The sequence below is a fragment of the Nilaparvata lugens genome, chromosome X (assembly GCF_014356525.2).
Source record: "Nilaparvata lugens isolate BPH chromosome X, ASM1435652v1, whole genome shotgun sequence".
Lineage (NCBI taxonomy): Eukaryota > Metazoa > Arthropoda > Insecta > Hemiptera > Delphacidae > Nilaparvata > Nilaparvata lugens.
The window spans coordinates 65,999,289-66,071,377 of NC_052518.1; the positions used below are offsets into that span (position 1 = coordinate 65,999,289).

The window sequence follows — 72,089 nt, forward strand, 5'->3', positions numbered from 1 at the left end:
AACAGAGTCAGGGAAGTGTTAAAACGTTTTGAAAACAATGGACTTCGAGTACAAACCACAAAATGTAAATGGTTTGAGGAATCAGTAAACTATTTGGGACACAGAATAGATCAAACAGGTATACACCCCACAACTGAACACATCAAAGCCGTAGAAGATATGCCATCACCGAAAAATGTCAAAGAACTAAGATCCTTCTTGGGATCAATCAACTACTACAGTAAATTTGTTCCACATTTACAATCACTGTGCGTTCCGTTACACAAATTACTTCAAAAAGGAGCAAATTGGCACTGGGATAAAAAACATGAACAAATCGCTACAAAATTGAGACATTTATTAACAACATCAGATACTTTAGCTCATTATGATGAATCACTTCCTCTAATTCTTGCCACAGATGCAAGTGAAGTCGGATTAGGTGCAGCCCTTTTTCACAGATATACTGATGGTACTGAAAGGCCAATTTCGTTCGCATCAAGATGACTTGACAAAGCTGAAAAACGGTACAGTGTGATTGAAAAAGAAGCATTAGGTTTAATTTTCGGAGTAACACGTTTTGAACAGTTCCTCTATGGCAGACACTTTGAGATTCGTACTGATCATAAAGCTTTAGTGAAAGTTTTCGGTGAAAATGACTCTATTCCAAAAGTTGTTTCCAACCATATTGCTAGATGGGCTTTAATTTTGAGCTCATATGACTACTCAATAAATCATCACAGAGGTGCAGATAATGCAATGGCGGATATGCTATCAAGGATTCCTTTGGAAAATGTATTGAAGTCAAAAAACGAAAAGTTAGGGGAAAACAATAGAGCACATCTTTTCCACCTTCGATTTCAAGATATACCATTATCAACAAAGAGCTTACAAGAAACAACAAAACATGACACAACACTTGCAAAAGTTACAAACTATCTCCGAAGTGGTTGGACAACAGATACAAATGTAAACAAAGAACTACTACCATATTACAATAAACGAGAAGAACTATCATTTGAAAATGGCATACTCCTCTGGTCGGGTCGTTTAGTCATATCCACAAGATTAAGAACAAAAGTACTACAAATTCTTCATGAAGGTCATCCAGGAATTGTAGCAATGAAAGGAAAAACACGATTCCAAGTATGGTGGCCTGGACTGGACAAAGATTTAGAGGAACATGTAAAACACTGCACCGCATGTCAAGAAAACAGAAACAGAGATGTTGAGATGCCACTCTTCTCATGGACTTTCCCAACAGAAGTGTGGTCTAGAATCCACATAGATTTCGCAGGACCATTTTTAGGGAAAATGTGGTTAGTCGTTGTAGATGCTAGATCGAAATGGCTCGAAGTAATACCCATGTCAACAACCACAACAAAATCCACGATCAATATATTACAAGATCTATTTTCTAAATTTGGCTACCCAATAATAATTGTAAGTGACAATGGTCCTTAACTGACTTCGTATGAATTCCAAAATTTCTGCAAAGAACTGAACATAAAACATGCACATATCACCCCATATCACCCAAAAAGCAATGGATTGGTGGAGCGTTGTGTACGAACGTTCAAAGAACGTATGGGAATTTCAAAAGGAAGTGCTGGCACCTTACAAGAAAAACTAAATAAATTTTTATTTGCTCATAGAACATCCCCAAAGAGAGCAACGGGAAAAACACCTGCTTTTATGATGTTCGGTCGCGAGTTACGCTGCAAAATAGATCTATTACTACCAGATGTTAACGACAGAGTAGACGAAGAGTTAGTTAGACAAGGGAACAGCAAGCCGAGAGTCAACGCAAAGGTGTTCGGAGAGGGCGATGGCATATGGGTACTAGACAGATCAGGCAAAGGCTACAAAAAAGGAAAAATCGTTAAAGTAAATGGACCATACTCATACCTAGTGAATGTTAAGGAAACGATGAGAAGATTCCACGCAGATCAACTGCGATATGCAGATTGAACTTAAGAAGAAAGGGGGAAGATGTAGTATACCAGAAACCAGATATTATGCAAAACAGATGACATAAATCAGTTATAATATTTAATAGTTTGTTGATTTGAATTCACTCGATCCTACATGTTTTAATAGAGATTACACACGTTGAGTATTAATCTTTGAGTCTTATTTATTTCTAATATTCTACAATGTTTAAAACATCGTTTACAAACATCCTTGTTTACTGTTCAATGTTTTTCACTTATTGATGTTTAGGAGAAAAAACATTGATGTTCAAAACATCGATGTTTTGTCTTTCGATACCCATCCCTAATTAAAACATCGATATGATGGTTATATCCAAAAAATCCATCTGACTATGATAAAAGGCTGGTCTTGAGCAAAAATGGTAGATTTGGATATGGAGGGGGGGGATCGAACTGATGAAAATGGGTGGAGATAAAAGGTTGATGACTTCCCCACCCCTGGTGAGGGGGGGAATTTGGCCTTGGCGCTGGTCCCCAGGTCCTGGAGGCAAGGCCACGCCCCTGTTTGGATATGCTGTTCCTGTAACAATGCACTACTCTTGGGTATGAAAAGTTTGGATTAGAAAAAGCTTAAGTTAGGAGAAGCTTAGGTTAGGGGAAGCTGGGTCTAAGAAAAGCTTAGGTTGAGGAGAGCTTGGGTTAGGAAAAGCTCAGATTAGAAAAAGTTTAGGTTAGGAAAAGCTCAGGTTAGAGAAGGCTGGGTCTGGGATAAACTTAGGTTAGGAAAAGCTTAGGTTAGGTAAAGCTTAGATTAGTAAAAGCTTAGGTTAGGAAAAGTTTTGGTTCGGGGAAGCTGGGTCTGAGAAAAGCTTAGGTTAGGGGAAGCTTAGGTTAGGAAAAGCTTAGAGTAGGTAAAATCTAAGGTTAGGAAAAGCTCAGGTTAGGAAAAAAGGTAAGATTGGGAAAAGCTTGGGTTAGGAAAAGCTAACATTGGGAAAAAGCTTAGGTTAGGAAAAGCTTGATTTGATTCAATTATTTTCACAATCTTTTAAAGCTTCTGAATTGCATTAGAAGCTGAATAAAATGTGATCCTAAATATCGGTCTGCACTATGCCTATGCAAACATATTGAACTCTTCTAAAGCTAAAATACTACATTTTCTTGTATTTTTTCCAAATATCTTAATAATCTATAGAATTTTCTAACCTCAAATCTATTTTAATGAATACCCTGCAAAAATCCCAATGAGATTCAGCTAATTTAGTAGTCACTAAAAGTAGTAAAAAAAATTAAATATGAGAATTGAAGAGTATTGAGTGTGCAATTTTTCTTATTTTCCCAAATATCTTGAACAATTTTGAGTTTAGGCCATCAAGAGACTGAACATTTTTCCTTTAAAATTTATGATTCTACTAAATCCAATGGTTTAAGATACCTATTAATCATCATGAAAACAAGTTAACCTTTTTTAAAGCAAAAAATTTGCATTTTTCTGCACATTTTTTGCAATATCTCAAAAACTACTGAAGTTACGAACCTGAAATTAGTTCATTGGATTCCTCGTCAAATTTTACATAAGAATGCCCTAGCTTAAAACATATTGTAGCAATAAAAAATTATTAAAAATAAAAATTTTGATCTCTCCATGTTTTTTCCATGGGGTCCCATCTGACCGAATCCCAAAAGGTCGAAGAGTATACTTTCCCATATAGTCGAATCTCATCTAGCCGATGAGATTCGATCAATTGCGACAAACTACAACATTTTCCTATCAAATGGGATTCGACTGTTTGAGAATCGGTCAGATGGGAAAATCAAATTTTCGACCTTTTGCGACAGTTGATATTTTCAGCCAAATGAGATAACTATTAAAACTTTTCGATCATTTGGGATTCGACCATTTGGGAAAGTACAAGTTTCAATTCTACCATTTGGGATTCTCCAATTTTCGATCTTTTGCGACGAAAAATATGATTTTCCCAACTGACCGATTCCTAAATGGTCGATTCCTATTTGGTAGAAAGGTTTTATAGTTTGTCGCGAATGATAGGATCAAAATCGGGATCTACTGATTGCGCTCACAATGTGTTGAACTGCGCCCAACTGAATGTAGAAGCCCATAGCATAGACTAGGAAACTCTGACGGCTAGATTCTCGAGATTCTCGATAGAGCGCGCTTGTGTGCAGATTTTGATCGCATAATATTATTATACAGTGCAGACAGTTGACACACTCCCGCCACCTTAGCACTAACACATGCACAGGCACTTCAGTGCTCCTTCGCTTACAATCATCGCATAATACTTGGATGCTTGCCAAGTCACAAGATGAATGCTTTTATATTATAATATTTTCCAAGTCGATTCTGTCCACTGATGTTCAATGTTTGCGCTCATTCTATTCGTAGTTCAGCCGCAGCAGGCCTTTGCTTCCGGCATCCTTCAGTCTCCCTTCTCGGCTTTAGGGGTTGAATTTTCTGGCGCTCTCTAAAAGTTGTTGAGTAGTTATATTTGAATACTGAATAATTCATAAATAAATTTAATTTTAAATTCAATTGAAAGTTTTGAATTGAAAAATTAAGTTTATAGGTCCTTATCATTAATAAAAAAAATAAATTGAAATTCCTTTTAGTAGGAATGTGTCTGTTCTCCACTTGTGGGATGAAGTAATATATTTATTACTAGCTGGCCCGGCGAACTTTGTACCGCCAAATAGTTGATGCATCTCATGACAAACTTTAGCTGGATGCACACCTCAAAATCCATAACCCATACAAACAATCCCCAAATCCAGACCATCCTATTATTTTTATTGACCAAATAATCAGTTCAGCATACTCTTCCATGTGCGTGTACAATAAAATCATAACTGACAGATTAATTGATCACGCATATCATTAGCATATATAATCGACATTTCAATCACGCATATCACACATTCAATCATGCATTTAAACATTTGAACATGAAATCATTTGAATATTTAAACATTCAAACATTAAGAGAAATGCCAAACCGTCGACTTGAATCTTAGACCTCACTTCGCTCGGTTAATAAAATAATAATCCACTACTTCATGTAGGGAATTAGAACTGTGTGTTTGAACTCAATGATCTGTGCTACTATGAAACTCAAAACAGCTGTTATGTTTTCTCAATAAAGACATCTTTCAGCTTTTATTTTTAATCGCTAAATCAAAATTTAATCTATCTTCTTCTCTTCTTCTCCTTCTTCTTCTTCTTCTTCTTCTTCTTCTTCTTATTACTATTATTATTTCTCTTCATCTTCTTCTTCAGCTCCTCCTCCTCCTCCTCCTCCTCCTCCTCCTCCTCCTCCTCATCCTCTTCCTAAGTCCCAACATACTGAAATCACACCACAGCCCAAACTACCGAGCCTAAAAACTTTTATTTTTGCACAACTTGTTTATGGTAGCCTCAAGACATCCACTAAGAAAGGATTTTTTTTTAATTTTCCCCCCTGAGGAAGCTGGGGCCCCCCAAAAATGTTGCAATTTTTAACAGCTCATTGCACAGCAAAGTCATGAGAAATTTTTTTGTTCAGCTACGAAAATAACTTAGATCTATGTCACACACACACACACACCACACACACACACACACACACACACACACACAACACACACACACACACACACACACACACACACACACACACAAACGAACCACTTTTTTGGACTCAGGGGACCATGAAACGTATAGAAATTTAGAAATTGGGGTACCTTTATTTTTTCGGAAAGCAATACTTTCCTTAATATAATAGGGCAAGGAAAGTAAAAAATGAAGTAGTGCTAATTATCATATATAAACTTTCTGTATAATCTTAGGAGTTAGTTATTATAGCTTAGTCATTGAATTTCAAAGATTTTTTAACTTTAATTATGTAGGCTTCCCAGAATTTGAACACTCTTTGAAATAGATGCTCATTTAGATAATGTTCCAACAGTCGCGCAAAAGTAAAAGGATTGAAAATGTTCTCCTTTCCATGGGATACTGACACAGCAAAGATCTGGGTGATCAACTCAGGTGAGTTTCATTTTTATTGGGTATTTATTAATCAATTCAATGTAAAATATAGCCTATAGTCTATATTGAACAATATTCATGAATAGAGCTTCACTTTTGAAAGTTGAAAGAAAATTTTCAACTTTTGGATAAGGAGATAACATACATTTGACGAGTATCTAATTTTTTCATACATTTTCCTTATAGATTCTTTAAGAAATGAAGCATCGTTAGCACAAGCATGTTGAAATGCGGTATTGTACTTGAAAGGTCTACTTATACCTGTTTCATGAGATAAGATAAAATGACAGTTGAAGAATGCTATATACTGGAGCCATCTAGAGAAGCAGAAGACGTCATTAATCGGCACCTAATCACGGTCAAATTGCATAATATATGTTTGTGCAACCTGGCCCTAGAATAGTAATATTTTTTAAACATTGGAAAACTTAATTGATTGTTGAAACTTTATTGCAATAATTGATAAAACTTTCTATTCAGAAAATAAAATAGAGAAGTCGATCATGTGTTTAGATAAAAGTAATAGCATCATGTTGACATTGGTTTGAAGTAGCTAATCCAAGTTCTAAGTGATTTCTCATTGAATAAAATACAATCTTTATTCCAGAAATGTTTTAAATTTCTCAGGGAATCCAGAACTGATAGAATTATCTCCAAAATCACTTGGTAAAAAGGAGATATGCGAGCAGCATTTCCAACAGCAGGATATTTTACCCAGTGGACATCTCATGAGAGGTATGTAAAACAATAATACTCTAAGGGGCGATTGCTGAGATCGGGATTATCTCTTGCGCTCGGCTAAAAACCGGTTTTTGCGCCGCAGATCAAAAATCGGTTTGCTGAGTTCGGGATTAACCACGCTCGAGCGCAAAAGTTGGCCGACCGGCAATTATCGCAGGGAAAAACCTGCGGTCTAAAAATCGGTTTGCTGAGTTCCAGTCTAGGCTAAAAATTAATCTCGGTGGATTGCTGAGTTCAAGCGTAGATCAACTCGGGTTTAAAAGATAATCTCGGTGGATTGCTGAGATCGGGATCAGGCTAAAATGTGATAATCTCGGGAGCAAAAATGATGATTTTAGACTCCAACTTAGACCTGCTAGGAGGCAGGTTTAAGTTCGGGATTAAGCTTTTAACTTGCTATTGTTTCGATTTTATCAAAAACCAGTGTCAAATTGGGGTTCGTCTTTGAATTCTGAACAATTTCATTACCCATAAAGTCATATATTTGAAATGTTCTTCTACTGATTTTCAAAATATTATAACATAAGATAGTGAAAATGAAAATACCTTCAAACAACAAGAAAATTCTATACCTCTCACGAGAAGGAGGTCCGAGGGGCCTCCGCCGGAAAATTTTAGAAAAATACCCTCAATTTGGTGTGATTTCCAGCAATTTCTTCTAGAAAATCTACATCCTAATAATGAAGTTCCTTTATGTTCAGTGAGCTTATTATTATTATTCGATTTTTCATAGAAAATAATATATCATAGGCCTATGATATTTCAGTTCATATAACAAATAGAATGGGAATATAATTTTATTAGTCATTCAATTGTTTCATAAATAGTCTTCAAACCTATGATTTTCATGATTTTTACTCAAGTGCAAAAAAAATATACTGGTGGGAGGGATATATCCATGTTCCCAGATATTACTGGAGATTTTTATATCCTCCTGTCCCCGGAGTAAACTACTCTTTAATCATAGCATAACTGGGACATTCTGTGGGTACCATACTAAAATAAAGGTGCTGGAGCATTGGTTAAGGGAACTACGTTTCAATCACATGAACTGATTTACATACATGATCTATTCATATTCATGCATGAAACTGAATCAACAATTATCAATACATTTTATATTGAACTTTCAATTGTTAAAGATGGTAAAAACAAAACTGACTTCAAAAAGATCTTTCTGAAGTATTTGCTATACGCAGTTCCATAGAGTGAAGATACTGTTTGAAAGTTACCTATTTATTTGTCTCTGGCAGTACGCACTAGCCCATTCACTGTGTAGCCCATAATTCTATCATCGTTCTCTCAACACTTATATTAAATATTTTTTGGTTGAAACAATGTCTGAAAAAATATTAAATTGGAAGCCAATTCCTTTGACTCAATTTCTATCAGTGGTCGATTACCTTCTACAAATCTGGGCTACGATAGTATCAATTAATTAGTATTGATTAAATGGATATAATTGGTTTGAACATAATATGAAACTGCACCTACATCAGTAATGAAGGAGAACTGTATTAAATACGTTGTAATTGTAAGAGAGTGTGAGATGATGATATCTATGTGGGGTTGAGTGTTGCTAATTGGAGGCAGCTGCGTTTGCTTGCATCATCACGGGATGCAGAAATAGTCTGCATTGCATAATTGAACTATTAAGTTGAGTCCAGATGGTGATGAGTGACCCTTCGTTTGCGTGATCCTTGCTGTGGAAGTGATTTTGTGAGTGGATGTAGTGAATAATGGATTATCTTTAATATTTTGATTATTACTAACCAATACCTCAATTCGGCCAGTGCGGTGTCCGAATTTAAAATTAAAGAGAAGTGCTGATTGCTCTCAAATTTTTTGCTGATGCTAGTCCACAGAGAGACTGGCGATTTATGTGAGTACTTCAGCATCATGTCGCATTGTACATAGTGTTGCGGCGATAGTTATTATTTTTTAGCAATGAAAAAATATTACATTAAATTCCTAGCTGGACAATACGCTAGTAAAAAATAAATTTCTGAAATAAATGAAAATGAGTTCGAAATGAACACCAAAAAGGTGAGGAGTTGTTCATGTGTTCACTGTATAATGACATTTGAAATAGTTTAGAAGATTATCTAATCGCAGATGATCATTATGATGATGGTCAAGAAAGGATCGAGACTGAAAAAGAGAGAAAATGGGAGTAAGAGGGGGAAAGAGAGAGAGATTGATTGATTTTTTTCTTCTTCCAGAGAGAGAGAGAGAGAGAGAGAGAGATAGATAGATAGATTGATAGATATTATTTTTCAATTGTTACTAGGCTTGTCGCCTATGGTAACATGGTTACAATAATAATTACAGTTTTACAAATTATCTTAATGAGAGAGAGAGAGAGAGAGAGGGAACAAGAAGAAAAAACAAGAAAGGATGATGGGAGAGTGAGTGAGTGTGAGTGAGAGAGTGCAAAAGCAATACACAAAGACAGCGTGTGAGAGCCAAAGTAGCATTCGAGATGGCTGTTGCCAACATTGTGACAATAATTCCCCATGGATTCCTTCAGTTGCTCCTCGGTCTGGCTAAACTTGAGCGTCGGTCTGGCTAAACCCGCAGATCAAAGTTGCTCTCAGCCAAGAGATAACCGACAGCTAAACTCGATCTCAGCAAACCGATTTTTTAGCCGAGACCAAAGTTGCGCTAGACCAACGTTGCGCTTGCGCCGGGGTTAGCCAGACCCGATCTCAGCAATCGCCCCTAAGCAAAAATAATTAACTTTGTAGGAATCTAATCTAACATTCAGCTAAATATGGATGTTTCAAGGGAGTGCAGTAAAAAATGTAGCCTACTATAACAGGGAGTGTACTATAACGGTGAACGGGGTATATTATATTGCGGTTCCACTGTATATGTATTTTTCTTCTTCTTCTTCTTTTTATTTTTCTTCTTCTTCTTCTTCTTCTTCTTCTTCTTCTTCTAAGTTACCTTCTTTATCTAAGTCATTGAAGAACCAACATCCTAGCCTCATCATTACTCATTTTAAAATAACAAATAACACAGGATTTTCTCTGACTACTGTAAAGATGACAGTCTCATCAAAATGAAGCCACTGCTTGAATTGAGCGAAAAATAATAAATAATTTGCATTCTCTATTCCATTTTATGTGTTTCTGATTGTTTTTTCAAAAGTAGGTATTTATCACTATTCTCAGTATACTTATGTATTTTCTGTACAAATACTATTTCATACATTGAATAACTTCACTAACTAATGCCACGTAATACAGTATTCAGAATAATTTTACTGCAGTGAATATTGGTAACTAGATAAGTATTGTCAAGGAGGGAAATTCAATGAATGCTTCTCTATGAAAAAGTAAATTTCTTACATGAATTGTAGACTACATTTTTGTAGATCAGCATTTATTTAATCCCTCCTTCCATTATTTATTTAGTTGCCAAAATTCACTGCAGTTGAAGTCTTACATTATGTGGCGTTAATTAGTGAATTCGATCAATTAGTAATAATAATAAGAGTATAGTTCTTTAGAGAGCAACTTTATTTTATACAGTACCAACTGCCTTTTTCTGGGTACAAGAAATCCATTTATACCACTCACTCTCTCTCTCTCTCACTACTGTTACTGTCACTGTAACATACTTCACAATAATTATTCCCACATTTTGGCATGATTCTTGTCTTACAAAGTTTGATATTTTTCGAATTCCTGCAGCATACATTTGAATTGCCCGCGCTAACACCTCCCCTATAGGATCTCACTGTACTACACAAGTTCACCCATCGGATCTCAATGAGCGGTGAATTTGCAAATGGATCTCATATTACTGCCTTACATGAATAATACACAAGGTCATCTAACAGATCTCAGTGTGATAGTGGAATTCCAAGTTATGATTTGATGAGTTTTCAAACTTTTTAAATGACCAAACTTTTAAATAGCCCAGTAATAAAGGTTTTTTCGATCCGAAAATTAAATAAAAGCTGAATCTCTCACCATTGATAGGACCCTCCCAGAGGGTCATTCTCCCAAAAGTCCCAAGAAATCCCCCTGGAGCTTTCACCCCTAGCCACCCTCAAAGTTGAAAAATGCAGTAACCATTAATCGGGAAGAGTTTTATTATATGTCATTCGATTATTTACATTATGGACTACAATATCAGATCTCTTCATTTTTCCAATAAAACGAACAGTTTTCTTGATAAAATAATACAAATGTAAAAATTTAGGAGGATTTTATTTTTTTTTTTTTTGTTTTCTCTGATTAGCTTCGAAGCAAGTTATTTAAAAGAAAAATGAATCCTATAATTAATGTAGCCACTTCCATTGCGAATACACTGATGTATTTTGTTACGTATTTGCAATTTGATTTGATGCCGTGGAAGGGGAAACAGCCTACGCGGTACCACAGAATATACAGAATGGAAACTTGTAATCAATCGCCTATCTAACCAATGCTTTTTACATGACGCCAATACTAAACACGTCACGTGACCTTGGGAAGTTCCAATCCTGGTCTTCTGATTGGCTCATAGCAGTGAACCAGATCAATTGATCCGGATCATTAGAGTGATCCGAACCTACCATCAATACTATTACAATGCGGCGCTTCCTAACAAGATGGCGGATTTTAGCGTCAGGGTACTAGCCAAGTTTCCGTACTGTATGTATACTGTGGCGGTACAGCATGGCTCAGTATCTTCTCCACAGTAAACAGTACACAGGAAATTATCTCTTTAACCATTAATCGGGTTAAGATCTATCATATGTCATTCGATTTGTTACATTATCGACTACAATATTAGTCGTATTCATTATCTCAATAAAACAAACAGTTCCCTTGATAAAATAATATTTATGATAAGATTTAGGGGTTTTTCAATTTGATTTATCTGTTTTCTCTGATTTACTTTGAAGCAAATGATTTTGAAGAAAAATGAGCCAAATCATTAATGACATCAATTTCATTGCAAATCCATTGATGTGTATTGTTATGTATTTGCGATTCGATTTGATGCTGTGGAAGGGGAAGCAGCCGACGTGGCAGGGCATGGCTTACTCTCTTCATCATACCACAGAGGAAAGGAGCACTAAATTTTATCATAAAATGATCCTCTGGGAGGGGTCTATCGATTGTGAGGAATTGAGCTTTTATTTAATTTTCAGATCGAAATTGCTTTTTCGAACCTTCATTGACTGGGCTATTGATTAGATTCTATCAGCTACTTCATAGGCCTACTGTACATAAAAAATTTGCATTCATTAAATTCCAGCACCAACTATCAGAATCAAGATCACACTGGATACCAATAGACTGAGTTTGCACTTTGTTCTTACTCTCCAAAATATCAGAACACAAAGAATAGGACATTTTAGATGTTACCTGTTCAAAGGTGAAACTGATAATGAACCAAATTTGTCAGAGTGCACACCTTATATAATATTGCACGCAGTGCACTCTATCAATAAAATTACTGAACTTCTTTCACCATGCTCATCAGAGGTGTGTACTCCATCACACGATCGCTAATTAAAACACAATAGGCGGAAGTATTTGCAGGTACTGCACTATTAAATTCCATTTCAATACGAACATCTGTCAAAGATTTCAAATGACTTGATTGGTGTGAACAATCCACAACAACCAGCGGTGTTGAATCACAAAATGTCTTAAAGTCAATTTCTGTTCCGAGTTTGCTATTGATTGAATGATTATAATACGAGGGAGCGAAATCCAAAAACATCCGGTATAATAGTTCCTTTTTACCTAGCAGATTTTCATATGGATAATACTCGCTGTTCAAATATACTTTAACATTGTAAATACCACAGCTATCGAAATTAGATATTGATTTTTTAATTTTATTCTTATGATCGGTTTAAAATGCAATTATAACATATTTTGGACTATCAAAAATCGATGTGGTGTGAACTGCCCAAGAATGGTTAAGTAAATTTTGCAAATTTGGTAATTCACAAATTTCCCAATGCCGGAAACCTAATTTCAGTGGAGTGTCAGCATCGAGCAGTCTAAAAATTTTCAGTCTCAAGTGATCTTCTAAAGTTATGTAGGGCATTCTCCATTTCAGTTTTGTAATTTTCACACTAACGCTTGTTCCAGTTGCAGACTCAACACAATTTAGGTCTGTCAGTAACCTCAATAAGACGAGTTCCTGTTTCAAATTTAAAATTATTCTTTGAAAATCTTCATATAGGTAAGAAATCACCTTGCTATGCTTTCAATGAAGGCTCTTTCAATGACCCCCACTCCACCTCCCTATCACATGAGCACACACCAATCAAATAACTAACTAACCATTGATTTGCTGTGTCCTCCTTCCTCCTCCTTTGTCCTCCGTTCTTCTCCTCCTCCCCTCCGAGGACAAAAATCCTCCCCTCCGAGGATAAAAATTGTCCTCCGTTCTCCTCCTCCTCCTTTGTCCTCCTCCTCCTCCTCCACCTCTATCCTCCTCCTCCACTCGTTTAGCAGGAAAGAAAAAATGAGAGAGGAATGCGGAGAAGGGGGGAGAGGTCAGTGTCAACACTCAATGTCACAATAATTTTCTTTATTTTTAAATTATTATACATACATTAAAGCATATCTATGGCCAAATCAAATACAGAAAGTAACTCTTTCCTTATTCCTACTGGGTGTATATTTAAAAACATCTAGCTTGATTCTAATTTTATAATTCAAATCTATGTTTGGCTTTTCAAATTCTTTCTCTAACCAATAGTTTGACACATACAATGCTTCCAGATTTTCAAACTGTAGAATATACCGAGTATTGTTTCTATTGTACACTTCTTTTATTGCAATAATGACCAACTCTGTACCTTCTGGTAACTCTTCTAATCTTTTGCACTGTCCTACTTTTACTTTCCCTTTAATTTCCAGCATTGTGATGTTATTATACTGCTCCACTTCTTTTTGTGTGAATGGGGTGTCTTCCAAGTTTTTCCATACATCTGACAAAAATTTTAGATTTTGTATTTTTGGAAATGTATGACCATTATAGCTTGTCATACCATTGACTGTAATTACACAAATTTTCTCTTCCCTTGGTAGACAAATTATTTCTTTTTTGTCAGTGTAAGGGATTACAAAATAACCCTCTTTCTTGAGAGTTTCGATAGCTTTGTATGCATTAATAAAAACATTTTTATAGCACCCCTTTACAAAGTAAACATTTTTCAAATCATCTTTCTCCCCCAGTACACCTACATATGGGAATTTCCCAGTATTATTCACAGTAAATGCAGTCACATTGTACACTCCACTTAGATCAAAATTTTGCCAATGTGAATGGAAATATGGCTCAAGTTCCTCTCTCAGATTTTCTATTTCTTTCTCAAATTCTGCTAGCTGCTTATGCTGTTCCCTAAATGACTGTGTGGCTTCAAAAAACTCAATTTTCCTCCGTTTTAGATCAATTTCATCCAGTTCTAGCTTACGCTTCTTGGCTGATAGCACTGTGATAGGAGACAAGGGCTGTATCTCTTTAACAGGGTATGGGAGAAGCTTACAAGTTATGTTTGCTCATTTTCTTAAGACTTGTGGTATCAAGTTACCTGTTGCTACAAGGCCCAACTCATCTAGGTCAACAACTTTGGATATGGTAGAGAAAACTGTGGTTGACTTGGAGAAATATGTCTCACCACTCTTAATATAACACTTTTGTGAGAAACTGATATTATTTTTGTTTGATGGATCCTCAAAAATTTCTACATAATTTATAGGTAGTAAATTGAAACTGAATGCAGAAATAAGATAAGAAATTATTTTATTTCTATGTTGTGGGTCAGTGGGGAGCTTTACTCGTACTCCAGTCAATTTCTTGGTATTGCTATTACCCCAGTAAACATACTGTAGTAGATCATTATAGACCAAACAACAACTATTTTTTAAATTATCTATCAGTTTTCTCCACATTTCAGCCAAGGACACAGAATAAATTGGAGCATTTTGGAAATAATTTCTACTATCATTCAAGAGTGACAAGCTATCTTGAATAGGGTCAAAGATTTTGCTATTGTCTCTATTTGTCGAACTATAGTTATAGATTGTAGCTTCCAAACGTGTAATACCATGCATTTTAGCTGCATCAGAGGTAAAGGTTTCCCGTAATCTTGTATCTGGACAGGCAATAAAGTCTACAATATGGTTACCTAACTGCTTATTTACACCATGGCTTGTGATTTGACATACGAACTTATTATAAATTTCCACCCTCACATTACTATTAACCCAAGTCAAGCAATCAATCCCAACAGTTTTATTGTTATCTACTATCACATTATAGTCTTCTTTATATTCTCCTTGAAAGCAGAAACAATGATTTGTAGTTTGAAAGTCACACATTCCATTCTTGTTGAATATTCCAGCAAAGTCCTGTTCTATGTCCAAGTCTAGTAGATAGAAGTGCTCCTTCCTCAGCTGCTCCAATAATCTCGGTAGTTCTTCTATCAATGTAGCAATTGGGACATCTGCAAGCTCCACTTTGTAAGGTATCTCCACTGGTTCCTGGTATTTTTGTTTCGCTTCGTTGTAATTGTCATTGCCAAGCACTTGTAGAATCTTTTGAGACATACCACCTCCACTGTCCAATAGGTAAGGTAGCTTTGCTTTGACTCCATGTTTAGCTGACACCATATTAGAGAATTTGCCTGTCAAATATAAGTTGAATGCACCACATATATCCTTTTTTAGAACAAAACGTCTCTTATCCATTGCCTCACAATCATCCAAAGCACAGATTTCCACAAGCATTATATTGTCACAAAAAGGTTCTGTAATAGGCACAAGATTTGAGTCATCCTGCACAAACAGTTCTTCCCCAGCAGTGTAATCAATATTTCCAATGTCTGTCACAAGGTTGTCATTGCACAAGTTTTCTGATAGAAGCCACAAACCAAACCGCTCATTGGTAGGCTTGATTTTATTACCACAGAGCATAGGCACATTGAACACCTTAGAAGTATCCATGTTTACTTCACCGTTGACACTATCGAACTGAACGAATACAGATCAATGCAGTGGTATTTATAGTAAGATAGTTGAGAAATGAAGTCATACAGACTTATTGAAACAAGATTTGGATGCTGACAAAGACTGGTCATGTGATATGGTGTGTGATCATGTGACAGGGGTAGGATGAGTGTGGGTCGTTGAAACAGCCTTCGTTGAAAGCATAGCAAGGTGATTTCTTACCTATATGAGGATATGAAACATGAAATTCTGATGCAACATTTATCCGAAAGTCAAGAGCGTGAATTTCAAAATTTGGAAAACTGTGGGCTTTGTGCCGAACCGTTCTTAGACACCGATATTGAATGTCATCACCACACGCATGAAACCGGAAATTACCTATGTGCAGCCCACATTTCTTGTAATTTATCATATAGGTAAGAAATCACCTTGCTATGCTTTCAACGAAGGCTGTTTCAACGACCCCCACTCCACCTCCCTATCACATGAGCACACACCAATCAAATAACTAACTAACCTTTGATTTGCTGTGTCCTCCTTCCTCCTCCTTTGTCCTCCGTTCTTCTCCTCCTCCCCTCCGAGGACAAAAATCCTCCCCTCCGAGGACAAAAATCCTCCCCTCCGAGGACAAAAATTGTCCTCTGTTCTCCTCCTCCTCCTTCGTCCTCCTCCTCCTCCCCCTCCTCCTTTATCCTCCTCCTCCACTCGTTTAGCAGGAAAGAAAAAATGAGAGAGCAATGCGGCGAAGGGGGGAGAGGTCAATGTCACAATAATTTTCTTTATTTTTAAATTATTATACATACATCAAAGCATATCTATGGCCAAATCAAATACAGAAAGTAACTCTTTCCTTATTCCTACTGGGTGTAAGTAGATAGTATGATGAGAGAGCTAGAGCACTTGTGGAGTGGATGATATGCTTTTTCAAATCATTAAAAATAACTCATTTTTACTCATTTTCAATAAAATTCATTACATTCTAAGAGAAAATGTCATTCTTTCAATGAATTATTCATAAATAACTCAAAATTTCATAATCAAAAATAAGTCTAAAAAATCACTGTTAAGTATCAGAAAAATTTTTTGGAGTGACTTATTTTTCAACAAAAATTGGAAAATATCATTGAAATTTAATAATTGAGAATCATGATAAATTTTTTAATACAAATAATTTTTCAATGAAATTGAATCATAACATTTTAATTATTATTTAAAATACATTTCATATGATAACAAATTAGATGAGTTTTATTCAACATTTTTTCTGTCACATAATATAGAATAGTTGCATCATATTATGAAAGGTCAGATGACGTAAATTATGATAAGATAGGAAGTGAACAAGGAAAACATACTTTCATCTAGCTCAAAACGTTTTCAACAGTGTTAGTGTCAAGTGCTTGTGATCAAAGGGAAGTAGCAAATTAATTCACATTATTCAAATAATATTCTTAAGATTTATCATTTTTAAAGAATATTTATCAAGAAATTATAACAGAATAATTTTTTCAAATACCTTAAATTTTTCTCTTATAAATAGGAACTGAAAATCATGAGTGATCAAAATAAAATCTATTGTAAAATTTGTGATGTTAATTTTACAATTAATTATAATTTTAATAGACATTTAAAATCTAAAAAGCATCAAGTTAATTCATCTATAAAATATAAAAAATTCTTAGAATTAAAGAAATGAGCTGAAATGAATCATATTCATGATTATGATAGATTAAATGAAAAAGCATTATTAAAAATTAAAGAGGGTTTTAAAATCAATGAAGATGATTATCAAACATTAAATTTTGAAAAACTTAAATATATTGGAAAGAAATATGATGTTAATAATTTAAATAATTTAAGTAGAGAACAACTAATTAATAGATTGGAAAAAATTAAAAAATATCCAAAAATTTTAAGGTTAAGAAATATAAATTATATTAAAAAATTAGCTGAAAAAAATAATATTAAAACAAATAATAAATCAAAGAAATATTTAATAAAAGAATTAGCTAAAAATTTAAATGAATCATCAAATAATTATATAGTGGATATTAAAAATATATATTCTAAGAATGATTTATTCAATAAGTATATACTTAAAGTTCCTCCTGGAAGTAATAATATTAAAAATTATTTAGAAATTTGTAGAAAAGATTTAACATCAATAATTGAAGAAAAATTTAAAATTCATAAAAGTATGAAAGGTCAATTGAATCTAGGTTGTACTTATGAAAGAAATTCTCCAACAGATAATACAATTCAAAAAACCATAAAATTTTTTCCAGTAATAACAGATCATATTCTAGAAATAAATGAATTTATTGATAAACAATTTGAGAAAACTATTTTAAGAGAATCACAATATCAACCTAATGCAGGATCTGGATGGTCATTAGTTAGTTATGATAAATTAATTTTAAAATTAAATAAAAACAATTCATTAAATGCAGGATCATATATTGATTTACCAGAAAAAATAAAAAATAAAAAAGCATGTATTAATTTTAAAAATGAAGATAATTATTGTTTTATTTATTCAATTAGATGTGCAATAGATATTTTCAATAAAAATAAATCAGAAGATCCACATAGAACTAAACAATATGAAAAAAATATATATGATGATATTTTTAGTGAATTAGAATTTCCATTATCATTAAAAGATATTAAACTATTTGAAAAAAAGACTTTTAAAAAATATAATGATTATCCTAGAATTTCAATCAATATTTATACACTTGATACTGATAATGAAAACATAATACCATTACAAATTTCTGAAATTCATGATTCTGAATTGGAAGTTAATTTATTATATTTTAAAAAAGATAACAATTCTCATTATTGTCTAATAACTGATATGAGTAGATTAGTAAGTAAACAAATATCAAACCATAATGGTAATATTTTTGTTTGTAGAAGATGTTTATCACATTTTCATTCAGAATATAAATTGAATGAACATTTAGAAATTTGTAAAAATCATGAAGCGGTTAAACCTATTATGCCACAAGAAGGATCAACAGTTTATTTTAAAAATTATAATAAAAAAATTGAACATCCATTTGTAATTTATTTAGATTTTGAAAGTATATTACAAAAAATTGATCATTGTAAAAATAATCCAAATAATTCTTCTATAACTAAAATTCAAAAACATATTCCATATTGTTTTACAATTTATTTAGTTAATAGAGCAGAAAATATATTTTTTAAACCAATTTGTTATAGAGCTAAAAATGAAGATGAATTAGAAAAAAATCCAGAATATTTATTTGAAAATTTAGAAAAAATTGCTAAAAAAATAGCATACAAATATAATTCTGAAAATCAAATTCCAATGGAATTGACTAAATATGAAGAAATAGAATTTCAAAAAACTAAAATTTGTCATATTTGTGAAAAACCTTTTAATGATAATATAAATTATGAAAAAGTAAGAGATCATTGTCATTTAAGTGGAAAATATATAGGTGCAGCTCATTCAATTTGTAATTTGAATTTTAAACTTCCACAAACTATACCTATTTATTGTCATAATATGAGTGGATATGATACTCATTTATATATAAGAGAGTTATCTAAAAAATATAAAAAGGTAGATCTTATAGCTAATACTGATGAAAAATATATTAATTATTCAGTCAAATCAGGATATTGTTATGAATTTGGTGAAAATAATAAACCAAGAAAAAATATAAAATTTTCATTTGTTGATACATTCAGATTTATGGCTTCATCAATTGAAAAATTAGCAAAATCACTAAAAAAAGAAGATTGTAAGCATATAAATAATTTTATAAAAAATGGAAAAGTTTTAAATGAGATTATTAAAAGAGAAGATAATGATGAAGATCAAATTTTTAATATTTTAAGTGGTAAAGGAATATTTCCATATGAGTTTATTGATGATTTTGAAAAATTAGAATATAATAAAATTTTAGAACAAGATAAGTTTTATAGTTGTTTAAATCATGAAGGTATAAATATTGAATTGAATTGAATTGAAAAAATCTTCATTCATAAACATGTAAAAATACATATGAATAGTGTCACAGAATACTAAGGAATATAGCCTAAATACTAGTTACAAACAAATGTCATACACATAAAATTTATAAAAACTCCTGTAACGAGTACAGGGATAATCTTACCAAATATTCCTTTAACTCAATACCAAACCTTTTAACATCTTCTAAAATTTTCAAATCGTTTGGCAATTTTGAAAAAAATGATCTTCCCTTAAAAACGGTTTTCCTCTCGAATAGGTATAATCTATGTCTTTCAACTATTCTGTCATAACGGGTAAAGTAGCTGTGAGTCTGGTTTCTTATTTCAGTATAAGTCTTTCTAAAAAACATGATGACATCATATATATACTGCCCATACACTGTTATAATCCCAAGCTGCAAGAAAAACAATCGTACTGAATCACATCTTTCAAGCTTGAGGATTATTCTGATAGCTCTCTTTTGCTGCTTGAGTATCTTGTCCAAATTCTTTTTGGTTGTACTGCCATAGATACAAAGTCCATACGCCAAATGTGAATGAATCACAGCATGGTATACCGACTTCAATGTCTGGACACCACAAACATTGGACATCTGCCTTAGAGCATAGAGACCTGTGGAAATCTTTTTCATAACATGGCAAACATGACTATCCCATGTAAGATTACAGTCCACTAATAATCCCAAAAACTTTGTACTCTCTTTTGTTGCTATAATTTCATTATTCAATGTCACCCTAGGATATAGATTTTGGTTCCTATTCTGCTTTGTCATAAATGTGATAACTATTGATTTACTTGAGTTCAAAATAAGATTATAGCAATTCAAATAATTATTAATAGAGGCTATTCCAATAGCAGATGAGATTTCTACATCCTGAACCGATCTACCAGAGAATATTATATTTGCATCATCAGCATATAGACAGACAGACGCTCTATCTTGGACCATCCTAGGCATACCTGTAACATAACACAGGAATAGTAAAGGACCTAAGATAGATCCTTGGGGAACTCCATACTTCAAGCATCTTAGGTCGGAGCAATAGATATTTTTATATTTATATCTTTGAGACTCTTCTAAATGCTCTATTTGAACGAACTGCTGTCTGCCTTTTAAGAAAGATGAAAACCAATTCAGCTCCTTACCATGCACTCCCATAGACTCTAATTCTTTCAACAGAGTATCGTGACACACACTGTCAAACGCACGACTTAAGTCTAAAAAGGCGCCAACAACCTTTTCCCCTTTGTCAATAGCATCAATCACAGTACTAATAAAATCTACTCCTGCAGTGATAGTAGATTTTCTAGAGCGGAAGCCATGCTGTTCTTTATCTAGTATATTATGTGTCTCTAGATAATCCATCAGCTGAATATATACAACATGCTCATATATTTTCGAAAACACAGATAATAGTGCCACTGGCCTGTAACAAGCAGGATCTTTCAAATTACCTTTTTTAAAAATTGGTATAACTTTGGCTGTCTTCAAATTGTTGGGAAATTGGCCTGAAATTAGAGAGGAGTTTATTATATGTGTAAGAAGCTGGTTGCTCTACATTCACGCTTCTTCTTTCTAATCATATGAACCATATGACTTGTTAATAATTTACTAATGTTGTTTATCAAACTATCATCGAATGTTCATATTTGTACAGTTTAAGTTATTGACATTATTTATATTATAATTGACATTAAAAATCGATTTTCTAAAGTAAATGAAAATCTTTCGTCAATTATTCATTAATGTGCAAAGTAAGATCATTATAAATCGATTTTTTTGTTCAACATGCCGAAAAAAGGTAAGAGTGAATTTTCAATTGATATTGATAGGAAATTTGTTTTGGAAAAATTCTCGGGGAAAATTGGACAAAATGCAAAATTCTGGCTGGAAGATTTTGAGAAAGAATGTATCCATTACAATATCCACAACGATGAAGAAAAAATAACATGTTTAAGACTATTTTTAGAAGGGAGTTCTGAAGATTGGTATACTTCCAACAAATATAAATTAGGATTGAAAAATTGGAATTTGTGGTCAAAAACATTTCTCCAAACTTTTTCTAATAAAGGCTGGTCAAATGTGAGATATGCATATTCATTCAAATACATTGAAAATTTTGGATCTATGCTTGATTATGCTTTGAAGAAGGAACGATTATTGCTTGAATGTGAGAGAACTATGACAGATGAATCTAGAATCTCACATATTGTTGTGGGACTACCAGTTCATATTCAGAATAGATTAGATAAGGGAAATATCGAGACCACAGAAGATCTGATGAATGAGATTCAAAAATATGATTCATTCACAAACTCAAACGGACATAGTCATATAAATAGCCAGAAAAAAGACTCAACAAAGATGGAAGAGATAAGAAGAAAGAAGACTCCTTGTTCTGTATGTACAGCCTTGGGAAAACCAAATCGCTTTCATCCTGCAGAGATCTGTAGGAATAGAAATAAAACAGTGAATTTCACAACCTGTGAGGAAAATACACTCGATGTTGATAACACAAAAAACTGAATAAGCCTAGTTGATAAAAAGAAGATTGTAAAAGGGGTTTATGACAGTGGCTCAAATATCACTCTAATAAATCAGAAAATTGTTGATGAGCTGAAGACAAAACTTATGAACGACCATAACCTTTTTCGAACTATTAGTGGTGTGAATTTTACAAATCGCCGGGCCAAAATTCCAATGAAAATCAATAAAATCGAAGAAATATTAGATGTATATGTTGTGAAGAACAATAATTTCTCTTATGACTTACTTCTTGGATTGGATGCAATAAAAAAGTTCAAATTGATACAGAATGAAAATTTAGAAATTTTACAGAAGGTTGATACAAAACAGATGTTGAAAGATTGAATTATGAGTCATCTGTCTTCTCTGTGAATATGGAAAGCAATCTGAATTATCTTGATACTGAAAAGAGACAAACAATAACAAGGCTGATTGAAGGTTATGAATCACTATTTGCAAAACACAAATATGATGTAGGTGAGGTAAAACATGCAGAGGCAGAAATCAAACTTTCAGAAGATAGATATATTATTAAGAAGCCATACAGAACGTGTATCCCAGATAAAAAAGAAATAGAACAACAAATTTCAAAACTTTTAGAGGCAGGATTGATTGAATATTCAACTTCACCATTTGCATCTCCTGTTACACTTGCCTTCAAACGAGAAGAAAAAAAAAATCACGGCTATGTATTGACTTCCGGGAACTGAACAAAATTGTAATACCAGAGCCACAACCATTCCCAAGAATAGAAGATATAACAGTGAAGGCTGGTAATTGTAAATGGTACACAGTACTTGATGTTAATTCAGCATTCTGGACAATACCAATAAAAAAAGAAGACAGAATGAAAACTGCATTTGTGACCCACGAAGGCCATTATCAATGGTTACGGATACCATTTGGTTTGAAGACCGCGCCTGCAATTTTTCAAAGAATATTGGGTAACACTTTACAAAAAAATAAGTTGACTGATTTTTGTACTTGCTACATTGATGATATTTTAATATTTTCAAAGACATTTGAGGAACACTTGAAACATATAAACCTCGTACTTGATGCGGTTTATAAAGAAGGGTTCAAGCTGAAATTGGAAAAATGTAACTTTGCAAGGAGTTCAATTAAATATTTGGGACACATAATTGAAAATAACTCAGTCCGTCCACTCAATGACAATCTCGAAGCAATTGAAAATTTCCCACAACCGAAAACCAAGAAGAATGTACGCCAGTTTTTGGGGAAAATAAATTTCTATTATAAATACATAGAGAATGCAGTGAAAGTTCTAGAACCTTTACACAATCTACTGAGGAAGGACATACCTTTTATCTGGTCAGAGACATGTGATAAAGCTTTCCAAAACGTGAAGAAATACTTATGTTCTAGTCCCGTATTACAAATTTATGATTATGAAAAACCAGTATTCATTTTCACCGATGCCAGTGGAGAGGGATTTGGAGCAGAACTAAAACAACCAAAAGAAAATAATGAGCTTCATCCAGTAGCATATTTTTCAAAAAAACTGAGCCCTGCTCAAAAGAAGAAAAAAGCTATTTATCTGGAATGTATGGCTATAAAAGAGACAATTATGTATTGGCAATATTGGTTGATAGGACAGAAGTTTACAGTGATCACAGACCACAAACCATTGGAGAATCTTAGAGTGAAAGCACGAACCGATGAAGAATTGGGAGATCTTGTATACTACCTATCGCAATATGATTTCACATTGATATATAGCCCAGGAAAAGGAAATGTTGAAGCAGATACTTTATCAAGAAATCCAGTTTTAGAGCACTTTGAAGGAAATGAAGACATTTTAACAGTTGTGAATTTGATATCTATACAAGAAATAAAAGATGATCAAGAAAAAAACAAAGAAGCAATAATGAATAATAGGAATGTTGAATATAAAGAGGAAATATTCTACAAATGTATGAAAGGAAACAAAAGAATCTTCCTTTCTCAAGAAAAGGGTAAAGAATTGATTGAGAAAATTCATTTTCAACTAGGACATATCGGAACTCACCACACACTATTACACATACGTCCACATTACTACTTTTCCAACATGGATGAAATGGTCAAGCGCTATTGTGATTTGTGTCATATATGTAAGAAGAATAAAACAAGAAGAGGTCGCTCAATAGGATTACTTTCACAATTGGGTCCAGCTAGTGAACCGTATGAGATCATGTCGATAGATACTGTTGGAGGGTTTGGTGGAAACAACTCAACAAAACGATACCTACACATATTGGTCGATCACTTCTCTAGATATGCATTCACTTCAAGCTCTAGCGGTCAAACTACTAAAGAATACATTCGTTTGCTAGATCCTATCTTACAAAACCATTCTGTCAAGATCCTATTAGCTGATCAATATGCGTCTATCAAATCAAAAAAGTTTAGAGATTACCTACTCGAAAAAGGTGTTACAATGGTGTTCACATCGGTAGATTGCCCACAATCAAATGGTCTTAATGAGCGGCTAAACCAGACATTGGTGAATCGTATTAGATGCAAAGTGAATAGTCCAGAAGGAAGAACGCAGACGTGGTCGAAAATAGCGGAAAGTTGCACATCAGAATACAACAAGACAATCCATAGCACTACTAAATTTACACCAAGATATCTGCTATTGGGAGAGGATTTGGAAATAATACCATCACAACTGAGGAAAAAACGAAACTTACAAATAGACAGAGAAGAAGCAATAAAAAATTCCAATTTAAACCACAAACGGAACAAACTGAGATGTGATAAGAACAGAAGAATATATGGTTTCAAGGAAAAAGAACTAGTGTATATAGAAAAAGGGAACAAGTTGAATAGAAATAAATTAGATGAAGTTAGAAGTGGACCGTTCCCCATTATAAGAAGAATATCAAACTCAATGTATGAAGTGGCCTGCGGAATCAATGGGAGTGAACCAATCATCTGTCACTCAAGCAAATTGACACCTTCGAGGAAGTTTCTCGTTCAAGGGGGGGAGATGTAAGAAGCTGGTTGCTCTACATTCACGCTTCTTCTTTCTAATCATATGAACCATATGACTTGTTAATAATTTACTAATGTTGTTTATCAAACTATCATTGAATGTTCATATTTGTACAGTTTAAGTTATTGAGATTATTTATATTATAATTGACATTAAAAATCGATTTTCTAAAGTAAATGAAAATCTTTCGTCAATTATTCATTAATGTGCGAAGTAAGATCATTATATATGTAATAATGGCTTAATTATAGCTGGCAGAATCTGTTTTACTACTGTAATTGGTATGTCATCCAGTCCAGTCGAGAGTTTATTTTCAAAATTCATAACAATTTCCTGCAACTCAGATTCTAAAATTGTTTTAAATTTGAATTTCGGAGATGGCTGGCAATTTTGAATGTTTGGTAAATATACAGGTTCATCATTATTTTCAGGAATATTTGGTATCACAAAATTGTCCACTGCTGTAGCAAAAAAGTCATTAAATATATTGCTTACTCTCATAGGATCAGTTGTATTCGTTTCATTACTTATTATACTTATATTTGAATGTTTACAAGTTTTTTGTTTTCCTATCTCATCTTTTATAATTTTCCAGGCTACTCGATTCTTATTTTTTGCATCAAAAATTTTCTTGTCAAAATATTTTTGCTTATCTTTTTGCATAATGAGTTTCAAAGCTTTCCTTTTGGATTTAAGTTGAAATTTCACATCCTCTGATTTATACTGTCTGAATATGTTTTCCAACTCTAACAGCTCCTTCTTTTTATAAACTGCCTCAGCACTAGACAATTTTTTACTACTGTACTCTTTTTCATTTCTGAATAGTTTTGGAAAGTTTATGTTAAAGTAATAAGAGAAAAGCGACATGAAAGTATTAAATTTTTCAGTAACTGGAGATTGAAAAACTTCTATCCAGTTCAAAAATAGCAGCTGTTTGTAGAACATGTCTACATAACATTCACTAAGATTCCGACGCAGTTTCCTAATTGGTTTAAATAAAAAACTATTCACATTCAGGATTTCGAGAAGTTGGGCGTCGTGATCTGATATATGGGTAATTATACCAGATATTGTTAAACTATTGTCATTAATGTTTGTGATAAAGTTATCTATCACTGTTTCGGAGGTAGCAGTAATTCTAGTAGCAAAATCAACCTTGTATTTCATATTAAACATTCTTAAAACGTTCATGAACTTATTGTAAACATTATCTCTCTCTAAAACATTAATATTTATGTCTCCTGCTGAAACAACATATTTATATTTCTTACATAAAATGTCAAGTAAGATCTCTAGCTTTTCTAGAAACGGGTCAAGATAACAATGCTGAGGCGTTCTATATAAGCATGCCAGTACAAATGTGATATTGTTTAGTGAAAATTCCGAAACGCAACATTCAAATTCTTTTTCAGTTGTGATAGATGCAATTGCAGGTAAGTTTACAGGTTTACATTTGGAAACAATATTATTATGCACTAAGATCATTACCCCGCCACCTATACTATTGATTCTAGAAAATTTAGAGCTTAAGCAATAATTAGGTAAATTCAGCATTTCTGTTTCTGATTCCACAATTTTGTGTTCTGATAGGGCTAGTATCTCAGGTTTTATCTCTTCTAAATTTATTCCCAACAAATCAAGGCGTGATGGTAAGTGCTGAACATTCTGATGCATTATTGAAATATGGTTTAAGTGATTTTTTTCTTGATATTTACGATAAGGAGAAGTAGCTATCACAAGATCCTTGTCATTATCTTCACTACATACATTAACTTGTACTAAATTTGTAACACAATTTGCACTAGCTTCATCTAATCTCAAATCATTGCATGACAGATTCAAAACGTTGGGCTCTAGCCCAACCCTAAAAAAGATTCCCTGTCATACTTTAAAGGTAAAGGCTCAGGCATTTTTTCCATTTCAGAAGCCAGCATGTTTGTCACACTCAGGATTCTATCACAAACATATTTTTTCCCTATAGAATTCAGATGCAGACCATTTCTTGTGTGGAATCTTCGACCAATATCACTTATATTTATAAAAGTTACATTACTAAAATGCTTACATAAGTTGAAATTTTCTTTGTTAGCCCTGTGAATTTCATTGTTGATGGCTGACCATGTTGGTAGATCATGTCTGTGTGGCACAGAGAACACAATCGTGTGTCTGGATCGACCACTTTGCAGCTGCCGCAGCTTACTCCGAAGAGAGGTGTGAAGTTCTCTTCTTTCATTATGGGCAACATCATTTGTTCCAGCTAAGAAGACACTTACGTCATTGGCATTCGGTTGGAGAGTTCCATCAACCACATCTCTGAATCGAGCACCCAGTTTCACCATACCAAAGAATGTGTGGTTCTCATCATTGAAGTACTTATAGACATCCCTGCCCTGGCTATCAGAGTAAAGACGAAAGTTCATAGACCTAGACCTTTTATTCTGTGGACGTTTTTCTAGATTAGGTGTAGAAGCCAGCTCTTCACTCTGAATTACCTCCTCAACAGGCAGAATATCCGGTGGATCATGTACTTCTAAAATAGAAAATCTATTCTGAGTTCGCACTGGGGTGTTGGGAGCACTCTTTTTTGCTCTGGTAGAGTACTTAGGTATAACGAATTCTCTGTCATTAATATCCGGTTGAATTGCAAGAGACAATTTCTCGCAGTCAGATCTTAAAAGAGCAATAATCGCATCCCTGTCCTCTATTTCCTTTTTCAATGATAGCTGACTTTTAGTTGAGCTTGAAATTTCCATTTTCAGTTGTTTTATTTCATCTTCTGCTATCTCTTCACATTGTAGTGATTCTTCAAAAGCAAGTTTTCTTCTATTTTTTTCCAATTCCAAAGAGCTCATTAATACTTGATTTTCCTTAGTCATATCCATGAGACATTGTTGCAAATCGTTATTCACTTTAATACAAGCGTCATACCTATTCAACAGTGTCGTCATTTCTGGGATTAAATCAATGATTGCGTCACTGGAATATCTATCACATATTCCTGACATAATTCCATGGACAGTCATTGCAATCTCAGCCACTTCTGGATTAATCAAGTCGTTCTTTATATCATTAAGGTGTTGCTGCGCCAGACCACTGGCTTTGTCATATTCACTCCGAGTTCTGGTCATTTTGTTTCTGTTGCTTTATGAAGAAATGAAGGAGATATAATTTGGAACAGGAAATTCAAGAAAGGATTTTGTAGAGCCTAGAGAGCAATCAAGGCGGGAGAATGGGAAGCTCCTGGTAGAAGGAAATTGGTCACAGAAAGGGAATTGTAATGAGAAATATGTAAGATCTCATGCTAGTCAAATATTCTCTTAAACGTAAGTAAATGTTCGCCAATAAACTATGAAACTTTGAAAAATAGCGCGTCTCCCTATCCGTTAAAACAGCACTCGTTTCAAAACAATATTGTTGCCATGACAACCAGTAAGGACGCTAAACTGTGCTATCAACTGATTTGTGATTATTGGCTCGGGTAGAAAAACAGGATTTGAAGCAGTTCAGTCAGGAGGCCTTTATCAGTTGATATATATATACACAGGCCTATATCTATGTTCAAACAATGGGAAGACCTGAGCAGTCTATGATACACAGCCAGTACAAAAGAGGAAACTGAAGCCAGTTGTTGCTCTTACAATACAGTTATTTGACACTAGGTGAAGAGACTAAACACTGGTCCGTCCAATAGGATATATAATAATCCACCGACAAGCTGAGTTGTCAGCGTCGTCTGCTATGTATCAAAGTTACAGAGAGTCAGACTAATTGAGTTGTCTGAATTTAGAGACGATAGCTAATTGAAGCTTTAATTTTTCGTGTCGTCAAGTTTATCCCAGGGTAATCAAAGTCCAAGGACGTCTTGTAGCTACTGATGAAATTGAATACAAGATTCCAAATACCCTTTTAGGTTAATGTCGAACAAACCACAGTGAGTTAGAACAAATACGACGGAATTGATTGGTGCGATATTTCACTACTTAACAACACCAACAGACACAAGAACACCTTACCTATATCACAGTAACTACCTCATTCAACTTTTAACTATCTTAAAATTGTATTAAAAACTGACTCGATATGAATTTGTTTTGACAGAGCACTTCAGGCGTGCCAACTCCTGAAAACGAACTCATACAAAAGATTATTTACATTATAAAATGGTATGGAATAAATTAAAAAATAAAAATTTAGGAAATTATTCTGATTTATATAATATACAAGATGTATTATTATTAGCTGATATATTTGAAAATTTTAGAGATTGTTGCATAAATAATTATAAATTAGATCCTGCTCATTATCTAACAGCTCCATCATTAGCATGGGATGCAATGTTAAAACTTACAAAAATAGAACTAGATTTAATACATGATTATAACATGTATTTAATGATTGAAAAAGGAATTAGAGGTGGTATTTCACAATGTATAACTAGATATTCTAAAGCAAATAATAAATATATAAAAAATTATAATCCAAATAAAAAACAAAATTATTTATTTTATATTGATGCGAACAATTTATATGGTTGGGCCTTATCACAAAAATTACCATATAAAGATTTACAATTTATAAATTCAGATATTAGAAATTTGGATGAATGGGAAGATATAATTAAAAATGATGATGAAAATGATGATGTTGGATATATTTTTGAAGTAGATTTAAAATATCCAGAAGAATTGCATGATAATCATAAAGATTTACCTTTAGCTCCTGAACATTATAATAAAAGATTATGTACAACTCTTTATGATAAAAATAATTATGTTGTTCACATTATAAATCTAAAATATTATTTAGAGAAAGGTATGATTTTAGAAAATATTAATAGAGTTATAGAATTTAAACAAAGTAATTTTATGGAAAAATATATAAATTTTAATACAAATATGAGAGCTAAAAGTAAAAGTGATTTTGAAAAGGACTTTTATAAACTTATGTGTAACAGTGTATTTGGAAAAACGATGGAGAATGTAAGAAATAGATTAGAAATAAAATTAGGTGATGAAGAATCGTCATACAAATTTTCTAAAAAATCTAATTTTAAAGGATTCAAAATATTTGATGATGATTGTATTGCTACACATTTTCATAAACAAAAGGTTAAATTTGATAAACCAATTTATATTGGATTTTCAGTTTTAGATTTATCTAAATTATTAATGTATCAATTCTATTATGATAAAATTAAAAAATATGATCCAGATGCTAATTTATTATACATGGATACAGATAGTTTCTTTTTAGAAATGAGAAGAGATCCTTATGAAATAATAAAAAATAATCAAAAAGAATTTGATACAAGTGATTATGATAAGAATCATGAATGTTATAATGATAAAAATAAAAAAGTAATTGGAAAATTTAAAGATGAATTGAATGGTATACCTTTAGAAGAGTTTTGTGTATTAAGATCTAAATGCTATAGTTATATGTTTTCAAATAATAAAAATGAAGTAAAATGTAAAGGTATTAAAAAATGTTTATTAATGAACAAAAATATAAAATTAGATGAATTAGATGAAAATACTAAAAATAGATACATAAAAATGGAAAATTTTAAGAAATGTTTATTTGAAGATAAAGAAGAGTATAGAGAAATGAATTGTATTGGAAGTTATAAACATGAATTATACACAATAAGTTTGAATAAATTAGCTTTAAGTTCAAAAGATGAAAAAAGATACATATTAAAAGATAAAATAAATACTTTACCATGGGGTCATAAAAATATAAAATAATAAATAATTTTTAAAAAAATTTGGAGGAATAAATTTTTAAAAAATAATTTTTTAATAAAATGATTTTTTTCAAAAAATTCAATATTTCATTCATCGGAATATATTAATGAAGAGCTATTTAGACCAAATCCTAATTTTCTTTTAGCCCACATTGTAGGAGCAATAACTAAATCCATAGCTCTTTCATTTAAAGTAGCATCTTTTGAAAATAAACGATTTAAAGCTTGATCTTCTCATTTTTTATCAGCTATCCATCTTTGTTCTGGAGTTCTATTATTTGAATAAAATATATCATGTTCCTTACAAAATTCATCAGTTGGATTAATTCCTTTATCACCTCTTTTTAATCTTTCTTCAAGTTTTGTTCCTGGACCACAGAAATTTGCACCTGGATAATGGAACTCTAAAGGTAAATTATTTATAATATCATTAACTAAACCAGATCCTATAACATTTTCAGGTAATAAAGACATACATCTAATTAAATATTTAGTACTATTTGGTGTATCAATTATTTCTGTAAGTCTATCATTCATAAATTTAACAAGAGACATTTTTTCATTATGAAAACTATTATTACCAGCATTTTCTTGTGCTGAAATATAATTTAATCTTTTAATTAATTCATTCAAATTATTAACATATCTATATTCAATTGGTTGATGATTAAATTCTAATACTCCAGATCCTTTCTGATTAATAAGTTCTTCCCAAATGGTTTCAACTAATTTCCATTTTCTACCTTTACTTGATTTTGGTTTTCTACTTTTTGGATCATTATTTTGAAATAGAGAATAAGTTTTTATCATGATGTTCTTATAATTATTCCAATCATCATTTGTAAACATTTCACGTCCTAAATAATCATTTCTAGTTAAAAGTCTCCATAAACCTTCTGTACCTTTATATTTTTCTTCATTTTCATTATATTTTATTATAATATCATCTATATCAACAGTCATAGGATAATTACCAATTTTCCATTCTTCAATATCTTCATCATACCAAATACCAAATTGTTTATCATGTGCTCTTGGTAAAAATTTTGAAGCAATTGATCCAATATTAATAATAGATGATTCCATGATTTTTCTCAAAGATTTATTAGTTTTAAAAGTTTCTTTTTCAGGTGTTATTAGATCTTCAATTGTAGATGTAGATTCATTATAATGGAAATCATTTTCATCTTCATCTTCAAATTGAATTTTTTTAAATGGAGTACTAACTATTTTTGGATTAAAAATTTGAACATCTTTTGAATTTTCAACTTCATGAATTCTATTTTCTTTTAAAGCTTTAACTATTGGTTCATATTTTTTTTCTCTTTCTTTTAATTCTATTCCTTCACGAATATGATGTGATTTAAATTCATCTTTGAGTTTTTTTTCTAAATTATGAACATGTTTAGCTTCTGATAATGTAATTTCATCTTTTTTCTTATTCATTATTGATTCATTAAATTCTAATCCATTATATGGATCTTTTTTAATAAGTTTACTCTTTTGTTCAATTTTATCTCTTTCTTTTATTTGTTCTTTTTCACCTTCTTTGAATCTTTGTAATAAATCTTTTTCAATTTGATTTAACTTTCTCAAATCTTCATTTTTTAGATCCTTCATTTATAGATAAAAAATTTATTATTATTTAAAAAAAAGTTAAATAAATGTTTTTAAACTTTTTTAAACGTTAAATGTACATTTTTAAACGTTAATTATTTATAATGTTAAATGTATGTTTTTGAATGTTAATTTTTTATAATGTTAAATGTATGTTTTTGAATGTTGATTTTTTATAATGTTAAATGTACGTTTTTTATTTAATATATCATTTTTCAACATTAGTTTATATTTTCCATCATTTGATTTTCTAGTCATATCTATTGTGATAAAACCATAAGGCTCATCCCAACATTTTTTACATAAAATTTGAAATTCATTAAAACTCATTTCTGATCCTACATGATCATCATGAATTCGTTTAGTATAATATTTATTTTGTCTAAAAATAAATAATAAATCTACATTATTCCTAATTACTCTTAAATCTAGATGACAATAACTTTGACTTAGATAGATACATGAAATATTTTTATGTCTTCCTCTTATAAAATATTCTTTAATTTTTGTTTGTTCTTCCATTAAACAATCATCAAATACAATTAATGAATTTTCATAACATTCATCTATTGAAATTAAATCATCACAAGAATTAAAGAAAAAAGCTATTTTATTATTAATTTTATTTTCAATTTTTTGATAATGTTTTTGTAAATCTGTATATGATCTTTGTTCTAGTGATTTACTAAAAACATAAAGATATAAAAATTTTAAGCCACTTTCTTTTTTATAAATTAAATTTAATAATAAATTAGTTTTTCCACTACCAGAACTACCAATAATAATAGCTCTCAATGGATGTGATAATAATGAATTATTAATTTTTTCTTCATAAAAATTTGTTATATCCATTATTTATTTAAAATTATTTTATTATAAATGAAATTATTAAAAATAAGTGGTTCAAATTCTAAATTGAGATTGCATCTGGAGCATCAATATATATCAATGAAGAAGATAATTATAAATTAACATTATTAGGATTTTATTCTGATAACAATATTTATAATTTAAGAGAAGATGGTCAAATATATTATAAAGAAAAGAAAGAAAAAAATTATAAAACTATTAATTTTCCAAAAAATTACTATACTTTAGAAAGAATACAAACACTCATAAATATTCATATGGAAAATGAAGATTATAATGTTATTATTAGTAGAGATGATAATAAAATTCAATTTATTACATCTCATTATCTATTTGGATTCTCAGAATCAATGAAAAATTTATTAGGATTAACAAAAAATGATATAATTTATCATGATACATTCTATAATTAAAAAATTCAAAATTTAAGATCAGTTGATGTAATTGAAATACATTGTAATTTAGTAGAAAATTGAACTTAGAAAACATAATACTTTAATAGATTTTATTGATTTTCCAGGAATAACTATAAAAGGATTAATAAGTTATAATAATGGGCATAAACAAACATTAAATAATACTGGATTCATTTCAAAATTTACTGGTGGAAAATTTGAAGTTCTATGTACATTAGGACAATTAGGTTTAGGATTTTTTGATCATCTAAGATATCCGATGTATAAAGGTGGTTTTGAAACAATATTCACTAGAGCTGAAGATCATGATGCTATCTTTAGATGGAAAGATACAACACAAGGAGCAATTGAACCATAAGAAGGTAAGATTATAATTGAAACATTTAATTTAAGAGTACCAATAGTTGAATTCTCTAATATAGCTAAAATTCAAATAATAAATAAATTAAAATCAATAAGTGATGACAAAAAATTGAAATATGATTACTTCCAATGGCAGTGTATAGATAAAAAAGGTGTATTTGGTTCAACATTTAGTTTTGATATTACAACTTCATTTAGAAATATCTATAATCCAAAATTCATAGTTATATGTTTACAAACTGATAAATTAAATGATGAAAAGAAAGATCCTTCAACTTTTGATAATGTTCAATTAAAAAATGCTATTGTAAAAATTAATGGTGAAAGATATCCTTATGAATTGGAAAATTTTGATTTTACTAATAAAAAAACAGCTATTTTATATGATATGTATCAGAACTTTAGAAGAGTAATGTTTAGAGATGATGAAGTATATTTAAATTATGATGATCTTATAAACAAATATCCTATTGTTGTAATTGATACACATTTACACCCTACAAATTTAGGACAAATAAAAAGTGATATATTAATAGAACTTGATTTTTCAAATCCTGTAACAGCTCCAAATGCTAATAATGGTACAATTGCATATGTTATTGTTTTTTCTGAAATGCACTTCCTATATGATATTAATAGAAATAGTATTAATTTGATTTAAATTTTTTTATAATAAATGGATTTAATAAAACATAAAGTAAAGTTATCTAATAATCAAGAAAATACTATAAGAATAGCTAATAAAAAACATTAAACAATATCAATTATCTAATGGTGAAAATGAAATTTTGTTAACTAATAAACAATATAATGATGTAAAAAAAGCTTTAAAAAATAAAAAAGGTTTACGATTAACATTATTATATAATCAATTTGGTAGTGGATTATTGAATGATTTACTAACAAAAGTTGAAAATAATATACCTCTAGTTAAAAATGTAACACCTTATTTTAGGAATAATGTAGCTCCACTAATTAAAGAAAAAATAGTTCCTTGGTTACATGATTTAATTGATAAAGAACTTGATGATTTAATACAAAATGATCAAAATGGAAAAGGATTAAAAACATCTATAAATAAAAAAATTGATTCAATATATTCTGATTTACTTAAAAAAAACAAAAAATAACTCCATTATCTATTAGTGATTTAGAAAATTATTCAAGAAAATTAAAATATTTTAAAGAAATTTTTATGAGAGATAATCTCCAATTGATAAACCATATGATATTGAATGTGGAATTATTAATTTAGATAGTATGTTTTCTACAGGAACACATTGGACTTGTTATAAGAAAAAAGATAATAATGTACTTTATTTTGATAGTTATGGAAATGCTAATCCACCATTAGAATTACAAAAATATTCATTGAATAATAAAATTTTTATTTCAACAGATGAAATACAAAACGATTATGATCCACCAATATGTGGACATCTTTGTTTATATGCTTTAAAATTATTTTCAGAAGGATGTAATTTAAAAATAATTTCACAAAAAATTTTTAATAATAAATATGGTTTCTTATCATTCATTGATATTTAATCAATTTGGTGATGATATAAAATCAGAACAAAAATTTGAAATTGATGAATTACAAAATATTATAAAAGAATGTAAACATAAAATTGATAATATAATGAAAGAGTTTATAACAATGGATTATTCTAAAAATTTTATGAAAAATTTAGATGAAAAACTTAATGAAGAGTTTATAACAATGGATTATTTTAAAAATTTTATGAAAAATTTAGATGAAAAACTTAATAAAGCTATTCATATCTTATTTGAAAAACTTGATAAAAGTAGTATAGATAGAAATCAGGATACATATAATAATCTTAAAAATGAAATAAATGATAAATTAAAAGATTTTGAATCTCAAATTGAACATATAAATTCACTTTTAAATAAAACTTAAATTATTTTTTTAGATTTGAAATATGACTTTCCATTTCTTGATGTTTTTTCATATATGTTTTAGTAATGAATTTATCACATACATCACATCTAACTTTTTTTAAAATTTTATCTTTATTTTTATAATAGTAATTTCTAACTTTTTTAATATCACATTCTTCACACCAACTTGATATATTATTTTTACAAGTTTTACTTTTATAAAAATTATCATGAGTTCTATCTATTGCACATTTTGAACATGTTTTCATGTATTCATTATTTATTTTACATCTTGAACATATATGATTTTTATTTTCCATTATATATAAAAAAATTATATATTTTATAATAATGTTTTCTTCAATTCATCTTCATAAAAACTACCAATTATATCTTCATTATTTAAATCTTTCAATTTATATGTTATAGGATCTGTATAGATAATTTTATTAATAATAATAATTTCTCTAGTCCAATTATTTTTATATTTATTCTCAAATGATTTTTTAAATGATGGAATTCTAACTCTATCATCTATTTCAAATTTTGGTTTAATAATATTATTTGAAGTTTTGAAATTATAAACAGTATTCAATAATATATTCTCCTTATTCTCATCTACATCTATAGGATTCATTTTTATAGTACTATGTTTAGTATTATCATATTTTTCAATAATGTTTTGTAATTCATCAATCCATCTAAAATTTTTATTTATTTCAAAAATAATTTTCAATTTATTATTTAATGTTCTATTGAATCTTTCAATTATTACACTTTTCTCCTCATTTTCTGTATGATATAATTTTATTTTATTTTTTTTTTAATATTGAATTAAATTCTCTATTTCTAAATTCAAGACCTTTATCAGAATGTATAAGATTTGGAGACTTATGATTAACTTTTTTAGTATTATTTAGAATTTTTTCAAATGCTTTAGAAACTTCTAATCCATTCTTCTTTTTCAATGGTTCAACCCATACATACTTTGAAAATGTATCTATAACATTCAAAATATATTTATATCCATCATTTTGTTCATGATACTTATCAAATATCATAAGATCTATAGCCCATAAATCATCAATTCCTAATGTTAAAATTTTTCTTCTTTTAAATTTTTTTTATAACTGGTTTATGTAATTCTATAGCTTCAATTTCTTTATATAAATCAATATTCTTAGTTTCAATTTTTGGAGATTTTATAAATTTACTTTTATTAGTTCTACATATTAGACATTTTGCTGCTACTCTATATAATCCATTACTCATTTGAATAATTTCTGAATTTATATTTTTTGTCTTCTTTTTACATTTATGACAATGAATCAACTCATCCATTTATTTAATAAAAAAACATGAATATATAATTCTAATGAACCAGTTCATTAGAATTATATATTCATGTTTCTTCATTAGATAAATTTTTATTTATTAAATGGAAAAATCAGAAACAATAAATATAACTGAATCATTTCAAGTATTTATAAAAGGAGTTAGAGAAAAAACTGAAATAGTTTTACAAAATGGAAATGATAAAATTATTCTTGATACAGATAGATGGACTGAACTTTTCAAACATATATCTTCAATAAATAATGAATATTATAATAGATTCAAGTATCAATATAATGATTTATAAAAATATAAAATATCTTAAAACTTGTTCCATATAAATAGAAATATAAAAATGTCTTCATTGATGAAACAATTCAATAATTATGGAAAAATTAAGATAACTAAAAAAATAAAAGAGTTAGAAATTAATAAAGAATATGAAATTTTAAATATTAAAAAAATCAAAACAAAAAATGGATGTTTCATGTCAGTTGAATTAGAAGAATTTATAACATATTTACCAAAAAAGTATTTAGAAATGTTTGATGAAAAATCTATTAAAGAATTTAATAAACTTGAAATAAAATTAGTTTTATTAGGTTTAGAAGATGATGATAAATATCCTATATTAGAAATGAGAGAATTTTCATAATTTTTTAAAATTTATCATGATTCTCAATTATTAAATTTCAATGATATTTTCCAATTTTTGTTGAAAAATAAGTCGCTCCAAAAAATTTTTCTGATACTTAAAAGTGATTTTTTTGACTTATTTTTGATTATGAAATTTTGAGATATTTATGAATAATTCATTGAAAAAATGATATTTTCTCTTAGAATGTAATGAATTTTATCGAAAATTAGTAAAAATGAGTTAATTTTAATGATTTGAAAAATAGCATATCAGCCACTCCACAATTGCTCTAGCTCTCTCATCATACTATCTACTAGTGTATATTTAAAAACATCTAGCTTGATTCTAATTTTATAATTCAAATCTATGTTTTGCTTTTCAAATTCTTCCTCTAACCAATAGTTTGACACATACAATGCTTCCAGATTTTCAAACTGTAGAATATACCGAGTATTGTTTCTATTGTACACTTCTTTTATTGCAATAATGACCAACTCTGTACCTTCTGGTAACTCTTCTTATCTTTAGCACTGTCCTACTTTTACTTTCCCTTTAATTTCCAGCATTGTGATGTTATTATACTGCTCCACTTCTTTTTGTGTGAATGGGGTGTCTTCCAAGTTTTTCCATACATCTGACAAAAATTTTAGATTTTGTATTTTTGGAAATGTATGACCATTATAGCTTGTCATACCATTGACTGTAATTACACAAATTTTCTCTTCCCTTGGTAGACAAATTATTTCTTTTTTGTCAGTGTAAGGGATTACAGAATAACCCTCTTTCTTGAGAGTTTCGATAGCTTTGTATGCATTAATAAAAACATTTTTATAGCACCCCTTTACAAAGTAAACATTTTTCAAATCATCTTTCTCCCCCAGTACACCTACATATGGGAGTTTCCCAGTATTATTCACAGTAAATGCAGTCACATTGTACACTCCACTTAGATCAAAATTTTGCCAATGTGAATGGAAATATGGCTCAAGTTCCTCTCTCAGATTTTCTATTTCTTTCTCAAATTCTGCTAGCTGCTTATGCTGTTTCCTAAATGACTGTGTGGCTTCAAAAAACTCAATTTTCCTCCGTTTTAGATCAATTTCATCCAGTTCTAGCTTATGCTTTTTGGCTGATAGCACTGTGATAGGAGACAAGGGCTGTATCTCTTTAACAGGGTATGGGAGAAGCTTACAAGTTATGTTTGCTCGTTTTCTTAAGACTTGTGGTATCAAGTTACCTGTTGCTACAAGGCCCAACTCATCTAGGTCAACAACTTTGGATATGGTAGAGAAAACTGTGGTTGACTTGGAGAAATATGTCTCACCACTCTTAATATAACACTTTTGTGAGAAACTGATATTATTTTTGTTTTATGGATCCTCAAGAATTTCTACATAATTTATAGGTAGTAAATTGAAACTGAATGCAGAAATAACATAAGAAATTATTTTATTTCTATGTTGTGGGTCAGTGGGGAGCTTTACTCGTACTCCAGTCAATTTCTTGGTATTGCTATTACCCCAGTAAAAATACTGTAGTAGATCATTATAGACCAAACAACAACTATTTTTTAAATTATCTGTCAGTTTTCTCCACATTTTAGCCAAGGACACAGAATAAATTGGAGCATTTTGGAAATAATTTCTACTATCATTCAAGAGTGACAAGCTATCTTGAATAGGGTCAAAGATTTTGCTATTGTCTCTATTTGTTAAACTATAGTTATAGATTGTAGCTTCCAAACGTGTAATACCATGCATTTTAGCTGTATCAGAGGTAAAGGTTTCCCGTAATCTTCTATCTGGACAGGCAATAAAGTCTACAATATGGTTACCGTACCTAACTGCTTATTTACACCAGGGCTTGTGATTTGACATACAAACTTATTATAAATTTTTACCCTCACATTACTATTAACCCAAGTCAAGCAATCAATCCCAACAGTTTTATTGTTATCTACTATCACATTATAGTCTTCTTTATATTCTCCTTGAAAGCAGAAACAATGATCTGTAGTTAGAAAGTCACACATTCCATTCTTGTTGAATATTCCAGCAAAGTCCTGTGCTATGTCCAAGTCTAGTAGATAGGAGTGCTCCTTCCTCAGCTGATCCAATAATCTCGGTAGTTCTTCTATCAATGTAGCAATTGGGACATCTGCAAGCTCCACTTTGTAAGGTATCCCCACTGGTTCCTGGTATTTTTGTTTCACTTCGTTGTAATTGTCATTGCCAAGCACTTGTAGAATCTTTTGAGACATATCACTTCCACTGTCCAATAGGTAAGGTAGCTTTGCTTTGACTCCATGTTTAGCTGACACCATATTAGAGAATTTGCCTCTCAAATATAAGTTGAATGCACCACATATATCCTTTTTTAGAACAAAACGTCTCTTATCGATTGCTTCACAATCATCCAAAGCACAGATTTTCACAAGCATTATATTGTCACAAAAGGGTTCTGTAATAGGCACAAGATTTGATTCATCCTGCACAAACAGTTCTTCCCCAGCAATATTGTAATCAATATTTCCAATGTCTGTCACAAGGTTGTCATTGCACAAGTTTTCTGATAGAAGCCACAAACCAAACCGCTCATTGGTAGGCTTGATTTTATTACCACAGAGCATAGGCACATTAAACACCTCAGAAGTATCCATGTTTACTTCACCGTTGACACTATCGAACTGAACGAATACATATCAATGCAGTGGTATTTATAGTAAGATAGTTGAGAAATGATGTCATACAGACTTATTGAAACAAGATTTGGATGCTGACAAAGACTGGTCATGTGATATGGTGTGTGATCATGTGACAGGGGTAGGAGGAGTGGGGGTCGTTGAAACAGCCTTCGTTGAAAGCATAGCAAGGTGATTTCTTACCTATATGAGGATATGAAACGTGAAATTCCGATGCAACATTTATCCGAGAGTCAAGAGCATGAATTTCAAAATTTGGTAAACTGTGGGCTTTGCGCTGAACCGTTCTTAGACACCAATATTGAATGTCATCACCACACACATGAAACCGAAAATTACCTATGTGCAGCCCACGTTTCTTGTAATTTATCATATAGGTAAGAAATCACCTTGCTATGCTTTCAACGAAGGCTGTTTCAATGACCCCCACTCCACCACCCTATCACATGAGCACACACCAATCAAATAACTAACTAACCTTTGATTTGCTGTGTCCTCCTTCCTCCTCCTTTGTCCTCCATTCTTCTCCTCCTCCCCTCCGAGGACAAAAATCCTCCCCTCTGATGACAAAAATCCTCCCCTGAGGACAAAAATTGTCCTCCGTTCTCCTCCTCCTCCTTCGTCCTCCTACTCCTCCCCCTCCTCCTTTATCCTCCTCCTCCACTTATTTAGCAGGAAAGAAAAAATGAGAGAGGAATGCGGAGAAGGGGGGAGAGGTCAATGTCCACACTCAATGTCACAATAATTTTCTCTATTTTTAAATTATTATACATACATCAAAGCATATCTATGGCCAAATCAAATACAGAAAGTAACTCTTTCCTTATTCCTACTGGGTGTATATTTAAAAACATCTAGCTTGATTCCAATTTTATAATTCAAATCTATGTTTGGCTTTTCAAATTCTTCCTCTAACCAATAGTTTGACACATACAATACTTCCAGATTTTCAAACTGTAGAATATACCGAGTATTGTTTCTATTGTACACTTCTTTTATTGCAATAATGACCAACTCTGTACCTTCTGGTAACTCTTCTTATCTTTAGCACTGTCCTACTTTTACTTTCCCTTTAATTTCCAGCATTGTGATGTTATTATACTGCTCCACTTCTTTTTGTGTGAATGGGGTGTCTTCCAAGTTTTTCCATACATCTGACAAAAATTTTAGATTTTGTATTTTTGGAAATGTATGACCATTATAGCTTGTCATACCATTGACTGTAATTACACAAATTCTCTCTTCCCTTGGTAGACAAATTATTTCTTTTTTGTCAGTGTAAGGGATTACAAAATAACCCTCTTTCTTGAGAGTTTCGATAGCTTTGTATGCATTAATAAAAACATTTTTATAGCACCCCTTTACAAAGTAAACATTTTTCAAATCATCTTCCTCCCTCAGTACACCTACATATGGGAATTTCCCAGAATTATTCACAGTAAATGCAGTCACATTGTACACTCCACTTAGATCAAAATTTTGCCAATGTGAATGGAAATATGGCTCAAGTTCCTCTCTCAGATTTTCTATTTCTTTCTCGAATTCTGCTCGTCAGTTTTGCTACTATGTTCTGCTACTGTGATTCAGTTCGTCAGCCGAACGCGGTAGAGTAGACATCGTAGTGCCAGCGTAGTCTTACTGTAGAATTAGCAAAGAGTATTCTAGCCATCAGCAATAATAAAATTATTGTCTTTAAACTATAACAGTTGAAAAGTATTCGTAGTGTTATGAAGTGTATTTCCATAAAAAACTTCAATTATGGATAGTTCTGGACCGGTGAAATTGCCGCCTCTTCTAGCTCCTGAGTTTGAGGAGGATGATGAATATTCGGAGAGATGCAGCTTCATCAACATGGAGGATCAAAATGCGAGCAGAATCATGGACCAGAGTTTACTGGAAGACTTGGGAACTCTTCACGATCTTTACTCCGATCTCATTAAATGGGGCAGTGAGACATTTGAAAAAAAAAAGCTATCTCGAGCGGATTTTGATCAATACAGTGCTCTGTGCAACAAGCTGGCATTGATCATAACCAGAGTTGAAACGAGGAAAAAAACCCAGGAGAAAGAAAAGAACGAAGTTCTATGCAGACTGGACACATTGGAAAAAAGCATAAACCAGCTCTCATCGGACTTCAAGAGAGGACAGCCACCCACTACTACTGCTACAAGATCATTTGCAGAAGTAGTGCAGGTTCCAATTAAAATAAATAAACAGCAGCAGCAACAGCAGCAACAATTGACTGGAAAAAAATTAGTGCGCAAGATAACCGAGAAGAAGAACATCGTGATAGTGAAGCCTGCAGTGGTAACAGGAAGTGATAGTGAAAGCAGTGCAAAAGTCAGAGAAACTTTAAAAAAAACTATTCCAAAAGAAAAATCACTGAAAATAAAAAAAGCGGTAAATGTACGTGGAGGTGGAGTGTTATTGGTGATGGACCCATCCGAGGACAAGGTAAAAGTTCTAGGAAACAAACTAATTAATGATAAAGATTTAGAAATTAGTACTCCTTCGTTGAAAAAACCTAGAGTAATTATGTATAATGTATCTAAAGAATTGAGCCAGAGTGATTTAAGTATAGAAATATTCAACAGGAATTTCTCAAACACAATAAATAAAGAAAAATTTGATAAGGAATTCAACCCATTATTTAAAGTAGGTAAGAAAGAGAGAGAGTACACCCATTGGGTAATCGAATGTTCTCCTGATATTCGACGAGAAATAATTAATAAGGGTCAAATCTATGTAGATTGGACCTCTTGTCGAGTCAAAGATTACACATCAGTAACTCGTTGCTTCAAATGCTTGAAATTTGGCCACACCTCAAAATTTTGTAAAGCAGAAACTACAATCTGTGGTTTCTGTGCTCAAGAGAATCACGAATACAAAACTTGCCCTAACAAATCACAGGCACCTATATGTGCTAATTGCAAGAACATTAAAAAGGATGATAAACATCTAGTAAATGATACAACTTGTCCCTGCTATATTAGAGCAATTCAAAGTTTAATAGATAAAACAGACTATGGCCAATAAAATATTGTATTTAGAGCAGAGGTCAAAAACCTTTTATGTCACTACACTTATTAAGAGCCAACTCGAAATTGTGTCATTCAAACAGAAATACGAGAACCTTAACATTTTGCTGGCTCATCACAAATCAAAAACAATTGACTCTCATTTTCCACTACTGTTTAACAGATTAGTTTTTGGAGCCTTTTACCTTATTGTGATAAATTTATTTTTACTCTATAAATATGACGAATGATTTAATAAATAATTTTGATAATGAAATCTCAGTTGAGTCATACAATACAATTCAAGTAGATGATATTTTTAATTTCAAACCGCAAAATTATACCACTGAGCCATGTAGATTTGTGAATATTTGTCACATGAATATAAGAAGTATGAATAAAAACTTTGATAACTTAGCATATATTCTAGGGAATTGTGATACTAAATTTGATTTTATAGCACTTAGTGAAACTTGGATTAACGATAGCACAATTAATTACAGTTTGAATGATTATTCAATTCATAGTGTACCAGGTAGACTGAATAAATGCGATGGAGTTTGTATTTCTACTAGAAACACATTCAATGTTGAAAACATAAATTTTCTTATACTCGAATGTAATTCTCTAATACTGAGTGTCAGTATACCTGATGAAAATATTAATTCACAATAGTTACTATTTACCGTTCACCTTCTTCTAATTTGCAAATTTTTCTCAATAGTCTGAATGATTGCATTGATTACTTGAAACATGAAAATAGTCAAAACATAATAATCATCGGTGATACAAACATAGATATAAACAGTAACACAAACTTTGTTAATGAATATTTCAATCTTTTGTCATCAAATGGTTTTAAATCTTACATTAATAAACCTACTCGAGAAATAAACGGATCCCAATCATGTATTGATCACATATTTTACAGAAAAACAAATGATGTTTGTGAGTCTATTATTGGATCAATAATGAAAACAAGTATTACTGACCACTATCTGACTTGTATAAACATTGGTCTTGGAGAAAATACTGGTAGAACTGAACCAAGTGTTAACACTAGAAAATCTATAAACTACCATGATTTGATAAATAATCTTAAGAAGTACAATTGGTCCGAGGTTGCATCACAACTTGATTTGAATATTGAAAATGCTGTTGAATTATTCGTTGATGCATTATCCACTGAGATTGGAAATGCAACCCAAATAAAAATTGTACCACACAAACTAAAGCCTCTCAAGCCTTGGATAACTGCAGGATTAATAACGTCAATAAGAAAACGAGATAAAATGCATCAGAAATTAAAAAAACAGCCTCAAAACAACTTTCTCAAATCACTATATAAAAACTACAGAAACACATTAAACAACATGATAAAAAAATCGAAGTATGACTACTATAATAATATACTACTCCAAAGCAGAGGCAATTCGAAAAAGACATGGGAGTGTATCAATGATCTATTGAATATAAAACGAGATAAAAAAATACCCAATATAGATCCCGAAGTTCTAAACCACCATTTCACGCATGTAGGTCAATTATATGCTAATAAAATAATAAATAACAGCCCTAGACAACGTACTCATGCCGATTCGTCAATCCCCTCATTCAATTCATTTTATTTGGCTGATACAAACAATGATGAAATAATAGACACAATCAATTCTCTCAGAAGTAACTCTTCTCCTGGAGTAGACAATTTGAGTTCTGCCTGTCTGAAAAAAATAGCTTCCTATATTGTAGAGCCTCTTAAAATGATAATAAATAAATGTTTTTTGGTAGGTTATTTTCCTAAACTATTTAAAGTTGCTAAAGTTGTTCCTCTTTATAAATCAGGTGATAAATCAAACCCCTCAAATTATCGCCCAATAAGTTTAATAAATAATTTAGCTAAAATAATGGAGAAAATTATAAGAAGAGACTAGTAAGTTATTTGAATAAACATAGAATTATCAACAGAAATCAGTATGGATTTAAGAGTGGCATATCAACAGAAGATGCAATATCCGACTTTTTGGAAAGAATAATTGAAAACTTCAACAGTAAAAAGAAAACTTTAACAACTTTCTTAGACTTGGCAAAGGCTTTTGACACTGTATCCCAGTCAAGATTATTAGAGAACATGGAACACCTTGGAATCAGAGGCTCACCTCTCAAACTATTCAATAGTTATCTAACTGAACGGTATCAACTACTTACGCTGAATACTTTATCAAGTAATAAAAAACTTACTGAATATGGTCTGCCTCAAGGCACTGTTTTATCACCAATACTTTTCCAAATTTATATTAATGATTTTCTTAGAGTTGACATTGGGAACTGCTCAATCGTATCCTTTGCTTATGATACTGCTCTCACTTTCACCGGCAATTCCTGGGAGGACGTGCGCCTTAGCGCAGAAAATGGTCTAAGAGTAGCACAATCTTGGCTCGATGAACATCTGCTTACTTTAAATGCTTCTAAAAGCGTATTCATGACTTTCTCACCCAATGCCCAAACACAACCTCATGAAATAGAAAGTATTAAAATACACCAAGTAAACTGCAATTGTCAACAATCAACAAATCACTGCTTTTGTCCTGAAATTCGAAAAAAGGACCGAGTAAAATACCTGGGAATACGTTGGATCCATATCTGAGATGGAATATTCATATAAACAGCATGTGTTTAAAAATAAAATTTCTAATATATAAATTTCATCAAATTAGAGAACTAAATAACTTGAAAATAGCCCGATTAATCTACTTCTCTTATGCACAAGCTGTCTTACATTATGGAATAAGAGCTTGGGGTGGAGCCTTGAACACACATTTTGGAAAACTTTTCATAATTCAAAAATATATTATTAAAACAATTCTAGGCAAACCCAGACTTTATCCTCAAGCGATCTTTTCAATGAATTCAAAGTACTAACTGTTCGACAGCTGTACATAAAAAATTTGATAATATATATTAAGAAGAATAAAAATAAATTTCTTCTTCGTGAAAGAAACTTGAATTTAAATTTACGTCCTATTAGAGAAACATTCCATCAAGAGAGAATGGATTTGAATGTATGTAGAAGACAATTCACTTACTTATCACAGAGGATAATAAATCTTGTTCCTACTCAGTTTGTTGCCAATACAAGCCGGAGCAAAAAACTAAATTGCAAGATGGATAAGATCAAATAAAACTGAAGAAAAAATCTTCTAAGCACCAACTGTTTCTTGTTTTTATGTTTTGTTTTTTTTATCATAGAATAATAATTATTGTGTTTTACTAACTTTTATCTATTTTAATCTACAAACTTATATTTGTGTGTAAGTTCCACTAATCTTTGTTCTTTTTTGGTTCAATTTCTTAGTTTATATTGAATAAATATATTACTGCAACTTAGGTCTACGCACAGGTTTTACCTTGTAGGCTACTCCTTAAACATAGATGGACATAAAAAAATAATATACTGCAGTTTTGGGATCATTTTATATATTTAATAGTATTTTTCTTGTATTATTTTTATATGTTATAATATTAGATTATTATAATTGTGTATGTTTTTTGAGAAATAAATTTGAATTTGAATTTGAATTTGAATTGCTAGCTGCTTATGCTGTTCCCTAAATGACTGTGTGGCTTCAAAAAACTCAATTTTCCTCCGTTTTAGATCAATTTCATCCAGTTCTAGCTTACACTTTTGGCTGATAGCACTGTGATAGGAGACAAGGGCTGTATCTCTTTAACAGGTATGGGAGAAGCTTACAAGTTATGTTTGCTCGTTTTCTTAAGACTTGTGGTATCAAGTTACCTGTTGCTACAAGGCCCAACTCATCTAGGTCAACAACTTTGGATATGGTAGAGAAAACTGTGGTTGACTTGGAGAAATATGTCTCACCACTCTTAATATAACACTTTTGTGAGAAACTGATATTATTTTTGTTTGATGGATCCTCAAAAATTTCTACATAATTTATAGGTAGTAAATTGAAACTGAATGCAGAAATAACATAAGAAATTATTTTATTTCTATGTTGTGGGTCAGTAGGGAGCTTTACTCGTACTCCAGTCAATTTCTTGATATTGCTATTACCCCAGTAAACATACTGTAGTAGATCATTATAGACCAAACAACAACTATTTTTTAAATTATCTGTCAGTTTTCTCCACATTTTAGCCAAGGACACAGAATAAATTGGAGCATTTTGGAAATAATTTCTACTATCATTCAAGAGTGACAAGCTATCTTGAATAGGGTCAAAGATTTTGCTACTGTCTCTATTTGTTAAACTATAGTTATAGATTGTAGCTTCCAAACGTGTAATACCATGCATTTTAGCTGCATCAGAGGTAAAGGTTTCCCGTAATCTTGTATCTGGACAGGCAATAAAGTCTACAATATGGTTACCTAACTGCTTATTTACACCAGGGCTTGTGATTTGACATACAAACTTATTATAAATTTTTACCCTCACATTACTATTAACCCAAGTCAAGCAATCAATCCCAACAGTTTTATTGTTATCTACTATCACATTATAGTCTTCTTTATATTCTCCTTGAAAGCAGAAACAATGATTTGTAGTTAGAAAGTCACACATTCCATTCTTGTTGAATATTCCAGCAAATACCTGTGTTATGTCCAAGTCTAGTAGATAGGAGTGCTCCTTCCTCAGCTGATCCAATAATCTCGGTAGTTCTTCTATCAATGTAGCAATTGGGACATCTGCAAGCTCTACTTTGTAAGGTATCCCCACTGGTTCCTGGTATTTTTGTTTCACTTCGTTGTAATTGTCATTGCCAAGCACTTGTAGAATCTTTTGAGACATATCACTTCCACTGTCCAATAGGTAAGGTAGCTTTGCTTTGACTCCATGTTTAGCTGACACCATATTAGAGAATTTGCCTCTCAAATATAAGTTGAATGCACCACATATATCCTTTTTTAGAACAAAACGTCTCTTATCGATTGCTTCACAATCATCCAAAGCACAGATTTTCACAAGCATTATATTGTCACAAAAAGGTTCTGTAATAGGCACAAGATTTGATTCATCCTGCACAAACAGTTCTTCCCCAGCAATATTGTAATCAATATTTCCAATGTCTGTCACAAGGTTGTCATTGCACAAGTTTTCTGATAGAAGCCACAAACCAAACCGCTCATTGGTAGGCTTGATTTTATTACTACAGAGCATAGGCACATCAAACACCTTAGAAGTATCCATGTTTACTCCACCATTGACACTATCGAACTGAACGAATACAGATCAATGTAGTGATATTTATAGTAAGATAGTTGAGAAATGACGTCATACAGACTTATTGAAACAAGATTTGGATGCTGACAAAGACTGGTCATGTGATATGGTGTGTGATCATGTGACAGGGGTAGGAGGAGTGGGGGTCGTTGAAACAGCCTTCGTTGAAAGCATAGCAAGGTGATTTCTCACCTATATGATGTTGAGATTTCGTGTATAATTGAAGAGCTAAAAGAAGCAAAACGAATTGTTTAGTGTTATGATGACTTTGCATCGATTCGGTCGGATTGATACACCTAGTAGTGCTAATCTTACGTGTGATATTGACTCGATAACACAGAAAATAATTGAATCGATAAATCAGCAAGGAATCAGCAAAGCTGTGAAATTTCATTTAGATTCACAAATAACCAAACTCGTTTCGGAAAATACTAAGAATATTGGTGTGAGCATAATTGAAAGAGAACATATTCTAAGTTCATTACAAAATTTTAGTGCCAATATTTATAAAGCTATTGCAGAGAGAACTCTCACTTTAGAATCTGCTCTAGGAGAAGTGAAAACTTTAACAGACAGCTTTTCATCCCAGTTGGACAGTATTAACAACGATAAAGTTGATAAAGGTTATTTAGATGAGAAATTAAAAGCCATATCAGATAAAATTAAGAATTTGGAGGTCTTGGACAGAAACTACCTCAATACTAAATTAAAACAGCTTAGTACAGAAATTTTTACTAATAAATGAAACACACCCATTGCCAATTGATAAGCAATATTTAGAATCTACTTTGCAGAAATTGACTAGTTCTTCATTAACAAAGGAAGAGTTTGAAAAACAATTATCTGAAATGGCGAGTGCAATAAAAGCTAATATTATGGATGGTATTGAACAATTCATTACAAAAGATGCTATTGCTATTCTGATTAATCAAATTGCAGACAAGTATGCAACTAAAAATGATATAGGAGATTTCATTAAGAAAAACGAGATGGAAGTCGCTTTGAAAAGCATTTGTGATGAAATAGCTGAGGCAATTAAAAATTCGGAAGAGGGGTCTGTTATGAGACTGCAATGTTCGGCTGCATTCATAGATTATCTTAATTTATTCATCCATAAGATAGCTTACGATATCATCAGCGGATATGCACGCGTTAGCTTTAATATGAATTGGATAGAAGCTAAGCAACATAACCTTTCCGAAAATCAGGTTGCGGAAATAATAACTACAAAAATGGGTTTAGCCCAGTATAAAGGCTTTGTATTGTCTCCGAAAACATAAAATCTTGTGAAAGGATAACACTTGGCATAATGAGGGAGAAATTTGAAGCACAGTGAACTTCAATGGTTTTCTTGCTAACACATGCTACTTCAAGATGATAAATCAGACTATACATTTTTTCATGTGTCTATGATTGAATGTAACAGTTTTATGTAGGAGTTGTATGAAGGTGAACACTCTTATCTATAGAATTTGGGAAGGGGGAGACATTCACCTACAGGGGGCGTAGCACATGCGTCATTTCTCTGGGGAAACATTCAACAAGAGGGGGCGTAGCACGGGCGCGCGTGCATCACTTCACTCTAAACACTCGAGGTGACAAGTTCACATAATGTCTCACTATTTTGATTGGAGAAGCTTCAATGAGTTCTCTGTAGAAGCAAATCCACTACCCGATTGGAGTTATGAATTTTATCCTTTTGATTGGTTCAAAGTAACAAAGGTAACATTTGCTGATAATGGCAAAATTCACCTTAAAATTATTGATATTGATAGTGAAGGTGACTTTAAACACACTATTAAGTTACCGAAAGAATATTCAGTGGTTTTGAATGAGGATAACATCAGAAGTTTTAATTCTTGTTCATGGGAATTGAATGTGAGTGGGAATCGCATATTCTTAAGACAGTTTCATGGTAACTATAGATGTTGAGTATTAAGATAGCCCCCACCCCCGAGTGAAATAGGTATGAGAATATGTAAGTATTTTCAGATATGCTAGCTCATTCCAATTATACTTACATATTGTCGGAGAAAACACTTTAACAATAACGACTGGGATGTTTGTACAGCAAAAGAGCTCAATTTTTTACACATGCATAATATTGATAAACAGTTTTATTGAACTCTTGACTGTCAGTTGGAAACCAAGCATAATATGGATATTATAGAACTTAGATTATTGTAGAGATAAGGATTCACTTTAATCTGACAGTATAGGAATAGATTATTAAGCAATAGATGTAGAGAGAGAGAGAGATAGGGAATTTCTCAATTCACTTTAATCTGACAGTATAGCAATAGATGTAGAGAGAGAGAGAGAGAGAGAGAGAGAGAGAGAGAGAGAGAGAGAGAGAGAGAGAGAGAGAGAGAGAGAGAGAGAGAGGGAATTTCTTAATTCATTTTAATCTGACAGTATAGAATTAGATGTAGAGAGAGAGAGAGAGAGAGAGAGAGATAGGGAATTTCTCAATTCACTTTAATCTGTCAGTATAGCAATAGATGTAGAGAGAGAGAGAGAGAGAGATAGGGAATTTCTCAATTCACTTTAATCTGTCAGTATAGCATTAGATGTAGAGAGAGATAGGGAATTTCTCAATTCACTTTAATCTGTCAGTATAGCATTAGATGTAGAGAGAGATAGGGAATTTCTCAATTCACTTTAATCTGTCAGTATAGCATTAGATGTAGAGAGAGAGAGAGAGAGAGAGATAGGGAATTTCTCAATTCACTTTAATCTGTCAGTATAGCATTAGATGTAGAGAGAGATAGGGAATTTCTCAATTCACTTTAATCTGTCAGTATAGCATTAGATGTAGAGAGGGAATTTCCCCCTCAAAGGGAAATTATTTTTTCCCTCACTCGATATCCACCCCCCTCATCTATACTGGGGAAGGGGGAGGGAAAATCTATTTGAGAGAGAGATAGAGAGAGAGAGAGGGAGAGAGAGAGAGAAGGAGAGAGAGAGAGGGAGAGAGAGAGAGAGAGAGGGAAAATCTATTTTTAGAACACCCCCCACCTTTTGTGGGGAGGGGTGAGGGCGGGGGGAGGTGGGATGGGAGAGGGGGGAGGGGGAAGGTGTTATGGGCGAGGGGTGAGAGGGGGATTTCGAGCAAAAAAGCTTCCTTGAAGTCTCAGTTTATATCTACTCTTGTGGTTCATCTTGCGTAGAATATCAGCTACAGTATTAGGGGAAACAGCTCATTGATATTTATTTTACTTTTTGAATTTCAATTTCAATTATTTCAAGTTGAATTTCATTCGCTTCACCATTTAATATGTTTGCAGCAAGCCGAACATCTGAGCCAGCAGCAAGTTGAATACTTGGCTGCTATTCCCATCGAGGAAGGTGATGCCGTTGCAGGCGAAGGCGACCTAGCCTGCATCACCTGCAGAGTCCACAAGTGCTCCTACATTACAGAGCCTTGTGGACATTTTGTCATGTGCAGGAGGTGCGTGACTGTACATCGGCACTCGGTGAACGAGAATGACGTGCCATTACCAATAGTGTTCCCTGTGTGCAGAAGCACCTTGTCAGGGTACCGACGGGTATATCAATAAAGTTATTCTACCGAGAATGAGTTTGTTTTGCTTAAGTAATCTTTCACCTATGTATTTCAAAGCCGCCAGATGGGTCGCCGCCAACCTGTCTCTCCGACAACTAGTCTCCTCGCTATTTTGATCACAGGCGTCAGTAAATCCCCTGGTAAAATGTACCATTGCCGTCAACTAGTCTCCCCGACAGTAAATCCCCTAGTAGAACGAAGGAGCCTAGTTGTTGGCGACAACTAGGCTCCTCACACGCTCACGACAACTAGTCTCCCCGACAGTAAATCCCCTGCTGGATAGGCCTATGAGGGGTCTGGTTGTTGTGATCATACCCGACAACTAGTCTCCCCGACAGCTAATACCCTATTAAAACCAGCTTGAAGCGGGCGGGGAAGTAGTACAATCACAGATACTGCTGTTGTACACATTCTATGAATTCGATTATTAGAAGAAAAGCTTGTTAGAGTTATCACTTCTATCACTGCAAACATAAAATTCAAAAAATAAACTACTCCTCTTTCCGAATTCAACTGACTTGGAAATGTACCTTATTGAATGTCAAGCAGTTTCAGAATGAGTTTGTACATCTTGCAAGTGATTCCTGCATACATGTATGCATAGAATATAACATAGTCTATATCATCAAGCAAAACTCTGATCTACTGTTCAGTCTTCAACTTATGGCATTCAAAACTTCAGATTGAAACTTTATACTCTTATATTTTTGTTTTTCCTTGTAATGTGAATTGTAGGAATAATTCTACATCGAAAGTGGAATCCATAAAAGGAAAATCCACTAAGTCCATAAAAGTAAATTTTTCTGGAAATCAATTTCTAATTTTTAACATCAATCATAATTTCCTTATAGTGATTTTTCATAAAATAGTTTTGTACGAGGAGCTTGGTTGTCGGGTTTGGTGACAACAATCAAGCTCCTTGCATGCTAGCGTCAACTAGTCTCCCCGACAGTAAATCCTCTACTGGTTCAGAGGGGACTAGTTTTTGGGACTGTAGACGACAACTAAGCTCCTCGGACGCTGACAACAACTAGTCTCCCCGTCAGTAAAGCTCCTCTCTCAGGAGCTCAGTTGACGCCGTCAGTAAATCCCCTCGAATGTGGTTTTAAAAGGAGCTTTACTGTCGGGGAGACCAGTTCCCCTCCAGACGCTGACTAAAAATGCCTAAAAACGTATTCCTGAAATATCCTGTTGTGATCCAATCCCACCAAAGTTAATGATGAGTTCAAAATAATAGAGAGAATAATAGTTCATTTGAATGCAAAATGTTTTTTATCTCTCATAGTTTTCCAACTATTACATGAATTTTAGTAAAGTACTCTCACTTTGGGAATATTTCAAGTCTATATTTTCCGTTGATGAACAATATTCGATTGTTAATGTATCTTTTTGAATATTAACACAGAAAAGAGATATTGATGCAGATTAGTTAGAAATATTGCCATATTGATGCAGATTAATTGATAAAGTGCCAAGTGTATGAGGCATGAATTATGATGTTTTCCAATTTTTCTATGAAGTTGTGAAAGAAGAACTTGTGAGATTCACGAGAATAGTAATTGGTAAGCTTTGTGAAGTTCTGGAGAGCAGTAGGCTTATTTTATGATGTTCTACCATAGAAAAAGGTAACACTATTGAATTAATTATCATTAGTTTATTTTATGTACAATCGCATCATTGGTCTCTGGTATTATTCACAAAGCGGACATCTCTTTCTAAAAAACACGAAAATATTCTAAGAAATTATAATTATTAAACTAAAATCCCAATTGAATGCTGTAAATCACCCTGAATACTTCTGCTACTGCAAATATTGACAACAGGGTTATTTAATTGGGATCTTCATTTAATGATAATTATTTATTTATTTGCATTTGAACAAATGCAACTTCCAGTTTATTTCCATCTGTATTCTATGAAATAGTCTCCATTCATTTAAATTATCATATTCTGAGTATGTAGTTTGCCAATGAATACCAGATAGAATATTGTATATGTTTTAATCTTGTAATACTTCAAATTTCTTCAGAAGAAACAAAACGTGACATTATTTCCAAAAAACGTATACTGAGAAATAAAACAAAAGAAAATCTAATAAGAGCAATGAAAAGATTAGGAATAATTCAAAGCAGATAATTTTATTCATTTTCTAATGCATCACCGATGATAAACTCTTCAAAATTTTTCCTCAGGCTCCTTATATTTATAAGTAGAAAGTTAATAGTTTCATTTCCTATATTACAATTCGTTATTAAGGAATAATTCTTTTTTGAAATTGACTTTCAAATTTAATCAGAATGATCAATTTCTCACAATATTCAAATAGAAATGCAACTGGCTATAATGAGATACATAAAGTCAGTATCTGTTGGAAAAAACGGGATTGTGTTCCTTGTATGTTACTAGACAAAGCATATATCTTAGGTAATTCATTTTCTAACGCAGCACTGATGATAAATTTATGTAAGGTATGTAGAAGTATGATAAATCAGGCACCAGAATACTGAGTGTAATTCATGGAAACGTAAAATTAAATCATGAAGACGTATATTTTCTTCTTTGTCTTCTTCTTATTTTTCTTCTTCTTCTTCTTCTTCTTCTTCTTCTTCTTCTTCTTCATGTAAATGTGTGCCAAGTTTTTTTGTGATCGGATATGGCATGTAAAATCTAGGGGTGCAGCTCATACATTCATGCCGGCTCAGCTCAACACATTCTCACATTCTGAGCGCAATCGGTAGAACCGGTTTTTCTATTTTCTTCTCCAGTTTCTCACTCGGCTATCGGTCTGATGGGATTTGATCTTTTGCGACAAAATTCAAAACTTTTCTACCAAATGAGATTCGGCTATTTGCGACAAACTACAAAACTTTTCGACCTAATAGGATTTGACCATTTGCGACGAACAGCAACATTTTTCTATCAAATGGGATTCGACTGTTTGAGAATCGGTCAGATGGGAAAACCAAATTTTTGACCTTTTGCGACACTTGAGATTTTCGGCCAAATGAGATTACTATTAAAACTTTTCGATCATTTGGGATTCGACCATTTGGGAAAGATCAAGTTTTAGTGGCATGTCAAATGACCGATTCCCATTTGGCCGAAATTATTATTTTGTCGCAAAAGATCGAAAATTGAAGATTCCCAAATGGTAGAATTGAAACTTGTACTTTCCCAAATGGTCGAATCCCAAATAATCAAAAAGTTTTAATAGTAATCTCATTTGGCCGAAAATCTCAACTGTCGCAAAAGGTCGAAGATTTCATTTTCCCATCTGACCGATTCTCAAACAGTTGAATCCCATTTGATAGAAAAATGTTGTAGTTCATCGCAAATGATCGAATCTCATCGGCTAGATAGGATTCGACCATATGGGAAAGTATACTTTCGACCTTTTGGGATTCGACTATTTGCGACAAACTACAAAACTCTTCTACCTAATAGGATTCGACCATTTGCAACGAACTACAACATTTTTCTATCAAATGGGACTCGACTGTTTGAGAATCGGTCAGATGGGAAAATGAAATCTTCGACCTTTTGCGACAGCTGAGATTTTCAGCCAAATGGGATTACTATTAATAATTTTCGATCATTTGAGATTCGACCATTTGGGAAAGTACAAGATTAGTTTCAATTCTACCATTTGGGAATCTTCAATTTTTGATCTTTTGCGACAAAATAATAATTTCGGCCAAATGGGAATTGGTCATTTGGCATGCCACCGTTTTTTCAGCTAATCCTTGGAAATCGACAACAATGTTATACATGGTTGATCTCGTCTTGACCTCCTCTATCGATCTATGTAGGTCTCGATGCTAGATTCCGCGGCCCATAAACTAAAGTGCCCCCCATTCTTATCAGTAATAATTGCATTGCTTATCTTGTTATAAACTTCACAAAATTCAATTAGATGTACTTTGTGTAATTTTCGAAATACAATAATGCACTTCAAAACGCTGTTTTTAGCCTTATCTTTGGCGTAATTTTAATAGGCAATGTTACCGGTATTAGGAAACATTGCATTATTAAAAAAAAAACTGGAAGAATAGGTAAAGAATGAAATCGGGTGATAGCAATATTCTATTTTTACTAAAATGATTATTACAGACAGATGATTTTTTACAATGTTATTTTTCTCATATCTGTTTGATAAATTTTATATTAATAATCTCTAATTAATGTCAGTTGCACAGAAGCCGGCTAAATTTTAACCATGATTAATTTCACGAGAACCAATCAGAGGAGGCATTTTTTATAAGACGGTTTGTCTGATTGGCTCTCCTGGAATTAATCACGATTAAAATTTAACCGGCTTTTGACACTTAGTCATGATTTAACAATGAAACAGACAATCCTTTTTCATGAATTGTTGTGATTGAATGGAATTCAGTTTACTCAGTGGATAAGTTATTATTTAAAGGTATTTTATATTGTATTGATTCAAAATTATTACAAAATTGTGTTTGTAAAAGCTCTTGATTTAATAAAAGCATTATTATTGTTATTAAATAGCTATTTTTTATCACGGCTAAGTATTCGCTAAAATCTGGTTGAATTGATTATAAATGTGTAGGTATTACCAGAGACAAGAAATTACTTATCCTTGATCTATGGTATTACCTAGACCAGAATTGTAATAATCTATACCTTTTCAAATTTCAAGAAAGTATTAATTGTAATAATTGAGAATAGACATTTGTATTTTAGAAGTTATCACATCATGTAATATTAAGAATAGTGAATTTTATTTGAGAAAGTATGAATTCAATTTGAGATACTGTAATGAGATTTGTTAGTCAGAAGTTTCTGTTTTAATTAAGAAATCTGATTGAAAATCCAGTTGATCTTGTTCATGAATTAAAATAATATTTATGCAAAGAATGCAATTATGGAATATGACGTTGGACAAGTGGATTATTTTCTAATCTTCAATTAACAACTTCCCATGTAACTTACATCTTACTATTTCTCAATTACAATTCACAATTCTTAGTAGCCTACGTTGTTTGTTAAACTCCTGAAATAGCGATAACATACTTGCAGTACTAACGTTGCAGCATTCTAATCGGACATGATAAGAATAATAATGATAATAACTGTGAACAGAATTACCGTATTTTCAGATGAAATCAACCACTAATAAAACTATTTTTACTCAAATTCATCATCATTGCAGCATTCATGTCACTCCTCCCTTGTAGGCTACTCTGTTAGCATGAATGGTTTTAACTGGTGCGGTATTGAATAGAATAATTATTTATTAATAGAAGGGTGATGAATAGAGTTTCAGTATTAGATTCTAAAGCAGTAATTTTGTACTTCCTGTACTCTTATTTCCAGGTCGGCCTATTCACTGATTGCAATTTCTATCGCAACCTCGTAATTACACAATCATTACTCGGTAATATGAATAAAAGTTGCATATTTTTTCCATCGAAAATTCGAAATTGTACAATGTTGTCAATATTAATCAGTATACCGACGCTGATTTCTTATTACTTGTAGTGCATCTTTTCAAGAACACCACAAGATTTACTGACCGAAGTCAGATTCAAATATAGCGCCATTCGATGGTTGATTTTACAAACTTGGGAATAATGCAATAACGATCTATTTTATAAGCAACGTATATTTATTTGAATACATTAAATTATATTATTACATAAAATAAATACAGAGATAAATAACATGACAAAATAATATCAAATAATATATTATGTCTTAAACTTTAAACAGCTGTTTGAGTTCCAGCACTGAATTTTGAAAGCCAATAGAAAGGTTTGTTCTGTTTTTGTTGTGTATTCTTCTATTGGTAATAAAAGTAGAGGGAAATAATTTTTTTAATGATATGACCAATCACATAATTTCTTTTTTAATTAATCTAACAGAGTCAGACATGTTGTTTTTTTTCGAACAAGCTTCTTCTAGGAAGTAGGTAGGGTTTTGTCTTTTGGCTCGGAACTTCGGCTTAGGATGTTGGATGTACACTCTATGACTCTAACACTCATGTCTAAGTATCTAGTTTTAAGCACTTATATATTATTCTTTTATAGCTTTATGAGGATGGTATATGTTGTTACATGTGTGAGCGATCGAAATGTCCAATAAATCAATTTGTATGATAAATATTGCTTTTAATGAATTGTAGGAACCGATGCTAAATCCATTAGTGCGCAGTAACCCACATTCTCTACTTTGCTGGCTTCATGCTGGAAACCAGTAAAAAACAAGAGAAATGGTGCAAATGGTACCCCTGGTGTTATACAAATGTTACACCTTTGTGAGACATACAACCTACTTTACTCATAAAATACCCCGGTTTAGTATATTGTTAGTAAGCATTTGAATACATTTGCAAAGGTTATGCAAATGCTTAGCATAGTAGTTTTGTGTGAAATTTTAATAAAGATTATATCAATGTGTCATGAATAAAACCAAAGGTAAAACTATCAAGGCATTATCTCCATACTACTTGAGGAAGAGAATAGTAAATCCCCAGTTAGTTGAAATAATGGATTCTACTGAGCAAGATGTAAACTCTAATGTTCCCGAAATAGACAATGTTTCAAATTCTAGTAATGAGTCGATTGATACAACCATTCTTGTTAATAGTTCTAACGAATCTATGAATCAAGCAGTAATAAGTAATGAGATCAGATTAAATAGTCAATTTGCACAGGCAAACTGTAGTAATCAGAGTGAATTTGACCCCAGTATCACTGTTAGTGAAACAATGTGTAGTAATGCTATGAATCCTGGCATAGATGCTGATGCACAAGCCTTACCAAATAAATATTCTAAAAATGTCAATCAAATAGAAACTATAGATACCGAGAATGTAGGAGAAAGTCTTGATTTAACTTACATACAGTCAAATAGTGATGTAAAATGCCTGGGCATTTATAAGTCGGGGCAAATGCCTGATATAAATGCCCGGGCAAATGCCCAAAACCCATAAATGCCCAGGCATTTTGGGCATTTATCTCTTTTAAAGACAAATTAATAATGTTTTAGCCATTGTATGTACATAGATGCATTATATATATATTTATATATAATAACACAAATGAAAACAGTAAAATATAAATTGAAAAACAATAAGAAACTTGTTGAAGGTTATATCGGTGAAGAAAATAAATTATTACGATTATTTGAACATTATTACTGATTTTATTTTTACTTTAAAGTCAAACCAATACATTGAACTCAAACGTTTTACTTAAGGCATGTTACACACACTTCACAGAGACAGAGTCCAGTACAGAGTCACCAGTGCCTTGCCAATCACACATATGATTATTTTGTCTATTTCATTGTAAAACAACACGCCCCCTCAATGAAATAACCCAAAAAAAAATTTATCAATCAAAAAACAAAGTAAGTTATAGGAAAATTAACATAGTTCAAAACATCTTAATTATTAAAAAATATTATTTCTAAACTTGACAAAAAGTTCCTTTCCCAAGGGTTTTGTGAAAATGTCAGCAATCTGATCTGAGGATTTTAAATACTCAACTTGAATAACACCTTCAGAAATTTTCTCTCTTACAAAATGATACCTTATATCTACATGTTTCATTTTTTTATGATGCTCAGGATTATGAGCTATTTTGATAGCAGACTGATTGTCTTCAAACAACAAAATACAAGTTTTCTTATTTTCAACAACACAAAACTCAATTAAAATTCCTTTTATCCAACAAGCCTCGCTTGCAGCTTGGCTCAAAGCAACATACTCAGCTTCTGTGCTAGATAATGAAACACTCTGTTGCTTCTTGGTACACCAAGAAATAGTATTACCAAAAACCTTGAAGCAATAACCTGAGGTTGATCTTCTCTCTAAATCACCACCCCAGTTTGCATCTACATAGCCTACAATCATATCATCATTCAATTCTCTCTTATATACTAGCTCTAAATCTAAAGTACATTTTACATATCTCAATACACGTTTTAAATTTTTATACAACATTTCACTGGCACAACTTTGGAATCGACTCAAGAAAGATACAGTACAACACAAATCAGGTCTAGATCCTACAACAGCATACATAAGACAACCAATTAGTCTACGACATTTCTTTTCTATTTCTACAGACTCTGACTTATCTCTAGTCAATAATTCAAAGTTGAAATTTTTATCCATGGGAGTGTCCATTGGCTTACAATCCTGCATGTTGAACTTTTCCAATACATGTTTGAGATACTCCTTCTGACTAATAACAGTTACCCCCTTCTCAATATCTTGTTTGACATTAATTCCCAAGAAATTAGAAACTAAGCCCAAGTCTTTCATCTTGAAATTTTCTTGTAAGACTGATTTCAATCTTGAAACATCATTCTCATCTGAACCAAAAATAAGTATGTCATCTACATACAATAATAGAAATACCTTTTTACCCTCCACAATTTTAGAATACAAGCAATAATCATTTTTAGACCTAGTAAAATTGTTCATTTTCATTACAGAATCAAATTTAGAATTCCAATCTTTTGGAGATTTCTTCAGACCATAAATTGACTTCTTAAGTTTACAAACCTTATTCCTAAATCCTTCTACTCCCTCTGGTAATGACATATAAACGTCTTCTTTGATATCACCATTAAGGAAAGCATTTTTTACATCCATCTGATATACAGGAAACCCTAATTTATTTGCAACACTCATGAAAATCCGAAAAGTTGGCAATTTGGCCACAGGGGCATAAATGTCATTTAAATCTATGCTATCCTTTTGTTGAAACCCCCTAGCAACTAATCTAGCCTTGTACTGAATGTTACCCTTCTCATCATTTTTAATTTTAAATACCCATTTGCTATCAATAATTTCTTTGTTTTCTGGTACAGTATCTACCTCTGTCCAAGTATTATTCTCTTTCAAAGCATTTAGTTCAGTTTTTACTGCCTCCAACCACTTTACAGAATTGTTTGATTTCATAGCTTCAGAAAATGTAAGAGGCTCATCTACTTGTAGACTAAGATAACTGGTTTCATAGTCTTTCAACCACACCGGTTTTTTAATCACTCTTTTCTCTCTCCCTCTTATTTCATTATTTTCATCCATCATTTCTTCTCCACTTTCTTCATTTACTTCTACTTCATTGATTCCATCTTCAATATCATTTGTTTCAATCTCAATACCCTCAGCTTCACTTGTATCAGTTTCTTCTACTTCATTATTTTCAATTTCTTCAACTTCATTTATTTCAGTTTCTTGTACTCCATCATTTTCAATTTCTTCAAATACATTGTTTGGATCATTACTTTTTGCGATTCCCTCAATGTCAAAGCCTTGATTTATCTTGAATACTTTGGGGTCAGAATACTTTTCACCTTGGTTAGATTGCTCAACATTTGAAAAAATTACATCCCTAGAAACAATTATTTTCCTCTTATCAGCATCCCACAACCGATAACCATTTTGCAAATATCCTACAAACGTTAGCTTCTTGGTTCTACTGTCAAGTTTCTTAAGATTACCTGCAACATGACTGTATGCTATACTTCCAAAAATCTGTAGTCTTGATAGATCTGGTTTTTTACCGTACCACTTTTCAGCTGGAGTACAATCAAGAGTACATGTTGGGCTTCTATTAACAATATAAGCTGCTGTCCTTACAGCCTCACCCCACATTTCCTTTTTCAATCCTGAATCAAACAAAAGTGCCCTAACCTTTTCTAGCAATGTCCTATTGATTCTTTCTGCCTTTCCATTTAATTCTGGAGTGTATGGAATGGTGAAATCCATGAAAATCCCTCTATTTTGACACCAATCCTTGATTTTATTACTAGAATATTCCCCACCATTATCACACCGAAATTTTGAAATTTTAGAATGCCATTTTGCCTCTACTTCAGCTACAAATTGTTTCATTATATCAAATACCTCACTTTTATTTTGAATAAGAAATACCATGACAAAATGTGTGAAATCATCTAGAAAAGTAACCATGTATCTTTTATTGTCCCAACTTACCGGGGTAATAGGCCCACAAACATCAGTATGTACTATTTCAAGGGGTCTTGTTGCCCTTTCCCTGACTGTTTTAAAAGGTTGCCTTGTTTGGCGAGCAGACAAGCATATTTCACATGGGTTTTTGGAAAAGTCATCAATTTTAGTTTTAATATTCATTCCCTCACTAAGATTTATGAGCTTTTTCATGTTATCTACACCAAGGTGGCCTAGCTTCCTATGCCATAATTCTACTTCATTAGACTCATTAGACTTGGGTGAAATAGTGCTAGTCATTACATGATGGACTGAATTTGAATTATGCATTTTCAAGTCAACTTCAAACAAACCATTCGAATTTTTTATGCCTTCCATAATGACTTCATTGTCTTTCAACACCTCAACCCTATTTCCACTAAATAAGACCTTACCATCGTTCTCAGTGATAGCACTTACAGATAACAAATTTTTAGAAAGTTCTGGAACATATAAAACATTATTTAAGTTGCATTTGTCTGATTTGATGTTTCCTACCTCAAGAGCAAACATTGATTCATTTTCCTTGGCTACTCCTACTTTACAACTAATTGGAATGGAACTATCAAATAGTGATTTAGATTTTACCATATGTGAAGTAGACCCTGAGTCAATTACGAAAGTGTCATAGTATTTTACATTAGAATTAGTAGTTAAAAAGGATACTTGGTTCTTCTTCTTATCATTCTGTTTTTTACGAAAGTAACAGTCTTTGTCTTCATGATTATTCTTCTTGCAAATACTACAGAATAGACCACTTTTCTGTTTCATTTTATTTCTGCATTCACGGGAAATATGTCCATAATTTTTGCATCTGTAGCACTGGATTTCCGATGTTTTGAATACCACTGGTTGCACAGAATCACCTTTATCAGTAGATAGTCTGCGTTCTTCATTCACCAACCGGGAGGTTAGGTTTGTGAGATTTCTGTCACAAATTGCGGTTGCTTCCCACGAAGTTTGAAAGTGGGTGTATTTCCTGGGCAGGGAGCTGAATATTTTGCCAATAACCATCTCGTCATCGATTTCGTGTCCAACAGATTTCAATTTATGGGTCAAATTTTCCAGACGGCTGATGAAACTAGCAATGTCTTCATTAGCCTCTAGTGTAAAATTGAAAAAGTCCTGCATTAGAGAAAATTTCTGTTGTTTTTCATCACGTTCGTAGATTTGACACAGTTTTTTAAACATTTCACATGAAGTTTCACAGTTCAAAATGTGATTCAAAGGTTTTGAGTCAATTGTAGTTATTATTATTTTCTTGGCTTTAGCGTCCTTCAAATTGAAAATAGAAAGTTCTTTTTCTTTACTAGGGTCGTTTGGTTTTAATTCTTTTCCATTAACAATATCACTAAGTCCTTGAGAGTCGAACAAAATTTTAATTTTAAATTTCCACATTTGAAAGTCTTCATCGTTGGATAGCTTTCCAACCATACCCAAGTCCGAATCACTGGAACCAGCCATTTTTACTTTGAACTCGATTGCCTTACCTGATTTTACTTTTGGGTATTTTACTTTTACTTTTAATGTTTTTACTAGAGTTCAATCACTTCACCGGTATTACTATTTTAGAGTTGAATCTCCGAACTTCCATTGTGTCTTGCACGAGAGTATTTAGGTTAAAAAAATTTTTTTACTTGCACACGAAAGATCCAGCCTGGGCCCATAACCTGTTGAAGGTTATATCGGTGAAGAAAATAAATTATTACGATTATTTGAACATTATTACTGATTTTATTTTTACTTTAAAGTCAAACCAATACATTGAACTCAAACGTTTTACTTAAGGCATGTTACACACACTTCACAGAGACAGAGTCCAGTACAGAGTCACCAGTGCCTTGCCAATCACACATATGATTATTTTGTCTATTTCATTGTAAAACAACAAAACTTACATTTTGTGAGCTGGAAACAGCTTTCACAGTTTCATAGGATCACAGTTTTGGTTGACAAAAGCTTGCACAGTGGCCGAAATATTCCAGCTCACAAAATGTAAGTTTCTTAGTGTTTTTACACTATATTTTACTGTATTTATTTGTGTTATTATTGACTGATAGTGACTTTTGTGCTTTTTTATATATTTTTATATATGTACTTTTTTTAGTAGTTTATGCAACGGTTGTATAATGAGAGCCTTTAAACCACGAGTGAGATGTAAGTTAGAGCACGAGCAAGCGTAGCGCAGCGAGTGCTCTAAATATCTCACGAGTGGTTTAAAGGCCTAATACAACCGTTGCATACACTATTTTATCTACAAAAATACAATCAAAGATCACAGCACAATGGCTGCTCAGACCCCCCCCCTCGACTATCAACCGCACTCAATACTCACTGTTCACACCATATGAAACTCCTACAGCAGTCTGCAGTCCTAACTCAATCCTTCAAATGTTTTATTCAAGCTAGATATACACCATTGCCATTAAGTGTTATTGACAATTGCACAGGATAATTAAATTATTATTTACAATACTTGGGTATTGTTTTTTAACATTTTTTCATCAAACATATTATAGGCCTACACATCAACAAATTAAGGCATATTCATAGAAATTAAAGTACCCTTTGCTTTTAGAATTATTTTATTTAAGCACTTCATTTTAAATGCCCTCAGAACAACTGCAAATTAAGGCATTTTTATTTCATCCAAAAAATTTACGTTTAATTGATAGTTTATATTATGTTTTAGAAGCTCTAGTAACAATAAAAAATAGTAAAAAGTAAAAAAAGACACTTTTCCATAAATGCCCACATTTTGGGCATTTAAAACTGCTTTGGGCAAATGCCCATTTATAAATGTCCTGCCCACTGGGCATTTGCCCAACCCACATCACTACAGTCAAATGAAAATGTCGAATCAAATCAACCGAATGTGACCAGTAACAATAGTATGGTAGGTTTAGATATACAGAAGTTGTTACAAGCTATGGAAGGTTTGACTAACAAACTGTCCACTCAACTGTCCAAACAGGCAATTGAAACTAAAGCTCAATTCCAGGCTTTAAGCAAAGAATTAAGTACCTTCAAAATAAGTTCTAATGAAAAATATAACGAATTGCAAGAAAGTAGTGCTAAAACTAACAGTAGGGTTGACAGCCTAGAATCAAATTTTAATATCCATAAAGATGTAATAACAAGTAATGTCAATAATTGTAAGGAAAATATTCAAGTCATTGCTAGCCAAGTAGAACAAAATAAAGTTGAAACTAACCAGAAGCTAGAGGTAATTGAGAAAGTTGTAGCTGCTAACAAACTTGAAATTACTAACCTACAACAAATTCAAATTCAAACTGAAAATAAAACCGTCAATTTTGAAAAATCAAATAAAAATGTCAATGAAAAAATCCAATCAATTGAACGTAGTTTGAAGGCAACAACAGTTAATCAGGCAAAAATCAATAGTACTACTATAAATAAAATAGATGATCTTTTATCTGCTTGTAAAAATAATGAATCTAATTTAGTTCAGTTTCAGAACACTGTGAAGTCTGACTTGAGCCAGTTAGAACAATCTCTTCAAGAATCTCTGAATCATACTAATTTGAATAATAATCATGTCTCACCTAACAATTATTTTGATAAATATGACTTTAATTCTTCCATTGATTTAAGAAACCCTATGAATTTTGTAGATAACCTTAACGATTATCTCACAAGAAGTCATATTACTAATTGGAGTAGAGTCTGAGGTATTTTGGAAAATTGCTTTGCTAGTAACCAATCTCACAGATCTTGGTGGGATTTTGTGAAAGTAGACTTAAAAGATGTTGATGATTTCCAATCCCAATTTGTTGAAAGATTCTGGTCACCAGCCATACAGAATGAAGCCAAAGTCAACCTTCATCGTGGAAAATTTATGCCCGGTTTGAATTTGAGTCTTTCAGAATATTTCATTGCAAAATGGAATATAGCTAAAAAATTTAAACCTCCCATGGAACAAGATGTTATTTTTAATATGTTGAAGGGTCACTTTGATGAAGTCATTTTGACAGCTGCCATAGTTCGTAATGCAACTGATTCTAAATCATTTTTGACTGTGCTTAATGCTTTTTCAACTCAAGAAAAATATCAACCTTCCCTATCTTGAAACAAACATAATATGAAAAACAATAAGCCAAATGATGACATGAACATTAATAGGATGTTTAATCCTGAATATCAATTCGATTTTTCAGTACCACCACCTTGTATCAACCAGAATTTTGTAAATGGTAGTCATGATCATAATAATCATAACACAGGTGCCCGGCCTAATGAAAATAGATTTAACAATACAAACTCTAATTCTTATAAGAATAAGAATAGTAGAAATACTGTGAATAATTTCAGAAATTAAGGTTCAGAAAACGGTCAAGGTTACAACCAATTTCAAGGCAATCCTAATCAAATGTCTCCCACTATTCCATCGATGTATCATGGTGCTAATAATTTTCAGGGACCCATAAATGCACCAATGTACGGCCCACATCCGATTAGGTTCAATCACTCGCCTATAGTTAATCAGTTTCCTAATATGCCTTTTTCAAATAACAATCAAGGCAATCAGCGTCATTTAAACTAATTTGCGGACAACGAAAATCCCAATTCCCTGAGTGTCCGAATTCTATAGGTTGGTTTAAAAGCAATGAGGAAAGAATTATTGACGAAATAACGACAACTAAGAATACTATCAATCAGAAAATTTCTATAATCAATAGTAATAAAGCCCAAGAAGTAGATAATCATAAATTATGTAGTACAGCTGTTGACAACAAAATTCCTACTCAGAACATGAAAATGAATGCAGCCGACAAGATACAAGTAACAGCTGATTCAGTAGCATCTGTTATCAATGAAGAGACTTCTAATAATATTCATAGGTTATGTTTCAATAATACTGTCGACTGTCTTCAAAATACAACTAAAGTTCTCATGGAAGTTGATAATAAACAAATAAATAATGATTTACAAACTCATTCTTAGGATTATGATTCGCCCAGAGTTATGGAAGATCTATTAGAAGATAGCTGTAACCTCTACAATGAAGTTTTGATTAGTGAAGACAAAAATGAAGTTAACACTCATGATCTAGTAAGTAGCTTAAATTTTAATGAAATATTACCTGTTCATAATACTGAGTTAATTCATAACAATCTAGGTAACTCATGTGAAGAGGTTCCTATGGAAGATTCTGTTGAAACCAGTAAAGTAAACTGTATATTTGAAGATTTATTGGAAGAAATTGAGACCCAACCCCGTACAGGCTATGATTTAGCTGAGGTTGAAATAAGTATTTTTAATGAAACGTACACATTAGTTATTGATTCTGGTTCTGAGGTGAATGTAATAAATGAAAAATTAGTTGATGAAATGAGACAAGCTATAGTGTGTTTTAATTTACTTCGTACTTGGAGGGATACGGTGAGTAGCGAAAAGGTGGGATGCAGCTGCCGCGGTGTTGCCGTATTTACACGGTCATTCACGAGTGAGAATAATGAGTACTCTCTTATAAGCCTACAGACGGGGAAAGAAGAGGCGGTCAGTAGGTACTTTCCATCAAATCAATTTTGGGTACAAGAAAACTCTATAATAATAATGATGGTTCCTTGATCCATTCTGAGCTGCGATGTATTAAAACACTTTTTCTCTATGTATTTAACACGACATGCAGTCAAAAGATAAATTTTTTTTTTTTTTTTTTAAGATTACGTCCTAAAGACTCCAGTCATGGAGTATAAGACAAGTCATGTTATTACATAATAATTCTAACACTAAGTAGTTCAACCTAGTTTAGGTTTGAAAGGAATTCTTGAACACTATAAAAAGCTCTATCAACTAAATATTTTTTAATTTGTTTTTTGAAAATCTTCAAATCATCATTACTTTTCAAGATTTGAGGTAGCTTGTTATAAAATTTCCTACCAATATAATCTGGTTTTTGTTCAAATAACCTACTATTGTGACCCATTATATGATAATCTGCTCTGTTTCGCGTATTATACTCATGAACATCTGAATTCTGGATCACACCACTCGTTTTCACATGCATTACAACTTCATATACATACAAAGATGGCACAGTTAATAGACCAAGCTTTTTAAATAAAGGCCTACAAGAGTCTGACCTATTCACTTTCTCTATACATCTGAGTGCCTTCTTTTGAATCTTAAACACCCTGTCCATATTTTGTTGAGATGAATTACCCCATACTAAAATAGCATACCTAATATGAGATAGTATAAGTCCATGGTAAGCAGTTAACAGTAGTTTTTTATCATTCAGCCTAGCAAGCTGCCGCAGGACAAATACCCCAGATGATATCTTATTACATATCCTCTCAATGTAAGGATGCCATGTTAATTTCCTGTCCAATAAAATTCCCAAGAATGCTACTTTCTCTTCTTGGTCTAATTCATTTTCCTCTACAAACACATTTATTTCTCTATCCTCTACTGAATTATATTTACTTTTGAATTGTAGGAATTGACATTTCTTACTATTTATTGTTAATTGCCTTTGCTTCAAGAATTGGACAATTGACTGTACTCCAGTAAAAGCATTTATTTCTAGACTATCTAATAAATAATTGTTAAAGATAAGCGATGTGTCATCAGCAAACAACAGAGCTCTGTGATCTTTTAACTCTTTTGGTAATTGGTTCACATACAACAGAAACAGTAAGGGACCCAGAATTGAGCCTTGAGGTACTCCAGCCTGGACCTCCAGTTTTTGAGATTTAATTTTTACTATTTCATTCCCATCCACCTTGGTAAGCTCAACACACTGGTTTCTACCTATGAGATATGATTCAAACCATTTTAGTTCTATACCATTCACACCTACAGTTTTTAGTATTTCCAATAATATTCTATGGTTCACACAATCAAAAGCTTTGGATAAATCAAGAAATATTGCGGCTGCCTTCTCACCTGAATCTATTATATCTATTAGTCTTTCAACAAGGGATACTATTGCAGTCTTAGTAGATTTCCCTTTCTGGAACCCATGCTGTTCATCACATATGAAATTAATTTCTTCCAGGTGCATCAATAGCCTATTTAAAACTACTCTTTCAAAAATTTTACTTATTACATTTAGAATACTAATGGGTCTATAATTTTCAACTCTTTCAGAATCACCGCTCTTGAAAATTGGCAAAATTTTTCCTTGTTTCAGATCATCAGGGAAAATACCCTGCTCTAGTGAAGTATTAAGGAGATGCAATAAAGGGTCCAGTAATTCATTTTCACATTCTTTTAAAATTTTGCTTGAGACCCCATCCAATCCTACTGTTTTTTTGTTATTCAAATTTTTTATTATTCTTGACAACTCATCTCTTGATAATGGATGAAATTTAAATACCTTTTCAATTGGCTCAGCATTTAATGTAGTTGTATTACAAGTATTAGTGTTCAGTGACTTTTGGAGATTATATGCAACCTGTTGATAATACTTATTGAAAAAGTTACAAATGTCTATACTATCATCCATATAATTTCCATGTTCATCGATTATCCTAGGGACATTAGTAACTGTATCTTTTTGAGCTGCTCTCCTATTTCTATTAATTACCTCCCAAACAGCAGAGTTAAAATTGGTACTAGTTGTTAATATTTCAGCTGTTTTCTTACACTTAGCTTTCCTCACTTCTTTTGCATAGTTTTTCTTTAGACATTTGTATTTGACTTCACTCGGAACATCCCTCACTAATTTAAATTCCTCATAGGCTTCCCTAACAATATTTCTTTGAGTAAGAATATCTTCAGTTATCCATTCATCTACTTTGTCCAATTTACTTTTTACTTTGACTTTTTTTATTGGACAGCATACACTAATGTGAAATCTTAGAGTATCAATGAATTGCTTATATTTGTAATTTAGGTTACAACTGTTATAAACACTACTCCAATTTTCTTGAAGCAGTTCCTGCTTCAAACAATTTATATTTCCTAGCTCATATTGCTGAATTTCTTTCACAAAAGTTTTTTTTCTGCTTGGATTCTGGCCCTGCAACTTAACATCTAAAATTTGATAGTTATGATCTGATAGATCTGAGCTACCTAACCTGACATTACAACCTTCTATATTTGTGAGGATATTATCAATAATTGTCTGTGAAGTTCGAGTTACTCTTGTATATTCGTGGACCTTAATTTCTAAATTATTCATATTAATAATATCTCTAATGTCCTCTGTCATTTTATCCTGCCTGGCAAAATCGGTATTGAAATCTCCTACTACTATAACATTTGTGAAACGAGCGGTTGTAATTTCCAAAAGTGTGTGGAGCAGCTCACAAAATTTTTGCCAGTCTCCATTTGGTGACCTATAGATACCTAACACTGCTACCTCAAATCGATCATCAATTTTTAACCTTAGTCCCGTCACCTCTAAATCCATCTCAACAGAAAATCTCTTAACAAAATCCAGTTCATAAGTTTGGGTATGTTTAGCATTGCTAGTGAATATACATACACCACCACTTCTATGAGCTATTCTACAAAATTCTGATCTCAGTGAATAGCCTGGAATCCTAACTTGATTTATTTCCTTTATTTTTAAGCCATGCTCTGTGAAAATAACAATGTCAGGATCCTCCTGTTTAAGAAATACTTCTAATCTGTCAATTTTGTTGCGAAGATACTGAATATTTTGATGATAAATACTAAAAACCTTACCATCTTGTGCTACTCTATCTCTAGCATTTGTAGCTATTTCCCTTTCCCTGTTTTGAGCCAATTTACTAAAAAATCGTTATTTGTTTTTTTGACTGTTTTTAAACCAGAGGATTGCAAACGGCTTTCAATCAGCTCTGCCAATCTATTACAAAATATTACTTTGCCAGATCGATTTAGATGCAACCCATGATTAGTGAAGTTATGTCTTTTCAGCCTTTCATTTAGAAAACAAATCCCCAGTTGTTTAGAATTCTTATTTTTTAGGCTGTTGATTGTATTATGGATTGATTTGTTTGTCGAATTGATTGCTTCATTTAACTCTGGCCTATCAAACCTATTAGGAATAGTACTTATTATTAAGTTTGTTTTTTTGCTGAGTGGCACAATTTCCTTGATTTTTTCTGTTACTTGAGGAAGATGATTCAAGTTAGGTTCATTTATATTATTTGAGCCACCCAGTACAATTAGATAGTCATTTTCATCAAAGTCTTTAGTTTGTTCCCTAGCTGACTCTACAACTGCATTAATTGATGCACTTGGCTTGAAAAAACATTGGACATCAAATTTATTTTTCAATCTTTTATCAAGGAGATCACTGCAATCACGTCCATGACTGGACGTCAGTAGCAGAACTCTCCCTTTCCTATCTTTATTTCCCTCAGCTATATTTTTGGTTGCTGTCTTCAAAACCTCACTGTACGTTTTATTTCGACCATTTTCAGAGCATTTCCCATCATTTAGGTTAGATTCTATTTTTTTGCATTTGGACGGAGGTTCTATCATACATTTAGTATTATCAAATTTAGATTTTAGT

The 72,089-nt window shown here is 32.1% G+C and overlaps 1 protein-coding gene across 2 annotated transcripts; it reads left to right on the forward strand.

Moving 5' to 3' along the window:
• Nucleotides 1–5,642: 5,642 nt before the first annotated feature.
• On the forward strand, nt 5,643–52,935 carry LOC120354353. Of its 2 annotated transcripts, none has more exons than XM_039441389.1 (3): nt 5,643–5,955; nt 6,583–6,690; nt 52,346–52,935. In XM_039441389.1, exons 1-3 carry the CDS (start codon nt 5,901–5,903, stop codon nt 52,375–52,377), a joined length of 195 nt encoding a protein of 64 aa, XP_039297323.1. In that variant the 5' UTR covers nt 5,643–5,900; the 3' UTR covers nt 52,378–52,935. The 2 variants fall into 2 exon arrangements, with proteins under 2 accessions (XP_039297323.1, XP_039297322.1); XM_039441388.1 differs by lacking the exons at nt 5,643–5,955; nt 6,583–6,690 and adding exons at nt 30,606–31,364; nt 33,962–34,219.
• The last annotated feature ends 19,154 nt before the right edge of the window (nt 52,936–72,089 follow it).

Excerpts from the sequence above, each read along its gene's own strand:
- LOC120354353 (XM_039441388.1), top strand. The coding sequence starts at position 34,163 with ATGATGCTATCTTTAGATGGAAAGATACAACACAAGGAGCAATTGAAC. Across the intron at positions 34,220-52,345 it reads AGCAATTGAACCATAAGAAG|CAAGCCGAACATCTGAGCCA; the intron begins GTAAGATTATAA and ends ATATGTTTGCAG.